At 44.9% G+C, this 72089-nt stretch overlaps 1 protein-coding gene across 1 annotated transcript; it reads left to right on the top strand.

Moving 5' to 3' along the window:
• The first annotated feature begins 14423 nt into the window (after nucleotides 1-14423).
• MATN1 (matrilin 1) lies at nucleotides 14424-28049 on the top strand. The gene is made up of 8 exons (XM_063954500.1): nucleotides 14424-14640; nucleotides 17243-17589; nucleotides 19810-20032; nucleotides 20145-20270; nucleotides 20437-20841; nucleotides 21510-21662; nucleotides 21780-21860; nucleotides 26906-28049. Exons 1-8 carry the CDS (start codon nucleotides 14550-14552, stop codon nucleotides 26956-26958), a joined length of 1479 nt encoding a protein of 492 aa, XP_063810570.1. The 5' UTR covers nucleotides 14424-14549; the 3' UTR covers nucleotides 26959-28049.
• Nucleotides 28050-72089: the final 44040 nt, after the last annotated feature.

The raw sequence follows: 72089 nt of genomic DNA on the forward strand, positions 1-72089 counted from the left end.
TTGGACTCTGCTTTATCCAATCTCTTATGTAATAAAGCCACAATAGCATTTAAAACATTCCACATGTCCAACCAATCAGGTGTCGGCTGTGCCGACGGAGACACCACCATCACCTGCTCTGCTTCCTCCCTAGACGAGCCTTCCGCTTCAGACATGGCGACACACACGTACTGACACCCCCACACACACTGGGATATATGAATATGGGGACAGACCCACAATAAGGCCCTTTGGAGAGACAGAGAGAGAGTATGCCAGCACACACCCAGCGCCACTAGATACTGAAACTAAGTCCCAGCCTGTACAGCGATTTATATATAGAATTAACACCAAATAAATGTGCCCCCACCTCGTTTTTGCCCCCTGTTACTTGTTCAGCAGGAGAGAGTCCGGGAGCAGCTTCTCTGCAGCATGCTGTGGAGAAAATGGCTCTGGTTAGTGCTGGAAGATCAAGCCCCGCCCCCTCGCCGGCGGGCTTTGGTCCCGCTATTTTTATTATACTGGCAGGGGATTTCTTATATACTGCCTCCGCAGTATCTATATACGTGTGCCAGTCTTATGTGAGGTAAAAATTTGCTGCCCAGGGCGTCCCCCCTGCGCCCTGCACCCTTGCTGTGCCTGTGTGTGTTGTGGGAGCAATGGCGCGCATCGCGACCGCTGCGCGGTACCTCATGAAGATCTGAAGTCTTCTGCCCGCCTTTGAAGTCTTCTTGCTTCCTATACTTACCCGGCTTCAATCTTCTGGCTCTGTGAGGAGGACGGCGGCGCGGCTCTGGGACGAACAGCAAAGACGACACTTGTGTTCCGACCCTCTGGAGCTAATGGTGTCCAGAAGCAAAGCCCATCAGTCCAGGAAAGTGGGTTTGCTGCTCTCCCCTCAGTCACAAGAAGCAGGGAGCCTGTTGCCAACAGTGCTCCCTGAAAAAAAAAAGCCTAACAAAAGTCTTTTCAGAGAAACTCAGTAGAGCTCCCCTGTAGTGCATCCAGTCTCCTCTGGGCACAGGATCTAACTGGGGTCTGGAGGAGGGGCATAGAGGGAGGAGCCAGTTCACACCCATCTAAAGTCTTAGAGTGCCCATGTCTCCTGCGGAGCACGTCTATACCCCATGGTCCTTACGGAGTCCCCAGCATCCTCTAGGACGTAAGAGAAAGACAATATGTATTTCTTTTTTACAACTCCTATCAAGTCGACACCCACCACCCAGGGGACGGGGACAGCCCCAGGTTTCTCCTAGCCTTGGGGGATCCTTGGGAGAGGGGATGCCATTATTGGGGGGAAACCCCCACTTTCTGAGGGATCCCAGGGCTGGGGTGAATAGTTGGGTGGGATGAATACTTTGGCCGGGACCTCGTCAAGTGTGTCCCCTGGCTATGGCATTACCCCCTCCCCCTGCTAGTAAGAGCCTGGTGCTAGTCCTGGAAATGTGGGGGAACCGTGCAGGCTTCACAGAAATTACGCTTGTTAAAAGCAAGTTCATTGATTTGGTGCTTAGAGGTGTAATTTTGATGCAATTTTGAGTCATCTCACAAAGCAATTCTTAATAAATTTGCGATGTACATCAGTACTAATGTTATTTTGACAATGGCCCTCATTCCGAGTTGTTCGCTCGCTAGCTGCTTTTAGCAGCATTGCACACGCTAGGCCGCCAACCTCTGGGAGTGTATCTTAGTTTAGCAGAATTGCGAACAAAAGATTAGCAGAACTGCTACTAAATAATTCTTTGCAGTTTCTGAGTAGCTCCGGACCTACTCACAGATTATGATTAGCTCAGTCCGTTTAGTTCCTGGTTTGACGTCACAAACACGCCCTGCGTTCGGCCAGCCACTCCTCCGTTTCTCTAGCCACTCCCGCGTTTTTCCCTGACACGCCTGCGTTTTTTAGCTAACGCCGGGAAAACGCTCAGTTACCCCCCAGAAACGCCCCTTTCCTGTCAATCATTTACCGAACAGCAGTGCGACTGAAAAGCGCCGCAGAATCCTCAGCAAATCTGCAAAGTATTTTGTTAAATAACTAAGCGGTTTGCAACAAATCGCAGCATATCGAAAATTGGCAACGAGCGAACAACTCGGAATGACCCCCAATGTTTGTTCCAGTGGTAATTTACCGTGATTTGGTCTGTGAAATTGAGTTTGATGTGCGACTTCTATGTGAATTGGTCTTTAGTACATTTACGGCTTTATCGCAGAAAAATGCAAGTCGTCCAAACACGATTCTTAGTAAATTTACCCCAACTGTTAGTGGGCGAAAGTGGAGTCATGAGAAGAGACAGAGAAGGAACGGTCAGAGAGGTGGGAGGACAGCCAGGAGAGGGCAGTATCATGTAGAGCGAGTGAGTGAAGAATTTGCAGGAGGAGAGGGTGGTCTACAGTGTCAAAAGCAGCAGAAAGCTCAAGAATTAGCAGAGAGCAGTGGCCCTTAGATTTTGCAGCAAAGAGGTCATTGCTTACTTTCGTGAGGGCAGTTTCAATGGAGTGGAGAGGATGGAAGCCAGACTGAAATGGGTCAAGTACGGAGTGTGAGAAAGAACGTCAGTAAGGCAGTTGTAAACAGTGTGCTCAAGGAGTTTGAAGGCAAACTGGAAGAGAGAAATGGGGCAGTAGTAAGAGAGAGTGTTAGGATCAATTGTACGTTTTTTGAGAATGAGGAAGGAAGACGAGGGTATGTTTGAATGCAAAGGAGACAATGAGGTTCGTTCAGGTGTGGTTGTTCTTGCTGCTGCCATTGCTATCTTTTCCCGTATGCAATGGCAATTATATTCTAATATGGGCAGAAGCTAACCTGAGCATAGGGATGCCCACTGATATCGCATCATTTCCATCCAACAGCGTAAAATTGCTGATACATTGGTACCATCGTTGCAAATTGGGACATGTTGGAGAGTCTTGATTGCTTCTGGGAACACGCAGGTTGAGCTACTCTCCGGAGACGCGGAGGACTCTCAAGTGCTAAGTACGATCGCAACTCCTATATTATGCACGCCCACAAAACGTTGTCTGAACGCCCATGACACACCTGCGTTTACCTGACCACTCTCCATACCACCCCATAAATGCGGTCTTCCTGTCACTCACCTTGCGACTTATTCCTTGCTGTGACCGCAATCACAATTCACTCATTGCGCGTGCGCACTGCGGCTCAGTTGCATGTGCAGTAAAAAAACATTGACCAATGGCGTAAAATAACCGCTTTGCGACCGTACCTGAAAGAGCCTCAATGCCTGAATTTAATTGAGTCAATCTAAGGAAAGCAAATGGGAGTTTTGAAGTGGTACAATGACTTAGCTGATGTTTTAGATCAGTGCAACAACTTTACACTGCATTGTGCTGCAACAACTCTGTCTTCCATGACAATACACAATCCATTTTTGTTCTTTGTTTTGAGACTATAAATGTTTGCAACTGTATGTTGCTGAGATCTCTGCATTTTAATTATCATGTAGGATATATGTCTTTGTTGGCATATCCATTTTGCTGGGGGAATTTGATTATCTTTTCTTGTCTAGATTAACCCCTTCCTCACATACTTGTGATGAGCCTTGCTATATATTGATTTCAACAACTACCATTCTGTGTATCACTATTCTGAAAGGCATATATGGGATCTGTAGCTGGAGGGTATACTGATCCTTGTAGTGCCAAATTGGAGGCTCTTGGTGTGGCTCCAGGTAAGTTAGCTCTCATTTTCAAAATCCATAAACATCTGACCCAAAGTAAGGTGCTATTATCAAATAGTTTAAGACCACCACAGCCGTAATTGCTGGCCTACCATATGTTTGCAAATGTATGTGAGATCTCTGCATTTCTGTTATCATGTAAGATGTCATTCTTTTTTGCTGCCCTATTTAAGTGTGTGGGGGGGAATGTGATTAGCCCCTTCCTTAAATGCACCTGTGATGGGCTTATAAATAGATTTGAACAACTAGCATTATGTGTATCACTATCAACCCACTTATCAAACTACCCTACACTATTTATTTCACTAGATCCTCCTCCCTTCTTCCTACATTAGTGAACAGTTAGACCACTTGCTCTCTTTCCTGGTATTACACCCATTCTGTTAAATCACTTCCTTTTTGCAAGAAAGCTTTCCCCTAAACTCCAAACCTTTACCATTTCCCTGAAGAAACGTCTCATTAGCCAAGCTTATGATATAACATTATTATCCTCAAAAGGTTATTTTACCCGATTACCAACCTGATACACAGTCCGCTCATAGCTTACATTAATTCTCCTCCTATACGCACAGAACACTCTATTATTCCCTAAACCAACATTGCTGTACTGTGAATGGATCATAATATTCCCACTAAAAACTTTTATCTTCCCCTTTTTAATCATTCTATAATAATATGCCATTATCATTTAATAAAGCCATATTCTATGGATTGCAGGCAGGTGGTGCGACAACTATGTGGTGAGTTTAACCCGGCAATGCACTGGGCATTGGCACCAGACCATTCATGCTCTACTGAGGGCACTATGGAGGGACAAAGAAGCGAGAACAGCAACACATGGCCCTATCTAAATTTTAATATATGGCTTATCTATGCACTGTTCTGCCCCCGAATGCAGCGATCAGAGGCCCTCATTCCGAGTCGTTCGCTCGGTATTTTTCATCGCATCGCAGTGAAATTCCGCTTAGTACGCATGCGCAATATTCGCACTGCGACTGCGCCAAGTAATTTTACAATGGAGATAGTATTTTTACTCACTGCTTTTTCATCGCTCCGGCGATCGTAGTGTGATTGACAGGAAATGGGTGTTACTGGGCGGAAACAGGCCGTTTTATGGGCGTGCGGGAAAAAACGCTACCGTTTCCGGAAAAAACGCAGGAGTGGCCGGGGAAACGGAGGAGTGTCTGGGCGAACGCTGGGTGTGTTTGTGACGTCAAACCAGGAACGACAAGCACTGAACTGATCGCAGATGCCGAGTAAGTGTGGAGCTACTCTGAAACTGCTAAGTAGTTTGTAATCGCAATATTGCGAATACATCGTTCGCAATTTTAAGATGCTAAGATACACTCCCAGTAGGCGGCGGCTTAGCGTGAGCAACTCTGCTAAAATCGCCTTGCGAACGATCAACTCGGAATGAGGGCCCGAATTCACTATGAAGGGAAGTAATCTCAGCAGTGCAAAGGGAAGAAAGGAGAAAGGAAGGGAACAGTGTGCAGTCTCTGGGGGGAATTCAAATGTTTGAAAAGTCGGTAGGGTGTCTGTTTTTTCCTGTCTATTAGATAGGAAAAAACAGACACCCAACTGACTTCTCAAACATTTGAATTCCCCCCTCTGTGTGAGGCCCCACTCACTGACATACAGTATGCACTGAGTAGACTCTTTTTGTTGGGGCACCCTTTGATTGAAATATGTATTTTTCTTTTCTTTTTTTTGAGAAAAAGTTTTTATTGATTTTTAACATTCAACAAGATATTCGTAAAGTAGGGATTACAGGCATCAAACAATGGCACATATCGCACTCAGTAGCTAAATAACAGTAACAGTATATCTGCATGGAGATGAAAGCGGGAGTGCGGTAGGCCAAACAAATAGGTATGCCTATGCATGAAGAAACACGAAGAGGTGGCAATGCGCATAAAATAAGAACCGTAGCTAAGGGCAGAGGAATATCTCTCAGTGAAACAATACAAACTACAAGAGAGGAACAATAAGTAAACTTAGCAATAGGAAAAAGAGCGAAAGAGGGGGAGAGAAAAAGAGGGGGGTGGGAGGGGGGGGGGATAGCCGGTCGGTCCCAACCGCTGGAACAGTGCGTCAGGGTAATACAAATTGAATAGGATATTATATTATATTATATAGTAGCTAACGGAGGTTCAGCACCAAAATATGTCGTCCAGGGAGACCACGTGGCAATAAAGTTGTCTGGGGTGTCACGAAGTACCGCAGTAATACGTTCTAGTCTATAGGTTTGCCATATAGCGTTTATGGTAGTAGGAACTGTAGGGGGTGATATAGATTTACAGTTAGCCGCAATTTGACATTTGGCCGTATTTAGAATATGCTTAGTTAGCTTCTGTTGTTGGCGGGGAGTGTGAGTAATTGGACGAGAGAGCAGGGAGTAGAGAGGTGATATCGGAACCGCTAGGCCAAGGATGTTAAAAATAAGTTTATGGACCCTAGTCCAATATCCCTTAATCCGCGGGCAATTCCACCAAATGTGCAGCAGGGTTCCGCGTTGACCACATTGACGCCAACATCCATCCGAGCAGGAGGGATAGATTGAATGGAGATGTGAAGGCACCAGGTACCAGCGGTAGTATAACTTGTAGGCATTTTCTTTAATTCAAACTGATATGGAGCTCGTGGAAATTTCCTGCCTGATAACAGACCAGTCTTCAGGCGTCAGAGTTTCACCCACCTCCCGCTCCCAAGCCGTCTCATGTGGTTCCTTCAGGGGCAAATTGTGAGCTAACAAAATTTGATATATGGATGAGAGCAAGCCCTTGGTTGATCGACAGGTGTAACACAAAGATTCAAAGCTCGATTTACCTCCCATGGATGGTGGTCTAGGGGTAGAGGTAAAAAAGTGACGTATCTGTAAGAATTGGTAAAATGCTGAGTGCGGGAGGGAGAAACGGGATTGCAGATCAGCAAATGTGGGGAACGTATGAAGTGGAGCAATGTCCAAAAGGAAGAGTATATTATTGCTGGTCCATGAATCAAATGCTAAATGGTTCTCACCCGGCGGGAAGCCAGGGTTGTTCCACAGAGGGGTGAGAAGAGGATGGAAGGATCGTAGCTGGTAAAGCCGAGAACAAAGGTCCCAGATGGAAAGGGTAAATCACACTGTAGGCAACAGAGAGGAAGCGGGGGGACGACGATTCGGCTGACACCATAGCAAGCTATAGGGGGAATATTTTTGGAGTGTGGCAGCCTCCAAATGTGTCCATACTCTATGTCCAGGATTATCGTGCCAAAGGACACACGTGGTTAGGTGAGCAGCTCTATAATATTTAAGGAGGTCAGGAACTCCCAAACCTCCCGCCAGGCGGTGCTTCTGAAGGATTCGCATCTTCACCCTGGGTTTCCTCCCAGCCCAGATAAATTTGGTAAGATCAGCCTGAAGATTTTTAAGAACTGAAGTGGGGACGTGGATGGGGAGAGTTTGCCACAGGTATAGCAGACGGGGTAGTAAAGTCATCTTAACAGCCGTCATTCGTCCAAACCAGGACAGGATATATTTGTTCCAATTGGTCATGTCATGTTTAATAGAGGATAGTAACCTGGGAAAATTAGCAGCATAGAGACCAGAATAGGACTTAGTTAAATAGATGCCCAGGTATTTGAGTTTATCAGCTTGCCAAGTACACGGGAAGGAGGCCTGTAGGAGCCGAAGATCCGAGTCCGCGACATGCAAGGCCAAGATTTCCGTTTTGTCCGAGTTAATACTATAATTTGAGAACCGGCTGTATGTAGCTATCTCCTCCATCAAATGTGGGAGGGAGGCATGAGGGTCGGTCAGGGTAAGGATAACGTCGTCGGCATACAGTGCAATTTTATGATTCTGGGTTCCCGACACGATACCAGATATATTACGGTTCAGTCTAATTCTAGCTGCTAACGGCTCCATAATGAGGGCGAAAAGCAGGGGGGAAAGGGGACAACCTTGTCGGGTGCCGTTTCGTATGGGAAGGGGGTCGGAGGACAGGCCATTGATTAAGATGGAGGCTGAGGGATTCTGATATAGCGATGTGACACCTTTATAAAAGGCCCCATGTAAGCCCATATTGAGAAGCAACTGTTGTAAGAATGGCCAGGCCACCCTGTCGAAGGCCTTCTCTGCGTCAAGGGCCACCACCAGTGTCGAGAGAAACGTATCTTGTGCCAGATGGATAAGGTCGATGAGACGCCTGGTGTTATCTGCAGCCTGTCTACAGGGGATAAAGCCGATCTGGTCGGGGTGGATGAGGGAAGGCAAAAATGGGGCAAGTCTGTTAGCCAAGATTTTAGCAAAAAGCTTCAGGTCGACATTTAGAAGCGAGATAGGTCGATATTTCTTCATCTCCAAAGGATCCCTATCAGGCTTAGGAATGAGGATAAGATTGGTCCTAGTGGTGGCCGCATCGAATGAACCCCCGTCCAGGACTGAGTTAAACAGAGATTGAAGCATGGGGAGCAAAGGGGTTGTACATTTTTTATAATACAGAGCAGTAAAGCCATCAGGGCCAGGGGCTGCGGTGCGGCGTAGCTGTTGAATGGCTGTCGAAATTTCTTCTGTAGAGATGGGGGCATTAAGCTTCGACACGTCCGATTCGGAGAGCTTAGGAAGTTTACAAGAGGATAGATAGTCTTGAAGTTCAGTGACATGATGAGGGTCAGCGTCCATGGTGGATGGAAGGTTGTACAAATATGTGTAATAGTCCCGAAAATTGAGAAGCCATACGTGTCGGATCGAACGTGGTGGAACCGTCAGCACAACGTAGAGAGACAATGCGGTTTTGAGTGCGTTTCGCTCGAAGTTTCTGGGCTAGCAAGGTATCAGCCTTATCAGACTTCTCGTAGAACCTCTGGCGTGCCCACAAGAGTGCCTTGACTGCCTTTTTGGTCAGAATTTGAGACAACAGGCCCTTAATAGCTAGGAGTTTGGAATACGTTTTCTTTCTGGGGAGGCGTTGATGCAAAAGGGTCAGGGCAGCAAGTTCCGATTCTAGGTCTCGGATCCGTTGTGCTTCAATTTTCCTTTGAGCAGCCGAGAGGCTTATAAGGTGACCTCGAATGGTGGCCTTATGTGCCTCCCATAACAAGGAGGGAGGGATGTCTGGGGTCGCATTGTCTGCATAATAATTATTCAGTGCGGTGGTAATATCAGCAACAGTGCATTTCTTGAGTAGGAGAGATTCATTTAAACGCCAGAATCGGATGGGGGGGGGTGAGGGAGATGAAATCTCAAGCAGAACAGCTGAGTGGTCTGACCAGGAGATGGGGAGCGTCTGAGCACTGAGGAGTTTACGGGTCGTGTCTCGGTCGACAAACACATAGTCAATACGGGTATAGAGATCATGAGGTGGGGAGTAATGAGTAAAACCCTTTGCTGAGGAATACAAAGTTCTCCAACCGTCATACAGATTATAAAGTGATAAATGTGCCTGTAGACGCTTAGCCAGATTGGTGGGAGAAGCAGCAGTAGCACCGGGACGAGACCTATCCTGGACGGGGTCCATAGTAACATTACAGTCTCCACCGATTATAGTCATGCCTGTCGGAAGTCGGGAGGGGCTGTCAAAGAAGGCTGTAAAAAGAGAACCCTGCTGCGCATTAGGGGCATATATGGAAGCCAAAACCAGAGGAACCTGGTTATAGGAACATGAAAGGATAATGTAGCGGCCCTGGGGATCCGAGATAGTATCATGAACAGTTATGGGGAGGCCTCGACGAATCATAATGGCGGCGCCCCTACGTTTGGCAGGCATATTTGAATAATAGACGTGTGGAAATTGTTTGCAAGACATGGAGGGGTGCGGGATTTAAAATGGGTCTCCTGGATCAAAACAATATCAGACTTTCGTCTATTAAATAATTGGATGGCCATGGCTCGTTTGGTGGGAGAGTTAAGGCCGTTAGCATTAACCGAAATAACGTTCAAAGTCATGGTGGGAAAAGGTGCGGGCGACGCAGAGTGGAGGGCGGGAAAGGACCGAACCGACTATGGGGATGGAGACAAGGAGAGGAGGAGAAGGGAAAGAGAGAAAAGGGAAAAGAGTCCGTATAAGAATACAGAAGGGAGAAACCCTTTCCTGTAGAAGGGCCGGGTTTAACAAAGAAAGGATAAGCGCCGTCCGGGCGCATCCTTCGGTGGGGGGTGTGGGCTTGTAACAAAAGAGCAAATAAAGTGAGGAGAAACATAGAGGAAAAAAGAGTATAGTGAAAGCGACCAAGTGACAGGGGGATAGAGGAGGATAACAGAGTTGCATTATCGAGACAAATAGGGACATTGCGAGCACCAGGAACATAATGAGGGGGCGGGAGAGAACATTCAATTATATTAGATATTAAACAGACATAAACCTTACCGGGATAATATGAATAAAAATAGACAAACACCGAACTAATCAGAGACAAACATGAAAACGAGCTTTAGAAATAAAAAGCTAGGTGACTATCGCGTGTTGCCGAGTGGAGGGTTCCGCCCGTGGCGTCACAACCATCAGGCCACATGGAGAGTATGAAAAACAAATGTGAATACAAGACAAACTGAAATGAGAGAAAGATCAGAAACAATAGAAATCACATTTAACAAAAGCTGTGTCATGAGGTATCTGAGAATGTTCAAGTAGAAGTCCGTTCCGGGGCTGGGGCCCTCGGGCCCGAGATAGAGGACGACAACTGATCCCGGATCGACTCAGGGAGATCCTCAAAAATGCCAAGAGTCTTAAGCAAATCAGCTCCTTGCGTCGGGGTCTTGACTGCAAACGCATTCCCATTCTGTGTAACCTGCAGTTGAAAAGGGAAGCCCCACTTGTATTTAATGGAATGGGCTCGAAGCACCTTGGTTATATGGACGAGATCTCTGCGCTTTTTGAGGGTGGAGGGGGCAAGATCCTGGAAAAGCTGCAACTGGGAGCCGGCATAAGAGACCAACGGTGACCCCCTAGCCGCCAGCATGATTCGTTCTTTGGTAGCATAGTAATGGAAACGTATAATTACATCACGTGGCGGCTGGGTCGGGGGCAGTCTATGTAGAAGGGCCCTATGGGCACGGTCTAGCTGGAAAAGGGCCTCGGGGACATCCGGAACTAGTTGTAGAAAAAGGTTCTCTAGGTACTCGGGGAGAGAGTCAGAGGACACACTTTCAGGGATGTTGCGAACTCGTATATTGTTCCGGCGATTGTGATTGTCAACATCCTCTAGGTGGTCTCTGTACGCTTCCATATCAGCCCGAATGTCCAAAAGTTCCTGTTCAACCACCGTCTGAAAGTGGCAAACATCATCCACCTTGCGTTCCAGTGTGTCCGTGCGGGAGCCCAGGTCGGCCAGCTCGGACCTGAACTCGGTTAAGACCGCCCTCATCTCAGACTGGATCGTTTTCGTAACAATAGCCACAATATCCTGAATGGTAAGTGGGGCACTGGAGGTGGCGACGTCAGCAGAATCAGAGGATTGTTCAATTGACGGCGAGCTCCGGGCAGAAGAGCCAGCTTTCTCCCAGGCACGAAGGATACTAGGTTTAGGTGTCTGGGAGTTCTTGCGATTTTTTTGAGACATTATAAACACAGAGCTCCGTATCAATATAGTAGAATAATGCAATATATACGGCAGGGCCCCCTGTCACTACGTGGTCGCTATGATTAGGGAGACATGAGCCCCATGTGGCTCACCGGGTGGTTAGAGAGGTTCAGTAACAGCGTGTGGGTCACCCCAGCAGGGAGCACATGAAGCAGGAACAGCCCATACGCCAGTAACACGGTCCGCAACTATCCCTGCAACCAGCCACCGAGCCCGGGACAGCCAAGCGGGTGCAAACTCCCGAGGAGCGGGTGCTACAGTAGGTGGAGAGGGCAGCCAGGGACGTGCAAGGTGGATCAGGCGCCCATCCCGTCTCGGAGGCCCGCGGAGACCCAAGCAGGAGATCCCAGGTAATGGAGACTATTTGCGGTTGACAGGGAGGGACCTCCACTCCAGGCCAGGCTAGATCAAAGTGGGGATAGGCTGTTAATGTGGCCCAACAGAGATGGCCCCCCCTTCGCTGGTCCCGTTTATGGTGGTGCCAGGACAGTCTGCAGCTGCGCGTAGCGGGGCCCCAGTGGGAGCAGGAGCCCAATAGTTTAAGTCAAGGGGAGGGAGGGAGGTTCTCGGTCCCGTATCCCAGGAGCGCAGGCTCCCCCAGGCACAGAGCACAGAGTGCTGGGTCGCGTCAGGCCCGAGGATCCCGGACCGCCGGTTCCACCAGGCCGCAGCTCGCGGGAGCAGGGTGCACAGGCCGTGGATCCCGCGGCAGACAGCGGGCCGCTCGAGGACTCACCAGTGAGGCGGGAGGGCGTCCAGTGCTCGGTTCGGCAGACGGGAGGCGGAGAGGTTGAAGGGAGACCGCAGGAGGATCCGGCAAGATGGCCGCCGCGCGTCTCTCCCGACGGACACGCTGGCCGCAGCTCGTCACCCCTCGGGACGGTAAGCAGGGCCGGGATATCGGAGAAGCCCCCAGGCAGTGCACAGCGGCAGTGATAGGTCTGATAGGGGGATCGAACAGCCGTCGGGCGGGTCCACGCCCCCGGGGGTCAGCGGCGGCACCGGACACAAATCGAGGCCCCGGGCTGGGAGGCTCGAGCAGGCCGCAATCCGCAGGAGCTCTGATTTCGCTCCCCGACTCCGCAGCACACACCCGGCCAGCTCAGGGGGGGGTAGAGAGTCACGAAACAGCCCCTGAGATCAACGAAGTGCAGGAGGAATTTATTTTAAAATCATTAGCTGCAGGAGCTCTCCTCAGGCACGTCTATACTCCTCAGCAGCTAGGCCACACCCAAAATATGTATTTTTCTAATTGTGCTGATGGACAGTTAAGTATCATTTATATGGGGGAAGGGTGTGCAATATGCCCCCCCCCCACCCCCCCCCCCACCCCCTTAGACCCAGAAGCCTGTGTGCACTGCACACCCTGCATCCACTGTAAATACGTCCATGCAGCAGTGGGTAATTTGAAATAAGAAATCATCCATTGTAGAAGAAGCATCATTAGTCAGGCTGAGTATACAGGTTGTGAGGTTAGGTAAGGGACTATTGGAGGCAATATGGGACAAATAAGGGCCTACATACATAGGAGCCACTTATTTAAATGATCGGGGTTATGGATATGTGAGATACTGTATTACTAGTATATATATATATATATATATAATATACAGTATATAGCAATGCACAGCGGGCGGCACTCACGGCTTTGGAAAGAAACACAGGAATCCACCTGAGCGTGTCAACGTTTCAAAGTTTATAATCAAACTTTTTCGTCAGGTCCTGACGAAAAAGTTTGATTATAAACTTTGAAACGTTGACACGCTCAGGTGGATTCCTGTGTTTCTTTCCAAAGCCGTGAGTGCCGCTCGCTGTGCATTGCTATATTATTGAGGATTTCTCCTTCAAATGGAGGGCACCGGCTATTTCTAAGTATATACTTTGTTACAAATAAGGAGTGCTGCTGACTGGTTCTTTTATATATATATATATATATATATATATATATATATAAAAAATATATGTATATATATATATATATATATCAACATCTTGAAAGTATAGGGTGAATTTATATGACACACAGTATTGGTTATGAGTTTATATGATAGCATGTAAGGCTATACTGTGAATGAATCATTATTGTGACATTAGTAAGTTATGTGGGACAATTTCTGCCATATACAGCCAATCTGGCTGTATATGGCAGACGGCTGGAATTGATGTGCCGAGTATTTGCAGTTCATATTTTTCACTGACCACTGCGATTTCACCATACCCTAAACTGAAAAGAGTAATGCTAATATATCATTCACCACACTAAGTATATCCTTTGCTGTATTGCGGCACGCCACAGTACATTAAACCTTTATTTTAAAAGTACAGCTTACTTACAAGGATTACACTGTGAGAAAAATAGCTGTTATGAAGAGGGCAGCAGTTATATATAGGCAGTAGTTATATGAAGTAAAAAGGTAAATGTGTACAGATTGATTTAAGGTACTGATTGACTTAACTGCTAGTGGAGTTGAAAGGAAGTCTTGTAAGCAAAGTATATACATATGAACAGTTGGTGTTTTGTTTGGATTGTCAAGTAAAAGTAAAGTACTACACTGCATCTATTCAGTAAAATAATGTGTTTCCGAACTAATTCTTAACTCGTTATGTTCCGCCTTATAGCAGATGCTTTTTCCTAATTTGCTGTAGGACTTGCTGGCAGTGCTTTATTGTACAGTAACACAGCAGAAATGAATTGTGGCGCAGATTGCTAGGGAGATACTTTGTGTGCAGAACCTGGAATTTGCTCTGCTGCTGAACAGAGAACTTTATGTCCTCCCTGCAGTTACAGGACTTCTTTTATAAGTCACACTGAAAGGATCTCATTTAGGTAGCTTTCACCTGATTAACCTGTTACTAGGAGAACCACAGTACAACTTTCAGACATTCCATGTCTACTTTTACATTTCTTAGACTAGTAGCGGTCAGCATCCACAGCTGGTCCCCAGGGAGCCCTAACCAGTCCAACTCTTCAACATAAGGTTCAGCACTGGACAGATGAACAGCCACCACAGCCAAGTCTGTGTATAGTGTAAAGTTACTTGGAGGTTATCTCTAATTGTAAAGTAGCTACAACTCCAACAGCAAAAGAGTTAAGTTTAGTATTTTTTAAAACAATATTATAAAAAGGACAAATATCCTTCCACTAATCATCCTCCCCCTAATATACCTCCCTCAAGCCAATCTCCACCAGTTCCACCCCCCTCTCTGTCACTGAACTGGGAGGTACGCCTGGAGGGTGTAGGTAAGATACCTTGAGCACAAATTACCCACTCCATCATTCTCACTCTACTTTCTGACTCCTGTCCGGACATCATGAAGACCTCTCTGTGTCTACTCTCCACTCTCCTGTTCTTCAGTTGCTATAGTTATGTTGCAGTGGGGGCACCTCCGCAGCAGCTAAGGGGTGAGTGCTTACTTCTTTTGAACATGCTTCATAAACTCCCCTAATTTACATACACTGCATCCACACTTACTTTAGCCATCTGAAATTCATTACACTTTCTAGAGTAATCACAGACATGTACAACTCTATGACAATTTGCAGATTTCAGTGAATAGTTGACATTTTACAGTAATGAACTGTTAGTGTTGCTTAAAATGACACAAATTAAATCTAGAAATTCAGAATGTGTAAGATGACAAAAAGTGAATCTGATATTTGAAGTACTGTATGAATTTATGTGTAGCCTAGATAAATATGCTTTGCTACATTTTCTGGGGAAAACACATTTTCTGTCACAGACCCAACAAAAAACACAAGGAGCCAGATGTAATGACGTCTCAGTTTGGTGTATTTTTAAAGGGGCAATCATGTACAAGGCATGGTTTAGCCTTGTACATGATTGCCCCTGTAAAAAAAAAAGGTCATAGTTTGGCCGCATCCTGCATGGCCGCCAAAACTCAGGTGCTATTTCATCCGGATCCAGGTCCCAGTTTTATTGACCTCACCTGAATAAAAAATATTGGTTAGATGGAGATACAACACAGAGACATATTTATAATATAAACTGTATAACATTGATTTTAGATGCAAGTTCTTTTGATAATGACAATTAATTTTTATGAGGGGATTTAGGTTGACTGGAAGGCTGGTTTTGGGGTCTTGATACTTAACTCTGTTTGGTGTGTCCTGTATATTTCCTGAAACAAACTATTAAAGCTGTGCTATTATAAATCCACAAAGCCCCTGACCCAAGCATTGTTAATCTAAGAGTATACTTCTGATATATGTTTGTGATATTGGGATCTATTCATGAAGCAGTAAGCTGGTGGAGAAGTTGTCCATGTCAACCAATCAGCTTTGAAGTAACATTTATCAAGTGTATTCTATAAACTTATACAGAGCAGCTGATTGGTTGCCATTGGCAACTTCTCCACTGGCTCACTTCTCCACTCTTTTCACTGCTTCATGAATAGACCACATTATCTTCAACGTATCCCACAGAAATCTTTGCACACTGTTGTTTCAAGTATAAAACATTCAGGAACATGAAAAGTCTATAAATATAATTTTCTGGACAGTTATTAAAGTCTAAAAAATGTATTTAACAAGATTTTAGAGCATTTCTAATAACTATAATGCAAAATGGTTGTAGAAAAAAACTGTAGTAAAATTTCCTGATGAATTTGATTGTCTATTTTCCATACATCAGTTCCTAGACCTACAGTATGTGCATCATCTAGGTGTATGAGAGCTACTGTATGAAGGTTGGACAGCGAAGAGTCTTGAATTCTCAAATGTTTCTCCCACACATCCTGCCTGAAATCTATATAACTCTTTTAAGTTATAATTTAATTGACAATGGCTCAATAATGTACAGTCAAATAGTGCAGATTTTATTATAACAATGTCAATGTATTTTATTGCCAGCACAGCTGATATTATTTAACTATTACTTTTATCACACAATTAAAAAATATAAAACTACAGAATTCCTGTAAAACAGCTATAGCAGTATCTGGTATGTGAAACCCACATTTCCAACCAAGGGAAAGTTTTCCGCTACCAACTTGAAAAATTGCCCATTTCAAAATTGCACTTTTGGTTAGAAATCACAGGCATGCAGCTGATGAGAATGTCTATCATATAACTTTTGTCCCACTAGGTACTGAGATTACATCGTCAAGGCTGTAGCATGAAAACGAAATTCAAGCTTTCCACAGTGTGCCTACAATGTTTAGTATACAATAGAAGTCAATGATGCAAAACACTAAAGCAATAGTCACTATTAAATATCATAAGGACTGACACAGCTCCATTTTTCTATGATCAAGTTTAAAACCCTAAAATATATATTAGTGACACTGTTATAATAAACAGGAGGCTTTATTCCTCTAGGAAACCCCACATAAAGTTGGCTTTCAAAATATTGCAGCATAAAAACAGATTACGGTATTTTATTGACAGTAGTTTACTCCTCGGAACTATCAATCTGTACATATTTATCATTCTTAGCACTGCAAAAATTGTTATGTTACTATAACATAATACATACAGTAGTAACTCCTTAGTGTAATGGCTTGGTTTGCTGATTGCAAACGATTGACTAGTAATATAAGGGCCCTACATACTTGGCGATTTCAGCGATTATGACGACCAACGATATTATCGTTGGCCGATTTTTCAACGATTTTTGCATACACACTGGTTGATATCTATAGCCAATTTGGACGATATGACAGTATATTACATCTATATTGTCCAAATTGGCTTGCATGTATAAACGATGATCGACCAACGATGAGTGACTGCGTTCATCATTGATGCATACACACTGAACGATATGAACGATTTATCGTTCATATCTATCATCAATGTCGCCAAGTGTGTAGGGCCCTTTAGTACTGATAATGACATGTACTATATGTTTAGTAATACTGTTTATTAGTAACATACATGCCCTTACTGCAGCCTGTTGTGAAATGTAATCACTTTACTGACCTCAAAATACAATGGAGAGTCTTACAGAGTCTTGTAATTCATCTCACTTTCTCTCCCAACAAAGGCCCAAATTGCAAGACTCATCCCTCTGACCTGGTATTCATCATAGACAGCTCACGTAGTGTACGACCTTCTGAATTTGAACAGGTCAAGCACTTTTTGTCACAAGTCATCGAGTCTCTGGATGTTGGTGTTAATGCCACAAGAGTCGGTCTCATCAATTATGCCAGCTCTGTCAAAAATGAGTTCTCCCTCAAAACACACAAGACGAAGGCTGCTCTCCTCCAGGCAGTCAAAAAAGTCCAACCTCTTTCTACTGGAACAATGACAGGCCTTGCCATCCAATATGCCATCAACCATGCCTTCAGTGAGGCTGAAGGTGCGCGGCTAAGATCTCCGGGAGTCAAGAAGGTGAGCAGTGTTAAATGACCATGCTACTACAACTTTTCACCAGTCATATCAAATCTCTCAACTGTATCAGGGACTACAAATAAATAAATATTAATGCAGTACTCAAATGGGCCAACCATAAAATTAAAAGTTAGCGCTACTTTGGGATATATCACTTGAATTAGCGGGTGTGTTCCGTATTAAAGTGGCTCATTCCATATTAAAGTGTCTACAGACATAAGTCCCACACAGTAAAATACTATACCTAGTAGAATACTGTGCTACATGAAAAAGCAGGTATTATTTTCCCTGCATAAAACAGTTATTTATTTACAGTTTCATATATAGTGCAGCATATTCCATTGCGCTTTACAATTGGAAACAACAGATAAGACAAACTGGGTAATAATACAGACATAGAGGTAGGAACTCCCTGTAGATTGCAGCTGTTGTCCTGACATCACTGCATGGCTTGATCAGGTTCAATTTTGCACCTTTTCCTAGGTTTGCCTGTAACTTTAAATCACACCAAATGAGTTTAACATTAATCATGTAACTGGCACTAGTTTAACATGACCATTAAAAAATATATATATAGAGTTATTTTCACGTACGGTATCTTTATGATTTTTTTACATTTCAGAAATAAGTAGCGATATATTTTGTGAGCATCTCTGTATTTTATTGAGTGTGATGTCTGCTTACCTCTAGTTCAGTTGAGGAATATAGCTTAGACAAAGCACAACAAGAACCTGCCAGAGATGTTACCAGTTAGGCCAGTAAAACGATAGGAAGTGGGCTCGGCGGTAGTGTAACTGGATTTGGGAACACACAAAGCCTTTTTCAAGCACCACCTGTCATTAAAACAGAATGTCGCAAATAAGTGAAGTTACAAGGTCAGTTATTAGTAATATAAGTATGGGGTAATATGGCAAATGCCAGGAAAAAGTTTTAAGTAGCAAAGATATTTTTTAAATATGAATCGTCAGGAAATATTAATTTAACCATCCATTGGGATTATTTATAACAGATATGTGTGTTCTTTGTAGTTATTAAAAAAGAAAAGAAAACTGTCATGAACACAACATTCTTAGGTCCAGTCTATAAATAATACAGCACAGTGCTATGCAGGCTCATACATAGCATTTAATAGCAGCACATTTGCAAAGCATCTACATGTTGGCAACAAGTTATGCAAGCTGTTTTATGAATATGGGGTGTATGTGACCGCACGCAGGAACAGATAGGACAGTGTGCAATTCAGCCTCCTAGTAACATTTTGTAGTCTTGCATTGGTAGTGTGGCCAGGATAGCACAATGCACAAACCAACATTAGGCTGTGTGAGCCTGGTATGTAAATCAGATAAAAAGTGATGGACTGGCAAATTACCTTCCTTGGTAAGAAGCTGCAAACATACAGTATTGCAAATAGAAATGTGTTTGATTATTGTCCTATAGCAGTGTTGGGGAACCTTTGGCACTTCATCTGTTGTTGAACTACACATCCCAGCATCCCCTGCTACAGTTTTAGCATGGCCAAATAGCAAAACTGTAGCAGGGCATGCTGGGATGTGTAGTTCAACAGCAGCTGGAGTGCCAAAGTTTCCCCATCACTGTCCTATAGTCTATGCAGGTATTTGGGGTAAGCTGTTAGTGTACCATTGGCACACATTGCTAATTACTTACAAAAAAAACCTAAAATAATAGTTATTTACACACATATCTGATATTTGGACTAAACCTATTCTGTGGACCATTACCCCTCTATCATCAGCATTTTCATTGATGTTTCTACATGTATCTGTCTTCTGACTACCACTCTCAATGAGAACGGTGGTACTACTAATATGGGGTCAATATAACCATCCACAAGTTGGGAGAGTTGCCATTGCAATGGAGTGGAAATGCCAGAAACGTCATCTCAACTCGTCCCCATCGTGGCGCAATCTCGCCCCAGTCTGACAGCGTTTTTTACGTAGCCCTATGGGGCTGCTCTAGTGACTCTGGAGCTGCCATAAGTGTGGCATATAGCCACTCTTACTTGCATGGACTCACAGGGCGTGTCTAATTAAATCGACCCCTTAGCTGCACTTTTCTTCTATACAATGATATTTCTTGTCATTGTTTATTCACAATATTTGCATTGTAAACTGTCAGTACAAATAAATTAAATTAAAGAAGTCTGGAAATATTCAATGTCATTTAACATATAGAAATTATCATTTCTCAATCATTTTTCAGGTGGCTATTGTGGTAACTGATGGCCGTCCTCAGGATGGTGTAAAGGATATTTCGGCTAAGGCACGACAAAGTGATTTGGAGTTGTTTGCCATTGGGGTCGGACGTGTTGATATGGCCACGCTGCGCCAGATTGCCAGTGAGCCCCTAGATGAACATGTAGACTATGTGGAGAGCTACAGTGTAATTGAGAAGCTAAGCAATAAATTTCAAGAAGCACTCTGTGGTAGGTTATGTGTTGTTTTTTTAACTGTTATGTCATACATTTACATTATGTATACAGTTTTTAAATTGTATTTGCGCATATATTTGTTTTAAACTTAATTGTTTTTGCCCAGAACTGACTGACCTCTGCTCTACTGGAGATCATGACTGTCAACAGATCTGTGTCAGTGCGCCTGGGTCCTACACCTGTGCCTGCAAGGATGGATATACATTAAATGAAGATGGAAAGACCTGCAATGGTGAGGAAAAAAGAAAAAACTTGACTAATAGATACAGAAAGGAATGTGAAAACTCACACCTTTGTCAGTCACCTAACCTATGTCAAGCCTATGCAAAATACATAGCTGTGTGGCTAGGTAGGTCTGGCTTATGGTCATGAAATATATATTTCTCTTTCCTACTTAGCCTGTGGTGCCTCAGCTATTGATTTGGTGTTTCTGATTGATGGTTCCAAGAGCGTACGTCCGGAGAATTTTGACCTTGTCAAACAATTCATCAATCAGATAGTGGAGTCTGTGGATGTTGGCGACAACAAGGCACATGTCGGTCTTGTCCAGTACTCAAGCTCAGTAAGGCAAGAATTCCCCTTGGGAAGGTATAGCAGCAAGAAGGATATTAAGTCGGCTGTAAAGAAGATGTCCTACATGGAGAAAGGCACTATGACTGGTCAAGCCATCAAGTATCTAATTGACAATACCTTTGCCATCTCCAATGGGGGAAGACCAGGTGTATCTAAAGTTGGCATTGTCTTTACTGATGGTCGTTCCCAGGACTACATAAATGATGCAGCATTGAAAGCCAAGGAACTGGGTAAGACAATGCCATCATCTGTTATAATGCAAAGTTATATCAACCTGTATTTTGCGCGATAATAAATAAATTTGTAAAAATGCACATAAAATTAATGTATGACTTCATTGCCAATATTAAAAAAAAACCTAAGGGGCTGGATGTAATGAAGTCCGAGTTGGCTGCGGCTTCCGGCTGAATGCCAACTTTTTTTAAAGCGGCAATCATGTATAAGGCAAAACCATGCCTTATACATAATTGCCGCTTTAAAAATAAAAGTCCACATTCGGCCGGGAACCCGCACCTCCGACCAACTCTGACTTAATTACATCCTGCCAAGGTATCATAAGTGCACTTTTATATTGTTTTCCCACAAAAAAGATTGACTGTACAATGAGAATAATGGTGGAAATTTGGGTTTGTTTTTATCATTTTGTCTGTCCTTTGACTGTTTATTTTTAAATTAGCTAATATACATGCCCAGCAATGAAAATCGTAATGGCGAGCGGTGAGCAGGAGGTCCAAATAGAATCTGCATGCACGGACATTGTGGGCTCTGAATGGTTGTCCCTCTTCTGCAGTCATTTTAAAAAAGGCGAATGAAAATATGCACCACTTTAGGTGGCAATGAAGCTGTAAAGAATATTTTTTTTTTAAATCTTAAAGTAAATATTCTTTATGCTATGCAGGTTACAAGATGTATGCTGTTGGTGTGGGCAACGCTGTGGAGGATGAACTCAGGATGATTGCCTCTGAACCTGTAGCTGAGCACTCTTTCTACACAGCTGATTTCAAGGCCATGAAGGAAATTGGCAAAAAACTTCAGATGAAAATCTGTGTCGGTAAGTGCCAGAAAATGAAAACCATGTTGAAAGCAGGATATATACAGACATTTGTAAGTTGTAATCATAGACAGTGACTAAAATAACCAATTGATTTTCTCTTTTTTACATCACCAGAAGAGAACCCCTGTGAATGTGAAGCTATTGTCAAGTTCCAGACCAAGGTGGAAGAACTCATCCAAGCATTAACAAGGAAAAATATCCTTTTTATAACTTAACTACATCTTTCAGGGCGCTTATAAACCAACATAGCAAAGGTACAGGTTTCAAGTTTTCAAAAGTTGCAGGGCCTACTGAAAAAAGGGTGTGGTTCTGTAGAAAATGGGAGTGGTTTGAATGGATAAAGAGGGCATCTGGGTGGATCTGGAGATGTGTCTCAATGGAATGGAGCTTGGCCTTAGTTGTCCAAATTTTCTATGTAAACTTCTTATAAATGGAAGCAGCCCATCACTTAAAATTCCATAGGCTGAAAACAAGGGGCAACAAGAAACTTAAAAGTATTCATTTGTTCTGAGTATACAAAGCATTTTTAAGGCAGGTGGGTGGTGTTCACACGTGGTGTGGTAGTATACTGTAAATAGCTGTGCAACTTCTATGTTAGACAGATTGTCTAAAAGTTCTAGTAGAAGTGAGTAGTTAACAGTATACAGTAGTTAAAATCAATAAATCCTCCTTAAAGTAGAAGGGAATACCCAATCTGAACAGGATTATATGCAAACACTAGCAAGTTTGGCTGTCATGTTACATCATCCCACCTGTGTTTTACCATCACTCAATTTTCATGCACAACGCCCCCCCCCCCAATCATAGTGGGTAGCAAACCTGTGTAGCAAACCTCAAACAACCCCTATGTTGTTCCAGCCTCATGCCCCCCACCTGTGTCTCTCCTGCCTCATGCCTTCCTTGTGTCTCTCCTGACTCATTCCACCTATGGCTCTCCAGCATCATGCCCTGTGTCTCTGTTCTCTTCCATATGAGTGCCCACTCTGTTTCTCTGAGGGAACACAGATGAAAGAGAACAGAGATAAAGGGAGGCATTTAAGGTTTGTGAAAAGTGTGGTGGGAAGTCAGCTCCAAACACTGACAGGTGAATTCCCCATCGTTCCAATGAATGGGAGCGCAAAATAGTTCATACACACTTGACGATGTGGATAATTTGCCGTTCCAATTCATCTAAAAATGACACATCTTCCAGTTTATCATCTAGTGCCTTGATGGCTAACCTGGACACTCCAACTGTTGTTGAACTACACATCCCAGCATGCCCTGCATCAGTTTTAGCATGGCCAAATAGCAAAACTGTAGCAGGACATGCTGGGATATGTAGTTCAACAACAGCTGGAGTGTCAAGGTTAGCCACCACTGATCTAGTGTGTACCCAGCTTAACTCATCTATCTCCCTCCTTTCCCCAAGGCCCGGATTTCCCACAAGGCAAGGGCTTTGTGGGTCCCAAGGGCCCTTGGACAGGCCTCATGAAGAAATCCGGCCTCTCCAAAATGTTCCCCAGAGTTACGTTGTCTAAACTGTGCATGTTAATTACTTGTTATATACGTGTAATGTAAGGCAGACCTGTCCACTCCCATCTAAAAATAAATCCTATAGTGTACTTGAAAAAAATAAATAAAGTGTGTATGAACTGTGATCGGTGGATAGGGCTTCCAACGGGAAGTCTGTCAGCTCTAATGTGCTTCTAGGGATGCAGCCAATGCAGTCCCTAGAAGCCGTTGGGGTTGAGGGGGGTGTGGGTGTGCTTGCGCAGGTTTCCATGCCAGATGTAATGCGCTTCTCTGGGCATTAGAAGCCAGTGTGCATGCGTGACATTGTGGGGGGGGGGGGGGGTTTCTACTCCCCCAACATTGACTGCGCTTGTGCGTAAGCACAAGCAGTTTTTTTTAAATTCCCCATTCCCTCACAGTGCTGCAGTGTGACAGGTGCGGGCAGAGCCTCAGGAAGTGCAGGCTGCAGACATAGCAGCGGGAGGTGCGGGCTTCCCCGCTGCAGACGTCACGTATGAGGAGCCACTACTGGTATCTCTTTTCTCACTTTTAGGGGTTTATTTGCTAACCATCAGGCTCTGAAACCCAACACTCCCGATGATGTTTATGCACAAAATTTAAAAGTGCAGTTCTTTGACTAGCCGTCTTTTGCTAGTAAAATCATTGCAATTTAAAATTTCAGGCATTAACACGATCAGAAGCACCAGATATTAGAATCCAATATTTAGTAGATAACCCCCATCCAACTTTTTTTTATATGTATGTTGATATAGCTACAAGCTATATACACTAACAGACATAAATACATTCCAATTTGCATTCTCCCAATGTTGGGAGGTATGCTTTACCCAATCAAGCTCAGGCTAGCATACTCAAATCTTTCTTAATTTATATCGCAAGAAGACCTTTATTGTTAGGAGAAAATCTGGCTGATGGGTGTAAATGTGCCAACATAAGATTTCCTCATTATGTAACAACATTTATGAGTCTTTTATAACATTAGTTCATGACATGTGCAATTTGATTGATTGCTTAACATGCCTGGTGTGACTTTCTGCCATATATAAACCTATTGGTTTTATATTTAAAGTAGCAAAGATCCATTTATTTATTATTTGCTTGTTTAAGGTGACACATACAAATTAAATACACTTTTATATACAGAGCCGGCCCTAACCAATATGATGCCCTAGGCAAGATTTTGGCTGGTGCCCCCTAGCACCACCGTTGGTTCCGCCTCTGACCCTGCACCCCTTTCCCAGCACCATCACCCCCCACCCACAGCAGTCCTTTTTTTTGTTATCCTACCCCCTGTAATTTAAATAAGAACAGTGCGCACATTCGGCGCACAGCCCAAAAAGGTATGTGTTGTTGCTGGCAAAGGGCATGGCCACACAATAGTAACCCCAATTCAACTTATGCCTCACCGTAGTGCAACTTTATTCACAATTTATAATGCGATAGTGTCCCTTATTCACATTACATCACACAGTAGTACCACTTTACCTTATATACGTTACTCCTCACAGTAGTGCCCCTTTTTCACATTACATCACACTGAATTGCTCCTTATTCACATTACACCACACCATATTGCTCTTTATTCACATTAGACCACATAGTAGTGACCTTTCTTTACATTACACCACACAGTAGAGCACGTTATACACATAATGCCACACATTGGTAATGCATTTATACACATAATACCACACAGTAATGCCCCTTACACATATGACACACATTACTAATGTCCTTATAAACATAATGCGCCTTACACACTATACCAACCCTTATTAATGCCTTTATACACATAATTTCCCTTACACATATGCCGCACATTGATAATGTCCCTTACACATATGCCGCACATTATTAGTGCCCTTATACACATAATGACACACATAGTGCCCCTTACCCATATGTAACACATTATTAATGCCCTTATACACATAATGACACATATAGTTCCTGGCGTGAGTCAACTGGCAGCTCTGCTAACGTCGGGTGCCTATTTTTTTATGAGAATGCATCTTATTTGCATTGCTAAGTGGTTAGGATGCACAAGCAGCTTTTGCTGATTAAAATGATATGCAGCATGCCTATATACTGTGTGCGACTGTGGCTGTGTCTGCATACGAAATGCTACACACAGAATATAGGCATGCTGCATATCATTTTAATCAGCAGAAGCTGCTTGTGCCCCTAGGCATACCAGATGCCATAGGCAATTGCCTAGTTTGCATATGCCTAGGGCCGGCTCTGTTTATATAACAATTTATTTAGTAACATATTTTATTTGCGATTTATATTAGTACACAATTTTTGAAAGAGTAAGAATTCCTGTGAGAATTATGCATTTTTAGTTGGCTATGGGCACGGTTAGGGCAGATTGGAGTGGGGTTTGGGCAGATTGGAGTTCAGTATTATTGTGGCATGTTTTGGCATCTGTAAATATTGGGAGGTATGGATTTAGAGTTATGTTAGGATGCTACTCCATCCTAATGTAAATCCGTCAACGTTATTTAAAATTGACCCTGCAGCACAACATGGCTTTGCCAAGGTGCAAATTTTCACCATCTTGGTGAACATACTCCTAACTCTTGATGATGCAACTCGTGTCCAAAAACAAAAATTATTAATCATTTGTGTTCAAAGAAAAGCTTTGAAAAGGATTGCACCCAAGACCTCACCTCCCAACATTTATACATGCAAAATTGGACAAAATAAGTCCCTCCCCAATGTATTCAAACCTGCCTGACTCGCCCATATATACCCTCCTCCTGTTTTGTAGTAAGCTCTGAATCACTTGAGATGGGAGGTATGCAAGCGAGTGAACATAATCTCCTGTCATAGGTGGGCTACAGAAATAATAAGACTGGAAAAAGAAAAATACGATATGAGTGTACTGTACAGTATATGAGGGACATTTTCATCCTTTCAATGAAATAACACCACTGTAACATATAAATGGGCATATGTAATAGTGTCCGAGTTTGTGGGATGCCAGCCGTTAACAGTGTTTTTTAAAGCAGCAATCATTTACAAGGCAAAGCTATGCCTTGTAAATGATTGCCGCTTTTTAAAAAAAAATCATCCGAGATCGGCCGGCCCCCCACACCTCTGGCAAATTCGTACACTATTACATATGCCCAAATATACCACCAAATAAGAATAAACCAAATTTCTTAATAGGGCAATACAAAACAAGTAATACAATTGTAGTTGTTTCCAGTAATACCAAAGGCCATTATTACCTAACAGGGCCAAGAATGATAAAAATGGCCAGACAACAATCCCCATTAAGTAAGCTAGTTATATAATCATGTGGAAAAAATTGCAATTTTTGCAAGAAATTTGGGTAAAATTAGGTAAATAAACAGACCCCAATATCTTTTAAGACTAATATGAAGTTTTCTGTTTTCATCTAATAGATTTATGGTTAGGTTTAGAAGAGGATGACAAGATGATAACATAACATTTCATTTTTTAGCAAGAAGATCTTATGATCAATTAAATCAAAGAACTCATATGACATATTGCTGGACATGTGACATGGTCAACATGAGTTAATATAGGCATTAGATTTAGTCTAAAAGAAATCTAGTTGTAGACCCTATGTCTGGTAGAACCTGTCTTGGATGAATGCAACATTTGACATTTAAGCTATCCCACATTGTATGAACGATTGAGTCTGCAGTGCTGTAAATTATTTTGAGTCTATATTTCTTTAACTCCACCTTTACTTGAAACTGTGTCCAAGAGAATCACCGCTCTAGAGAATAAAATCACTGTGTGAAGACCTCCTGCACTTTCCTCCTCTAATCCATTCAAGGGCTCCCAACTCTTCATCTTCTCAAGGTCAAAGATCATTCCCCATCTCTTGCCTGCACAGAGTGCTTCTATCCCAGGAATGTCACATGGATGATAAAACACTGTGGTTGCTGGAGACAAGTTTACCATCTTCATTGCTAAAAGGATGCTCCTAGTGGTGAGGGGCATATTGCATCCTGTGAAAGATAGTGTGCAGATGCCACCTGTACTGGTTTAATTGTAAAAAGTGCCTAGACACGCATGTATATACACTTCTATATATAAAGATGAATATGTTTACATATATAGATATATATATCTAGATATATCTAGATATATATATATAATATATACATGTATGTCATATAATTTTACATGCATAAGTTTATATAAAAAATAATCAATATATTAGTGTGTATATATAATTACAGAAAAGGAACTATTCTAGTGTCACAATTAGCACAAGGACTACTCCCAACAAAAAACTTCAGGACTAACTTATGCTATATATATATATATATTGGTTGGAAAATAAATAGCATCCAATAGCCTTCTTGTCATAATTTCAGGGGCACAGTAAAATATGCGCAATTTGAAGGATAAAGAATAAAACATACTTACTGAAGTAGCCTCATTGCCTACAAAGTATGCATTATATTATAACATTCAGCAGTACACATCTCGTTTACTTCAGTTTATGACTCAGTAGGTTGCTAAGCAAGGGCAAGAAATATTATATAGTATTTGTGACATCTCATTAATACCTTTATTGCAATTGAATTGTTCTTTCAACATTATATTTATAAATAAATAAATATATATATATATATATATATATATACATACATAAATGTATGTATATATATATATATATATTTATATATTGTATCTGAATGGAATATTTGCTTTTCCACCTAAAAAATTTAATATATAAAATGTATATATAAATAATATAAATATTTGATCGTATTTTTTTTTTAAACACCCAGTTTCCTATACGTAGACATTGTACCTTCTGCTTGTCGAAAAAAGTTAATTTAAGATGTTCACTGCCAAAATAAAATGAACATAAAAACAGATGTTGTGTTTCTTGACGTTTAGTGGTCTCATTCTTTAAAAATAGATATTTTAAAGTAGAGATGAGCGGGTTCGGATACCTGAGATCCGAATCCTACCGAACCTCTCTACCTGAGTCCAGATCTGAGCAGGGCCAGATCTAGGGGGGGGGGGGGGGTGTGGGCGCGAAGGGGGCGACCGCCCCCCTAACACAGTCATAGCCACGCCCACTTTTGAGCAGAAGAGAGCTCATGTGCTGCAGCTTATACCACAGCAGCACAGAGGAGCCAGGAGAGCAAGGGTTACAGAGCATTTGCCCCTCACTTGCTGGTGTGTGGGTACTAGGGCTAATAAATACAATTACCCCATAGCACAGTCACATGTACATAGAACAATCACAAAGCTCTATCTCAGTCTCACTCAAAAAGTTCAGTCACAATTGAGATAGGAGGCGTTAGGATTGCAGATGGGAGGAGTTGGGACTGTAGAGGGAGGAGTCAAGATTAAACAGTAAACCGTTCCCCCCTAAAGAAAAGTCTAGATCCGTCCCTGGATCTGAGTCAGGCTCGGGTTTTCCGAGGCAAAACGTCATCATCCCGCTGTCGGATTCTCGTTTGGATTCCATATAAGGACCCACGCGTCGCCACCATTTTCACTCCAGTCTCGGAGAGTGTAGTGAGAGGACGTGTCTCCGTCCTCAGTGTCTGTGTGGACAGGAAAGTGGGGTGGCGATTCCAGTGCTGTCTTGTGCTGCTCAGTCCAGTGTAGTGTCTTATGCTGCATCAGTCCAGCCAGTCACAGTGGTGGTGTCCTCTGCTGCTATATGTCCCCAGTGCTGCTGTATAAGTCCCTTGCAGTATTGCTGTATTGTCTTGCATCAGACCAGGGGTAGTGTCTTGTGCAGCATCAGTCCAGTGACCAGTCACAATGGTGGTGTCCTCTGCTGCCACATATCCGATATAGCTGTATAAGTTCCTTTCAGTGGTGCTGTGTTGTCCTGTATCAGACCACGGGTAGTGTCTTGTGCAGCATCAGTCCAGTGACCAGTCACAGTGGTGGTGTCCTCTGCTGCCATATACTGTATCCAGTGTTACTGCCGTATAATTTCCGTGATACTCGCGTATAATTCCTGTGATATTGCCGTATAATTCCTGTGATACTGCCGTATAATTCCCGTGATATTGCCGTATAATTCCTGTGATACTGCCGTATAATTCCCGTGATACTGCTGTATAATTCCAGTGATATTGCCGTATAATTCCTGTGATACTGCCGTATAATTCCAGTGATATTGCTGTATAATTCCTGTGATACTGGCGTATAATTCCAGTGATATTGCCGTATAATTCCTGTGATACTGGCGTATAATTCCCGTGATACTGCCGTATAATTCCAGTGATATTGCCGTATAATTCCTGTGATACTGCTGTATAATTCCCGTGATACTGCCGTATAATTCCAGTGATGTTGCTGTATAATTCCTGTGATACTGGCATATAATTCTAGTGATATTGCCATATAATTCCTGTGATACTGGTGTATAATTCCTGTGATACTATCGTATAATTCCAGTGATCCTGCCATATAATTCCAGTGATCCTGCCGTATAATTCCAGTGATCCTGCCATATAATTCCCGTGATACTATCAGATAATTCCAGTGATATTGCCGTATAATTCCTGTGATACTGGCGTATAATTCCGGTGATATTGCTGTATAATTCCTGTGATACTGTCGTATAATTCCTGTGATACTGACGTATAATTCCAGTGATCCTGCCATATAATTCCAGTGATCCTGCCGTATAATTCCAGTGATCCTGCCATATAATTCCCGTGATACTATCAGATAATTCCAGTGATATTGCCGTATAATTCCTGTGATACTGGCGTATAATTCCGGTGATATTGCTGTATAATTCCTGTGATACTGGCGTATACAGGGCCGGCCCTAACCAATATGATGCCCTAGGCAAGATTTTGGCTGGTGCCCCCTAGCACCACCACTGGTTGCACCTCTTTCCCAGCACCATCACCCCTCACCCATAGCAGTCTTTATTTTGGTGTTTGTACCCCCTATATTTTAAATAGGAACAGTTCGCACATTTGGCGCACAGCTCAAAAAGGGTGTGTTTTTGCTGGCAAGGGGCATGGCCACACAATAGTACCCCCAATTCCAATTACGCCTCACAGTAGTGCAACTTTATTCACATTTGATCATGCAATAGTGTCCATAATTCATATTACATCCCACAGTAGTATTACTTTACCTTATAAACATTACTCCTCACAGTAGAGCCCCTTATTCACATAACATCACATTGAATTGCTCCTTATTCACATTACACCACACCCTATTGCTCTTTATTCATATTAGATGACACAGTAGTGCCCTTTCTATACGCAACGCCACATAGTAGAGCACCCTATACACATAATGCCACACATTAGTAATGCATTTATACACATAATTCCACACAGTAATGCCCCTTACACATTATTAATGTCCTTATAAACATAATGTGCCTTACACATTATGACAACCTTTATTAATGCCCTTTTACACATAATGTCCCTTACATATATGCCGCACATTATTAATGCCCTTATACACATAATGACACATAGTGCCCCCTACACATTTGCTGCACATTATTAGTGCCCCTATACACATAATGACACACATACAGTAGTACCCTGTTACACATATGCCACACATTATTAATGCCCTTATACACATAATGACACACATTGTGCCCCTTACACATGTGTTGCACATTATTAATGCATTTTTACATGACACACATAATGCTCCTTACACATATTCTGAGCACTACTGCACAACCAACCCACTCACATGCACACAGCACTCACACTTCCACTAACACTGTGACCTCTGCCTCTGCTTGGATACAAATGTGTCCTCATAAATCTTGCCTCAATGCTAACGTTGGGCACCTTTTTTTATGAAAATGCATCTTATTGGCATTGCTATGTGGCTAGGGTGCACAAGCAGATTCTGCTGATTAAAATGATATGCAGCATGTCTATATACTGTGTGAGAGTGTGGCTGTATCTGCATATGAAATGCTATACAGAATATAGGCATGCCACATATCATTTTAATCAGCAGAAGCTGCAGATGCCCCTAGGCATATCAAATGCCCTAGGCAATTGCCTAGTTTGCCTATAGCTATGGCCGGCTCTGGGCGTATAATTCCGGTGATATTGCTGTATAATTCCTGTGATACTGGCGTATAATTCCTGTGATACTGACGTATAATTCCAGTGATCCTGCCGTATAAATCCAGTGATCATGCCGTATAATTACTGTGATCCTGCCATATAATTCCAGTGATCCTGCTGTATAATTCCAGTGATCATGCCGTATAATTACAGTGATCCTGCTGTATAATTCCAGTGATCCTGCCGTATAATTACAGTGGTTCTGGCGTATAAGTACAGTCCAGTGATACTGCCGTATATGTCCAGTGAAACTGCCGTATATGTCAGTTGATACTGCCGTATATGTCCAGCGGTACTGCCATATAAATCCAGTGATCCTGCCATATAAATCCAGTGATCCTAACGTATAATTTCAGTGATCCTGCTGTATAATTTCAGTGATCCTGCCGTATAATTCCAGTGATCCTGCCTAATATGTCCAGTGGTACTGCCATATAATTCCAGTGATACTGCCGTATATGTATATATACCTTGTTGCAAAGCGGATTACTGAGGCCATAACAACTATGCTGATGTTAGAAGTGCGTCAGGTATCCGCCATTAGTGCAGTGGGACTGCAGTGCCAACCCTAGATGGGCCAGGTGTTTGTGCCGCACACTTGTGTCGCTTAGCTTAGTCATAAAGCTACCTCATTGCCCTCTTTTACTTTTTGGCATGATGTGCTGTTTGGGTACTATTTTTTTTTTAAGTGCCATCCTGTCCGACACTGCAATGCCACTCCTAGATGGGCCAATTGTTTGTGTCGCTAAGCTTAGTCATACAGCTACCTCATTGCACCTCTTTTACATCTTTGCATGATGTGCTGTTTGGGGCCTTTTTTTACATCTGCCCTCCTGTCTGACACTGCAGTGCCACTCCTAGATGGGCCAGGTGTTTGTGCCGCACACTTGTGTTGCTTAGCTTTGTCAAACAACAACCTTGGTGCACCTCTTTTTCATCTTTGCATCATGTGCTGTTTGGGGCATGGTTTTTTAAAGTGCCATCCTGTCTGATACTGCCGTGTAAGTCCTGGGGTACTGCTGTACTAGTCCAGGGGTACTGCCATATCTGTCCACCAATTGCAGAATTTTTTAAATATGACAGGGGCGTGCAGGAGATGCTGTCAGTGGACTGAAAAATTGCAGTCCACTTTCAACATTCAGCTACTGCATGACACTACTAGATGGGCCAGGTAGTTGTGTCTCTTAACTTAGTCATACAGCAACCTCAGTGCACTTCTTTTTCTTCTTTGCATCATGTGCTGTTTGGGGCCTATTTTTTAAATCTGCCATCCTGTCTGACACTGCAGTGCTACTCCTAGATGGGCCAAGTGTTTGTGCCGCTAAGCTTAGTCATACAGCTACCTCATTGCACCTCTTTTACATCTTTGCATGATGTGCTGTTTGGGGCCTTTTTTTACATCTGCCCTCCTGTCTGACACTGCAGTGCCACTCCTAGATGGGCCAGGTGTTTGTGCCGCACACTTGTGTTGCTTAGCTTTGTCAAACAACAACCTTGGTGCACCTCTTTTTCATCTTTGCATCATGTGCTGTTTGGGGCATGGTTTTTTAAAGTGCCATCCTGTCTGACACTGCCGTGTAAGTCCTGGGGTACTGCTGTACTAGTCCAGGGGTACTGCCATATCTGTCCACCAATTGCAGAATTTTTTAAATATGACAGGGGCGTGCAGGAGATGCTGTCAGTGGACTGAAAAATTGCAGTCCACTTTCAACATTCAGCTACTGCATGACACTACTAGATGGGCCAGGTAGTTGTGTCTCTTAACTTAGTCATACAGCAACCTCAGTGCACTTCTTTTTCTTCTTTGCATCATGTGCTGTTTGGGGCCTATTTTTTAAATCTGCCATCCTGTCTGACACTGCAGTGCTACTCCTAGATGGGCCAGGTGTTTGTGCTGCACACTTGTGTCGCTTAGCTTAGTCATACAGCAACCTCGGTGCACCTCTTATTCTTCTTTGCATCATGTGCTGTTTAGGGCCTATTTTTTAAATCTGCCATCCTGTCTGACACTGCAGTGCTACTCCTAGATGGGCCAAGTGTTTGTGCCGCTAAGCTTAGTCATACAGCCACCTCGGTGCAACCTTTCGGCCTAAAAACAATATTGTGAGGTGTGAGGCAGTGGCGTGCGGTGAGGTCAGTGGCTGGTGAGGCACTACAGCCATAATGTCCGCCGAATCCTGCCGATGACCCCTACTGCCGCCGAGCCAATGCCCGCTACTGCCTCTTAGCCAATGCCCGCTGCCACCGCCAATGGCTTACAGACTCGCCCACCATAAACTGACCCAGCCCTCCGCCACTAATTTGCATCTCAGTCCAATGCCCGCTGCCTGCCTGCTCATCATACTTGTTGTATATTGTACATTTTTATAGAAAAAAAAATAGTGTTTGGGACTGGGAAGGGAGTGGGAGGAAGACATGAATGCAATTTTGTTGTCCAGGGCTTCCATTAACTTAATAGAGAAGGGTCTGAATGGGTTAAAAAAAATGCGTGAGGTCCCCCCTCCTTAGTATAACCAGCCTCGGGCTCTTTGAGCCGGTCCTGGTTGTTTAAATACTGGGAAAAAATTGGACAGGGGTTCCCCGTATTTAGACAACCAGTACCGGGCTCTTAGTCCGGTCTTGGTTTCAAAAATACGGGGGACAAAAGATGTTGGGGTCCCCCGTATTTTTAAAACCAGCACCGGGCTCCACTAGCCAGGGACATAATGCCACAGCCGGGGGACACATTTTTTTGTAGGTCCCTGCGGCCGTGGCATTACCCCCCAACTAGTCACCCCTGGCCGGGGTTCTCTGGAGGAGTGGGGACCCCTTAAATCAAGGATTCCCTCCCCTCCAGGCACCCAAGGGTCAGGTGTGAAGCCCGAGGCTGTCCCCAGCACCCGTGGGCGGTGGGTGCCAGGCTGATAGCCATAAGTGTGTAAAAAAAATGTTGTTTGTTGTTGTGGAACTACAAAGCCCAGCAAGCCTCCCCAGCTTGCTGGTACTTGGAGAACCTCAAGTACCAGCATGTGGGGAAATAACGGGCCCGCTGGTACCAGTAGTTCTACAACAACAAAATACCCAAATAAAAACACAATACACCCGCCGTGAAAGTAAAAATTTATTAAAACACACTTACACACTCACACATACTTACCTACATCCCACGCCGGTCACGTCCACTTGTCCATGTAGAATCCAAAAGGGGTACCTGTAAAAATGAGAGAGAGATTACTTACCTACATCCCACGCCGATCACGTCCACTTGTCCATGTAGGTTCCAAAAGGGTAGGGGTACCTGTAAAAATGAAAATGATACTTACAAACTTTGTTAATCCACAGGAGGGTGAAAAGCATGAAATAATCCCAAGGAAGGGGGGGTGGGGAGAGAGAGAGAGATTACCACATAGGTGATCGTTCCCAGTCCTCCGATTTCGATGTTGTACACGCAGTGCCAGATTAAGGGTCACATGGGCCTGGAGCTGACATTTTTGAAAGGCCTATTATGTGCTGCGCAGTGGGCGTGATTAGTGCCACAAAGAATTTCTCCCTGTCTGGACACGGGGTGATGTGGTATGCTACATCACTGCACTTCCTTCCCCCACTACTCTTCACTATATAACAAGTACACTGTATCTACGCACTAACATGGATCATATTTATCACAATTCATATCCGAGATGTGGATGGGATGTGATAAATTCAACCAAAATTGCACTGCAATAATTGAATACATCACAATGATGTAGCAATTATCACATACAGGGATAGAGCTTGTGAGAAAGCTCTGTCCCTGAGAATCAAGTTACCACAATTCTCAGGGTATTTTTGAGAAAATTAAAGCACATGATCCGCGACCAGGCACCCATCCTCGTGACCCCCACCCACCTCAGCCTACTCTTATCTGCCTGGTGATTGGTGAGCTCTCTTCCGGTCAGCTGATCACAGGGTCCTGCTCTGTGACCCAAATCAGCTGTGAACCGGCATCTCATATGCTCTAAAGCAGGGATGGGGAACCTTCGGCCCTCCAGCTGTTGTTGAACTACATATCCCAGCATGCCCTGCAACAGTTTTAGCATGGCCAAATAGCAAAACTATAGCAAGGCATGCTGGTATGTGTAGTTCAACAACTGCTGGAGGACAAAAAGGTTCCCCATCCCTGCTCTAAAGTGAGGTACCAGTCTACAACACAGCTGACCAGGGTCACAGAGCAGGAGCCCAGTGACCAGCTCACCGATCTACTGTACACTACACTTCATTACTATGCTACATACTTACACAACATTCCTGCACTATATCACTACGCTACCTCCCCACACTACATCCCCGCATTATCCCTCTACAAACTACCTCTCAACACTACATTACTGTTATCAGTGGCGTAAGTTCGTCCCAGTCGTCCGGAGGCAAGATAAAAGCTGGTGCCCCCCCTAGAAGTATATATAGAGAGAGAGAGAAAGAGAGAGCTATACATATAGACACACACACACACACACACACACACACACACACACACACACACACACAGCCTGTGCCCCAAAAACACACACACAGTGACACCAACATTGTGCCCCAACCAAACACACATATAGCAACATTCAGCCTATGCCTTAACCCAACAACACCCAGCCTGTGCCACATACACACACACATGCACACAGTAACATCCAGCCTGTACCTCGGGTTCTGGGTGTCTGTGATGGGCGCTGACAGAGAGAGGGGTCTGAGGAGGGACAGGCGGCAGCAGGACACACTGAGGAGATTTAGGACCCAGAAGCCAACCTCAGAGACCCCCATCCTCCAGCACAGCAGCGGCCACTGGCCAGGACCAGGAGACTGCAATACTTGCTGGAGGAGGGGACGGAGTTACACAGAAGAGTGAGACAGCCTACACCACTCAGGTATGCCGGCAGATCTATCTCTCCATGGCTGCGGCTGCCTGCTTGGACTTCAGTCCCCACTGATGGTAATGGAATTCTTGAGAAGTAGTACCCCCTTCAGGGCAGGAGCCCGGTGGCAGCCAACTCCATTGCCTCCCAGAGTTCCGCCTCTGACTGTTACCTACTCACACCTCATCCCTGCACTAAACAGTATAACTGAACTACTTCTCATGCTACCTCCCCGCACTATATCAATGCACTACATCCCGCACAGTGGTTTATTTTCCACTAGGCACATGAGGCATACACACTGGCAGATAACACTGCACGATATGAACGTTCTCGTTCATTAATGAACGAGAACCCGTTCATATCGTGCAGTGTGTAGGCACCAACGATTAACGATGCGCGGCCCCGCGTTCGTTAATCATTGGTGCCCCGTTGCTTATGCATGCAGGACAATATGGACGAGATTGTCCATATTAGCATGCAGTGTTATGGAGCCGGGTGACAGGGGGAGTGAAGAAACTTCACTCCCCCTGTCGCCTGTTGGCCGTATCCGCCGTCGGGCAGCTCGGCGGCGGATCTGCCAGTGTGTAGGGCTAATTACAGTGTAGCCGAATCCGACACTCCTCCTAGCAGAGGCCTGCCCCCCAATTACTAAACAGTTTTCCAACAGACAATAAAGAAGCCCTTTTATCACTCTTCTCCTACCAGGCATCTTCAGGCGCTAACACACCCATTTTAAGCTACAGGGTTCTTTATTCCTCTAGGGGAAATACAGGCAGAACACAGAGCCCGATGTAACAGCAGGTGGTCTTCAGTTTGCCGGCTGTCGGGATCCCGGCGCACAGTATACCGGTGTCGGAATCCCGACACCTGCAATCCTGACACTTTTTCTCCCTCTTGGGGGTCCACGACCCCCCTGGAGGGAGAATAAATAGCGTGGAGAGCGCAGCGAGCCTGCAAGGGGCTCATTTGCGCTCACCATGCTGTCGGTATGCCGGTGGTCAGGATTCCGGCGTCGGTATGCTGGTCGTTCGGAGCCCGGCCGCCGGCATACCATACTTCACCCGTAACAGCACCTACAGCAGCTACTACCGGGGGACACATCCTCCACTCTCTCCTCTACAACAGCCGCTACCTGGCCTCAGAACCCAGCACTTGCCTGTGATAATGTCGATTTTATCTTAAACCGTAAAGCTATACCTCTACATACACTTTTACCGTGGAGCCGCTATGGCCGCTAGACTGAAGACGTGCTATGCAATCTGCACGCTATTTGCGTACAGAGTCCCGTACGTGGTACGTACTTGGCGTACACACGCCACGCTGAGTGTACAGAGTACACACAGCGCACGCACACACAATTGATTTAAACCTTGATAGTGATACAATGTAATGGTATGATTACACTTTAAACCCTTAGTAGCAAAGTACTGCAACAATGTTATCTCTTAAACCTTAAGTAGCACTGACGGTATAAAGTACCCGCAGTGCGTACACCTTATCAATGCTTATAAACCTTATACAGTAAAATATGCTTTTAAACCCTTGCAGGAAAGTGAGGACACAACACCGATTTGTAGTTGAAACCACAGGGTTCTAAGGCCACAGTGGATTATTTCAAAAGGTAAAACAGTACAAATCATACACTACAGGCTAACAAGTAAATCTAACACAGAGTAATGGCTACAGAGAATGTACATACGTGAGAATGTTTGCAAGCGCAACCCGGACGGTCCTCCGCTAGTCAGATAGAAAGCGTTCAGAGTCTTCTGACCGGCCAGGCAACAACGGTCTTTTTATACACAACTTACATACGCAATACAATGGTCACTGTAATCTCATTGTCCATTGGACACAGAGATGTGTCTTTTCATTACAGGTAAGGTCATAGGTTGATTTGAAAAGGTGGGCGATGTCTTTCCCCAACTGCTCTTGTGGGTGGTATCCTCTGGATTCCCGCCGCATACATAATATACAGTAAATACAGTTAATATCTATATTCTACTTCTGCACATAACTATACGCTGGAACATGCGATTTTTCTCTAACCAACACCGGAATGTTACCCTTAAAATACCCTACAGCTGGATACTAGACATCACCTTCCAACCTTTATCTGACCCTTCCTATCATGCAAAGGCGAATCCCTTAGTCTTGGAACTGTTTAAACTATTGATACTCGCTGATGTGGTGTAGGGGAACTATGTGTACAAAATGCACTACTTTGGTTAAATATGTAATGTTCTAATAACCCTCTATGCGTTCACAAACTCTACCGTAAATGCGCATACCACGCGCTAAAGCGCATGGCCGTGGGGAGCTACTTTACGCAAATTGCGGATATGTGCACGCACGGCGGACTGAGTGCACGCGCAGCGGGCATGTGCATGGGGTTAGTACATGGTGTATGCATTACAATATTTTTCGACTTTGACAGTCCACCCTTTGGCAGTCAACAATAACTGCCACTATCTAAACATAAAACAGAAAAATATACAATACAATATCTACAGATGATTGGATAAAAATATACAATACATTATCCATAGATGAGTGGATGGTAGGAGAAGAGGTGTAGGCAGGAAATGTATGACCTAGTGGGATAGTAAAAGCATGTATGTATGAAATCCATGTCTGAGGGGCATGTATCATCATGCCGTATATGTTCTAGATAAGCTTCGAGGTATTGCGAAGTATACATTAAATCCTTCTTATCCCGTATTAAGGGTCTGTAAGTGGGCCAACAAACACTACCGAGCTCTTTTCGGCTTCTTGTTCCAACAAATGGGGTGCACATTTAGTTGATGATACATGGAGGGGGAACACATGTGAATGCTAATATGTGGATATCACCTGTCGACTATGTGTGTCACTACCTGAAGGTGGTAGAGATGAAGATAAGACACGTATCAAACATACATTCACATAACATTCGCGTAATCATTCTTGGGTGTTGATTGAAGTCTTCTTAGGATGGGTGTATTTTTGCTTAGGGAAAACAAAAGAGAAACGGGTTAAAGAAACGGACCGTGGAATCACGTCTTATCACAACATTGTCTCTATTGATGGGTCATAAATTAAATCAGTTTGTGTAACAATGCCCCCGCTCCTCAAACTCATCACTTTGGTACCGCGCTTGCACCGCATTAAAATTCGAACACACCTAAATATCAAACCAATCATTATGACAACTCCCAGGATACAAATGAGAAACTTTCCTACACTCACGATAACATTTTGAGCCCATTCTCCGAAACCTGAGAACCAATTTCGTGGGTTCAACCATGAGACCCAGCCGGTCAGTTCATTACTCACAGCAGTAAGGGTAAGGTTGTGTCTCCTCCGGAACTCCCACTTCAACTGCAAGATATCGTCCATCTTTTGATCTATGACTTCGGTTGGGTCATCAGTGCTGTTTGTAATGTACGTGCAGCACTTCACACCATACTGAGTTGCCAAAGTGACACAGTACCCGCCTGTCACCGCTGTGATATAATTGAGGACCATCCTGTGCTGGATCAGTTCCGTTTTGTAAGCTTGCAACTCCCTCCCTGTATACCTGAAGGTGTCATCATACATCTCGGTGATATTATCTATTAGGTTCGCTAGCGCATGGATATACCTATAATTTATAATTCCTCTGGCGGTACGGGTGATGTCTAATGCAAGCAGGAATTGAATCCCGGTGGATTCGTGGATCAAATCAGAGGCTGCGTGCTCTGTCCTATCTATGAGGTGTCTCTTAACGATGTGTTCATAGTGAGTATGAGTGTAAGGAGCTTGAGCATTGCGGGTAACATCTTTCATCTTATTATGGGTTATGGTCATAACTTCTGGCAACACTCTTCCAATGTAACACAATCCCTCTGAGTTTGGGGCAAGCCATTTATACGCCTTCCTCCCGCATATGAAATATGCATCATCGGGGAGAACATATGGGACAGAATATGACATTACCATATTGCAAACCTTCCAAGTGAAAAATCCTATCCCTAACTCTCTCATCTGTTCAGTACACGTATCAGGCTGTATGATATGCGCACAGTACCCTGGTGATACTTCTCCAACCCGCATGGTCCTACTTCCTAGAGTATACCTGTACCGAAAATACCTTCCACCGTCGGCTATTTGGCGTATAAGTTCAGAATCTACGGGCATTCTATCAGCTCTGTGTGAAAATGTCATGGTTTGGTTATTCCATGTCACTTCCCAATTTCCCGGCTTTCGGGAATTGGAAATGTTGAAACATACTAAGGATCTATCCACATGGTATTGGTGGAGCTTCAAACTAGGGGGTCTAGAAATATTAAATTTCTTGTCCACCGGTCTCCCACCCCGTAATTCAAGTACCTCATCTATTGTTAAGGGATACGGCACTAGTCCTGACTTGCTTTGACCTTGAGGTACTTGTGAGCACACCCAGCATTCTGTCTGGTTTAAGACCTTACCCACTAGTGAGTGGTAAATACTCAATGGATGACGGTCCATGTTGATATTAAGGCTGGACTGACATCTCTGGATGCACCCGTCCTCAACTATGTTTTCACAGTTTCTACAAATACAATTTTCCTCAGCCAATAACCCTTGACAGTGCCTCCTAGTTTCTTGACTACCAGATCGTTTTCTGATACTCGCCTTTGCTCGGTGGATGTGTTGCTCTTGGAATTCTACAAATCCGTCCTTGCCATCAGAACCCATTCCAGATCCTTTCTCAACCTCTCTGGTACTCTCACCGAAACAGACTGCTCTGGTCAACAACAGGGTCAACAGGAAAACCCGGAATGCAGTCTCTTGGGGTAAGTCCATCTTGTTAAGGGGAGAGAAAAGGGAGCAAGAAGGGGGGGGGGGGAGGAGGGTAATGGGAGATGGAGAAAATAATAAAAAGGAAAAAGAAATTTGGTGCAACAGCCGCCTCTGGTCTTGTAGTTCTCCGTGCTCAGGTGCCGTGACAACAGTCCTGCCTCTCAACCTTCCCGGAACAGACACTCCAGTGATACGATTTCCTTTACACTATGCTCTTTGTCACGGGTTCTCTCTGGGTTAGCGACCTTCTTACAGTGGGACGAGTGGACCCAAGTCTCTCTTTCGGCAACCTTTAATGCTGTCGTGCTGGTTAGTAAGATTTGGTACGGTCCTTCCCACCTGTCAATGAGGCAACCTGAGCGTAGAAAATTTTGAATCATTACATAATCCCCAGGTTCAATGCCATGACAATTACTGTTTGGTAGGTCAGGAATCACCAGCTTTAGATTTCTGTTTTGATTCCTCAACTGCTGGCTCATCTTAACCATATATTTTACAGTCACCTCATTATTGCATTTCAAATCATCCTGGGGGTCAATCATTACATGGGATTGTCGACCAAAAAGAATCTCAAAGGGTGATAGGTTAAGGGGGGACCTGGGAGTGGTTCTGATGCTGTACAATACAAGTGGCAAAGCTTCTGGCCATAACAATCCAGTTTCAGCCATCACTTTGCTCAGCTAGTTCTTAATAGTTCTGTTTACTCTTTCCACTTTCGCACTCGCCTGTGGGTGGTACGGAATATGCAGCTTACTATTAATTCCCATCAGTTTGCACATAACCTGAAAGACTTCACCTGTAAAATGGGTACCCCTATCGCTTTCAATTATCCTAGGGATACCATATCTGCACACAAATTCCTGCACAATTTTCTTTGCAGTAAACGTAGCAGTATTTGTGGCAGCGGGGAACGCTTCTACCCAATTTGAAAACACATCAATAAAAACTAACACATATTTAAAATTTCTGCAGGGTGGTAACTGTATGAAATCAATTTGTATTACCTGAAAAGGGCCATCTGTCGGCGGGATATGGGATGGTTCTCTTGGTATTGACTTTCCAATATTCTTCCTCAAGCAGATAAGACATGTCATTGCTCTCTTACCCGCATGAGAAGATAATCCCAGCGCACACCAGTTGTTAGGCGCCGGGGTCCGCTCGTCGGTGCGGCCCGGCGCCTAGCAACCAGGGACGCCGTGCGCGTACAGCCGCCGGCTCCCTGGCAACGCTAGACGCCGGGCGCACGGAGCCGCACGGACCCTAGCAACGGGGACGCCACTGGCGGACCGCGTTCCCCGTTGCTGGGTCCATTTAAATTAATAGGAGACCTGTTTCCTGGCCGTGCAGCAAGGCAGCTGCACGGCATTTAATCCAATCAGCCTCTGAACAGCTGATTGGAGGACTCCCTGTTAAGTACACTTCCAGGGCTTCTCACAGACGCCGGTAATAGCTTCCTGCATGCTGTATCTGTTTGCTGAGAGTGTTTCCAGTCCTGCTGTACCCGGTCGTTCCTGTCCTCAGTTGTCCTGTACTCGGAAGTCGTCATCTGTTCCTGGAGTCCTGACTGAGCACCTTTAAACATCCAGTGGTGTTCGTGAGTCACGGCATAGCCGTGTGTTGCGGCTTGGCCGCTTTATTACTTATTATTTATTATTTGTGTTTCGGAGCTTTTGCGGAGGATTCCGCTCCCACAGATCCACTCTGGTATCCAGCGGTGCTGGGTAGGAGTAACGGACTAGTGGATTTTGGTTGTCCTTTTATCTGGCGGTTTTTCCGCGCATACTTCTGGTTTGGTTAGTTAGCTTGTTGCCCCTGGCCTGTTGTCAGTCAGAGGTCCTCTTGTCATCATCCTGCCTCGGATTTCCCTTTGTCTCTCACTAAGACCGGGGGGCACCGGAGTTGGGCAGACATAATCCGCCTTTCAAACGTGGCTGCCAGGGGCTCAAGAAACCATAGTCTCGCAAGGGATTTTCGATAGCACGGGTGAGACAATAGAGTTAGGGCGCCAGGGGCAACTAGTCTTTCTAGCTCCCGTAACCAGCATTCCCCTTCCAGTACTCTGGCCATTGTCATTAGATCTCCTCCGGTCAGGAGTACTGGAATCATAACATTATTACCGGCCATACCAAAACTTAAAATTAAACAGGGTTTGATTTTTTCCTTATTCAGTTTTGTAAGAGTTATCGGCCTCATGAATCCCACAGGTTTAGGGCCAAATCCTGGCCAGCTCCTAGTCAGCCAGATTCAAGAACTTACTCAGATGGTTCAGGATCTTTCCCTTCGGGTGAAGTCGCAGGAAGATCTTTTACGAACTTCCCCGAGGGTAGTCCCTGAACCAAAAATGCACTTGCCTGACCGTTTTTCTGGTGATAGGAAGGAGTTTTTTAATTTTAAAGAATCCTGTAAACTTTATTTTTGTTTAAGACCGATCTCCTCAGGTACTGAATCTCAGCGGGTCGGAATTATTATTTCTTTGCTCCAGGGGGATCCTCAGACCTGGGCTTTTGGTTTAAAAGCAGAGGATCCGGCATTGTTGTCAGTAGACGCCTTTTTGGGGTCTTTAGGGCTTTTGTATGATGACCCTGATAGAGAGGCATCCGCTGAGAGTCAGTTACGCGCTCTCAGACAGGGTAGAAATCCTGCAGAGGTTTATTGTACTGAGTTTCGCCGTTGGTCGAACGACTGTGGCTGGAATGACCCAGCCCTGCGCAGTCAGTTTCGCCTCGGCTTATCTGAGTCTATAAAAGACAGTCTCCTTCAGTATCCCGCTCCTGAGACTCTCGATAAACTCATGGAGCTTTCTATTAAGATTGATCGTCGTCTCAGAGAGCGGAGGGCTGAAAAAGGAGCACCTGTCAGGTCTACTCCATGTGTATTTTCCATTCCTGAGGACATAGAGGAGCCCATGCAGATGGGTCTCTCCCGGCTGTCTCCAGAAGAAAGAGCCAGAAGGCAAAACTCTGGTCTTTGTTTGTACTGTGGGGGTAAGGGACATTTTGCCCGTAATTGTCCGAACAAGTCGGGAAACGCCTCGACCAAGTGAATTGTGAGGGGGTTCACTTTGGTCTGCAGCTTATCTCCTCGAATAACTCCCTTTTAGTCCCAGCTAAAGTTTCCTTTGGCAGCCTCAGTTCTTCGGTGTCGGCTTTTGTTGACAGTGGAGCTGCAGGGAACTTTATGGACTTAACGTGGGCCAAAGCCTTAGGTATTCCTCAGTTAGCCTTGGGTAGGTGTATCACCATGCATGGTTTAGATGGGAGTCCCTTGTCCAATGGGGTTATTTCCCTCCGTACACCCCCTATACTACTTACGGTAGGAGCTCTTCATTCCGAAAAGATCGAGTTTTTCCTTACCCATTGTCCAGCAGTTCCAGTGGTTCTGGGTCACCCTTGGCTGGCCTTTCATAATCCCATCATTGATTGGCAGTCGGGGGAGATTTCACAATGGGGTACCATCTGTAATAAGGAATGTATTACGTTTCCCGTCAGAATAGCTGCTGCCATTCCCGAACTCATTCCCGTGGAATACCAGGACTTTGTTGATGTGTTTTCCAAGAGCAATGCGGACATTCTGCCTCCCCATCGGCCTTATGATTGTGCTATTGAGCTAATTCCTGGTGCCACATTGCCAAAGGGAAGGTTATATGCATTATCCGGGCCAGAAACTGCGGCCATGAATGAGTATGTTAAGGAGTGCCTAGGGAAAGGATTTATCAGGCCATCTAAATCCCCTTTAAGAGTGCAGGCTTCTTCTTTGTGGAGAAAAAAGATGGATCACTCAGACCTTGCATTGACTTTAGAGCCCTGAATAAGATCTCAGTTAAAAATACTTACCGTCTGCCGCTGATTTCTGTCCTCTTTGATCAGCTGCGTTCGGCTGTGATTTTTTCTAAAATTGACCTGAGGGGAGCGTATAACCTCATCCGAATCAAGTCGGGAGATGAGTGGAAGACGGCTTTCAGTACTCAGTCGGGTCACTACGAGTATCTGGTGATGCCGTTTGGCTTGTCTAACGCTCCGGCAGTTTTCCAGGATCTCATTAACGATGTGCTCCGTGATTTTCTAGGAAGATTCGTGGTCGTTTACTTAGACGACATCCTGATCTATTCTGACTCAATTGAACAACATGTTACCCAGGTGCGTCAGGTTCTTCAAAAATTACGTGAAAATCACCTATATGCCAAGCTGGAGAAGTGTGAGTTTCATGTCACAGAGGTATCCTTTTTAGGGTACATTATTTCCCCTCGGGGATTCTGTATGGAACCTAAGAAGCTCCAAGCCATCCTTAGTTGGGCGCAACCCACCAACTTAAAAGCAATTCAGCGCTTTTTAGGGTTTGCGAATTATTATAGAAGATTTATTCATTCTTTTTCCGACCTGGTTGCTCCCATTGTGGCACTGACTAAGAAGGGAGCGGATCCTACCAACTGGTCACGTGAAGCTGAGTTATCCTTTCAGGCCTTGAAACAAGCTTTTGTCTCAGCTCCAGTCCTCAGACATCCCAACCCAGAATTGCCCTTCATTGTTGAGGTTGATGCCTCGGAGGTTGGAGTGGGGGCTATCCTATCTCAGAAGGATCCGGACTCTCTGGAACTACATCCTTGTGCCTTTATGTCCAGGAAATTCTCATCTGCTGAATCCAACTACGATGTTGGTAACCGGGAGTTACTGGCTATTAAATGGGCTTTCGAGGAGTGGAGGCATTGGCTTGAGGGAGCAACACATACCATTTCAGTATTGACTGACCACAAAAATCTTCAGTACATCGAATCAGCTAAGCGGCTGAATGCCCGGCAGGCTCGTTGGGCTTTATTTTTTACTCGTTTCAAGTTTATTATCACTTTTAGGCCAGGTTCCAAGAATACCAAGGCGGATGCCCTGTCACGCAGTTTTCTTCCAGTTCATAATAACAGTCCTGTTACTCCCATACTTCCGTCTTCAGTCATTTGGGCAGGCCTCACACAAGATTTGTTTACCCAGTTAAAGCAGCTTCAACATCAAGCTCCTGGAAATACTCCTGCTGGTCGTCTTTACGTCCCTGAGTTTTTGAGAGCTACTGTTTTGACTGAGTTTCATGATAGCAAAGTTGCCGGGCATCCGGGGATCTCTAAGACTTTGGAATTAGTCTCCCGCTCAGTATGGTGGCCTGGTCTTTCCAAAGACATTAAGGAGTTTGTTTTTTCTTGTCAGGTCTGTGCACAGCATAAGGTTCCCCGTTCCTTGCCTATCAGGCAACTTATGCCCTTAAATGTTCCTCTCAGGCCATGGTCTCATATTTCCATGGATTTTGTGGTAGACCTCCCTCTGTCAGCCGGATTCCGAGTCATATGGGTGGTAGTGGACCGTTTTAGCAAGATGGCCCATTTCATTGCTCTTCCCCGACTGCCATCTGCCCAGGGATTGGTTGTTTTGTTTCTCCGCCATGTTTTCAGACTTCATGGGTTGCCCACTGATATTGTTTCTGATCGGGGTCCACAATTCATTGCACAATTCTGGAAGTCTTTTTGTGCCTCATTAAAGATGAAATTGTCTTTAACATCCGGCTATCATCCCCAATCCAACGGGCAGACCGAGCGAGTTAATCAATCATTAAAACAGTATTTGCGTTTGTACTCAGCCAAACTCCAGAATGATTGGTCCGAGTTTCTTCCTTTGACGGAGTTTGCTTACAACAATTCTTGTCATTCCTCCACTAATGTGTCTCCATTCTTTTCAGTTTTTGGTTTTCACCCCAGAGCTAATTCTTTTTTTCAACATTCCTCTGTTTCCTCGCTAACCTTAACCTCTCATCTTAGAGTCATTTGGAAAAAAGTGCACCTTGCTCTCAGAAAAGCGGCATTTCGAGAGAAAAAGTTTTCTGACAGGCTCCGGCGTCCTTGCACTTTTAAGGTGGGAGACAGGGTATGGTTGTCGACTCGTAACATTAGACTTCGACAAACCTCAGCTAGATTGGGCCCCAAATTTATTGGACCATTTCATATTATTAAAAAAATCAATCCAGTTGCTTTCCGGTTACGTTTACCAAGAGCTCTCCGAATCGGAAATACGTTCCATTGCTCCCTGTTGAAACCATACGTTTCTTCCAGTAGATTTCCTCGGAAGATCTCTCAGGGGAAATCACCAGTAGATGTACAGGGACATCAGGAGTTCTTGGTGGAGAAGGTTCTCGATTCCAAATTGTCCCGGGGTCGGCTTTATTTTCTGGTGCACTGGAAGGGCTATGGTCCAGAGGAAAGGTCTTGGGTCCTGGATAAGGATCTCCATGCCCCGAGGCTCAAGAGGGCATTTTTTCGGGAATTTCCTCGGAAACCTGGCTTTAGGGGTTCCTTGACCCCTCCTCAAGGGGGGGTACTGTTATGCGCCGGGGTCCGCTCGTCGGTGCGGCCCGGCGTCTAGCAACCAGGGACGCCGTGCGCGTACAGCCGCCGGCTCCCTGGCAACGCTAGACGCCGGGCGCACGGAGCCGCACGGACCCTAGCAACAGGGACGCCACTGGCGGACCGCGTTCCCCGTTGCTGGGTCCATTTAAATTAATAGGAGACCTGTTTCCTGGCCGTGCAGCTGCATTTAATCCAATCAGCCTCTGAACAGCTGATTGGAGGACTCCCTGTTAAGTACACTTCCAGGGCTTCTCACAGACGCCGGTAATAGCTTCCTGCATGCTGTATCTGTTTGCTGAGAGTGTTTCCAGTCCTGCTGTACCCGGTCGTTCCTGTCCTCAGTTGTCCTGTACTCGGAAGTCGTCATCTGTTCCTGGAGTCCTGACTGAGCACCTTTAAACATCCAGTGGTGTTCGTGAGTCACGGCGTAGCCGTGTGTTGCGGCTTGGCCGCTTTATTACTTATTATTTATTATTTGTGTTTCGGAGCTTTTGCGGAGGATTCCGCTCCCACAGATCCACTCTAGTATCCAGCGGTGCTGGGTAGGAGTAACGGACTAGTGGATTTTGGTTGTCCTTTTATCTGGCGGTTTTTCCGCGCATACTTCTGGTTTGGTTAGTTAGCTTGTTGCCCCTGGCCTGTTGTCAGTCAGAGGTCCTCTTGTCATCATCCTGCCTCGGATTTCCCTTTGTCTCTCACTAAGACCGGGGGGCACCGGAGTTGGGCAGACATAATCCGCCTTTCAAATGTGGCTGCCAGGGGCTCAAGAAACCATAGTCTCGCAAGGGATTTTCGATAGCACGGGTGAGACAATAGAGTTAGGGCGCCAGGGGCAACTAGTCTTTCTAGCTCCCGTAACCAGCATTCCCCTTCCAGTACTCTGGCCATTGTCATTAGATCTCCTCCGGTCAGGAGTACTGGAATCATAACACCAGTAGGCTCTCACCAGCTTACACATGCCCTCTTTGCCCAGATGAGTCAGACCGTGTGCCGCCTCAGCTAAGCTTGGAAGATATGCTACTGGCTTACCTTGTCCATCTGTCCAGAGTCCTGAGGACTCCTGGCCATATCCTTTTGACCTCCAGACTGCCTTTTCCTGTGGAGAACACAAATTTTGCATTTCACTTAATTTTTGTGTGTTGACGGTATTGAATACCATCAGTTGTGTGATATCTGTCTGTATGGGGGTGCTAGCTACTGATTTAGCAGCTTCATCTGCCCGGCTGTTACCAAGTGACACTGGGTCTTGACTGTAAGTGTGGGCTTTGCACTTGATAACAGCCACTCTGTCAGGTTCCTGTATCGCTGTTAGAAGCCTTTTTATATGGGATGCATGCGCTACAGGTGTGCCAGCTGCCGTCATGAAATTTCTGAGGCGCCATAGGGCCCCGAAATCATGCACTACTCCAAAGGCATACCTAGAATCTGTATATATATTGGCTGACTGACCCTTAGCCAATTCACACGCTCTGGTTAGGGCGGCCAGCTCAGCAACTTGTGCTGAGTGCGGTGGGCCCAGGGGTTCAGTTTCTATGATACCTTTGTCATCTACGACTGCGTATCCCGTACACAAGTCTCCCGAGTCCGTCTGTCTGTGGCAACTACCATCAGTGTAAAAAGTAAAATCTACGCCTTCCAGTGGGTTGTCACTAATGTCGGGTCTTGCAGTGAAAGTTTGGTTCAGATATTCCATACAATCATGTGTGTCAGTGTCTATACTAAATCCTCCTTCACCATCATTCTCATCCTCCACCCTTTGTGCCTGTCCAGGCACACCTGGTAAATAAGTTGCAGGATTTAGTGCGCTGCATCTCTTTATGGTGATGTTTACAGGGGCCATTAGTGCTAATTCCCACCTTGTAAACCGTGCTGATGAGACATGTCTGGTTTGGGCAGAGTTCAGTAAGGCTGACACTGCATGAGGTGTATGGATTGTCAGGTTATGTCCCAACACTACGTCTTCACTTTTACTCACTAGCAAAGCTATCGCTGCAACACTTCGCAAGCATGTGGGGAGGGACCATGCTACCGTGTCCAATTGTGCACTGTAGTAAGCTACCGGCCTGCTGGCATCACCATGTCTCTGGGTTAGGACACCTGCCACACACCCACCACTTTCCGTACCGTACAACTCAAAAGGTTTCCCATAATCTGGCATGCCTAATGCAGGTGCCTGTGATAGGCATTGTTTAAATCTCTCAAATGCCAGTTCGGACTCATCTGTGTGAGAGATCCGATCTGGTTTGTTCGAGGAGACCATTTCCTGCAAAGGTAAAGCCAGTATGGAGAATCCTGGGATCCAGTTTCGGCAGTACCCACACATTCCACGGAAAGTGCAGATCTGCTGCTGGGTTTGTGGCAGAGTCATGTCGCAAATCGCCTGTATTCTATCAGCGGTGAGGTGTCCAAGTCCTTGTGTCAAGCAATGTCCCAAATATTTTACCTTGGTCTGGCACAACTGTAACTTATCCTTTGAAACCTTGTGTCCCGTATTAGAAAGGTGAAACAGAAGCTGTTTCGTGTCTTTCAAGGACGACTCAAGTGAATCTGAACACAGCAGTAAGTCATCTACATACTGTATTAATACTGATCCGCTCTCAGGTTGAAAGGATTGTAAACAGTCATGCAAAGCCTGGGAGAAAATACTTGGGCTGTCAATAAAACCTTGGGGTAGACGAGTCCAGGTGTACTGTACTCCCCTGTATGTAAATGCAAACAAATATTGGCTGTCAGGGTGCAAAGGGACAGAAAAGAAAGCAGAACAGAGGTCAATGACAGTGAAAAATTTCGCAGTAGGGGGAATTTGCATGAGGATGACAGCTGGATTTGGCACTACGGGGAATTGGCTCTCAACTATCTTGTTTATCCCCCTCAGATCCTGCACTAGCCTGTAACCCCTCCCCCCACTCTTTTTCACAGGGAAGATGGGACTTTTGGCAGTGCTGGACGTCCTAACTAGGATGCCCTGTTGTAGGAAGCGCTCTATGACTGGGTACACTCCTAATTCCACCTCTGGCTTCAGAGGATACTGTGGGATTTTTGGAGCTATCCTACCATCTTTTACTTGCACTACTACAGGAGCTACATTTGCCATCAATCCAGTGTCTTGTCCATCTTTGGTCCAGAGGGATTTCGGTATCTGGGAGATCATTTCCTCTACCTTGGATGGACACCTGTCTACAACAGCAGAGTGTGACATTAACCTTTGTGTGGTGTCTAACATATCCTGCACTTCCTGAACGTGATTCTCGGGTATATCTAAGAAGACACCCTCAGGAGTACAATATATGACACACCTCATCTTACACAATAAATCTCTCCCAAGTAGATTAGTCGGAGCCGATGCAGCTAGCAAAAAGGAGTGCTTGGTCTGCAAAGGCCCTATCGTAATCTCCGCTGGTCTACTTAAAGGGTAGTGTTGCACTACTCCTGTCACCCCCATTGCTGAAATTGTTTTACCCGTGGTTTTCATACCTACCGTTGAATTTAACACTGACCTGGCCGCCCCTGTATCTACAAGGAAAGGTAGTGATCTACCAGCTACATCAACTGTGACCTTGGGTTCATTTCCAAGGCTAGCAATTAACTTCACTAGCTGCAGACTACAGGTGTGGCCTAACACCTATTGTATGTTGTGACCCTCCCGCAGCGCGCTGGCAGCTACAATATGTGAGGGGGGTAGCTGAGAATTTCCAGAGGTCTGCCAGTCCTTCCTAGGTGGGTACCTCCTTGTTTCCCCTGCATGTGGCTCATAATTCCTCCTATGCGATCCCTGATCCCAATTACGTGTGTTATGCTGTGAGTCATGTTCTGGTCTAGGGGGTCGATATACGTTGCTTTTATAATTACAGTTCCGTGCGTAATGTCCTTCCCTCTGACAATTATAACATTTTACTACATACGACTTACCATCAGGGGTCTGGGGTTTTGGCTGCTGTGGCTTCGTTGTCAGGGCTTTGATACTTACGGTCATCAGCTTATCCCCCCTGTGACTCCCTGTGCTTAATGATGTTCCGATCGTGCTCGATAGCGGACTCTCTTAATGCAGCCACCGAAATACCTCTCCAGTTAGGTTGAGTGGTTTGTACCCTTGTTCTCAACGTTTCTTTTAGACCGTCCATTAATACGGACACAGCTACCTCTCTATGATGTATATTTTCCTTAATGTCCTCGACCCCAGTGTATCTAGCCATTTCCTGCAGTGCTCGATGGAATTATTCAGAAGCAGTTTCACCTTCTTTTTGTCTTATGGAAAAGATTTTATTCCACTTGACAACAGTAGGGAAATATACTCCTAACTGCAGATTGATCTGTCGTACATTCTCCTGAGTGTACTCATCAGTGAGAGGTACTTCTGCGTCTAATTTACAATCAGCAATGAATTTCACAGGGTCAATATTGGAGGGCAAACATGCCCGTAGCACTGTCCGCCAATCTTTGTTTGTGGGTTCGGTGGCGTTGCCTAATTCTCTAATAAACCTCTGACATGCGGCTAGATCCTTTCTGGGATCGGGAAATTCAGACATAATTGTCCTCAATTCTGTCCAGTACCAAGGACAATGCATAGCAATGTTCCTGACGGGAGTGATTCCCTGAGCGTCAGTCTTCCCATTGGGGACTGCGATCACCCTGACAGGATTTAGTTCAATGACATCATTCTGAGTTGCTTCTACAATGTGAGGTGCAATTGTCTCTGCATAATGTACTGTACCGTACTTACCTGTGGACACGACCTCACCTGTCCTTCCACTAGGGGCCTTTGCTACTGTTCTTACTGGTTGGGCCGTGCCCACTTGTGTGTCTTGTATGGTGGCTGCTAGAGAGAGTGCCGATATCGTGCTGGGCTTATCTTCCTGGTCGCAGTCCTGAGGGAAGTTTAAGATGGGATACAACTTGCACGGGTTAGCATTAATACATTTATCAAGTTCACTCTTATCATATATTAGTATGCCATTATCTGTAGCCACTTTCTCCCCTGTAATATACGGTGGTGGTGGTGGTGCAGTTGCTATCAGTTTCCTGCTAGGGTTGGAACCGGCTGCGTGAGCTAGTTCCCTCTGCATATCACTCTCTCGTTGCCATAAATGTAAACAGTTTGCGTGTCTGACCCTTTGTCTTCGGGATTTTAACAGACATATCCTAATCCTTAAATTCTGCAACACCTCTGGATTAAAACTGCCTACCTTAGGGAATGGTTCCCTATCTTCCGCAGTCATACGTTCCCATTCACTGCATAAAACCTCTGCGTGTGATCCATATTTTCACACATTATGTACCTCGCCGACCCCTTGGGCCGCTGAATATCAACCTGAACCCTGGTTGATCGTCCCTTACTTGAGCAACTGCCCCCCATCTTTTGCAGGTATTGCCTTCTCAGCTAATTCCTACAAAAAACCAAAATACTCAATAATAAGGCAACGGTGAAAGTCCTCCGAGTGCTCTCACCCACTCACGCCCACGTTGGCCAATACACCTAAACACTGTCGTCAGCGCCGGTACGTACCCAACCTAGGGCCCCTGTGTAACCTCTATTTACTGGAAATATATGGGAGTGACTTACCCTAACCAGTAAATATTGGTCGTTGGAGATTTCCTGAGTGACCAGAGAAACTCCCTTAAAATAAAAAATAATGTTGCACAAATCACGTTGCGTGTGCTAAACCTAGCGCTTATGATCCCGCGATTTTACGCAAAGGTCGTAAAAGGGTATCACGTTGAGCTAAGTATTGCACCCACGAACGCGCGGTCCAATCGCACAGCGTATAGTTACTTATCCGCCGTACCACCAATGGAATCGTTTTTCAGGCTAAAAAAACCTCAGCCGGAGCGTATCTGAACGGGCCTATATGGGTTCTACGCCAACCACCTGGGCTGCGCTCTCTACACAAAAACCTTGCTGACCTTTGGTCTGCGGTACTCTATACCTTCGCTGACCTTTGGTCTGCGATATCTACTACTTGTACCTTAATCAATGTTAACGTGAGCAAGCCACTCTCACGCCACCAAGTGTCCACTCACCTGGTGTGGTCTCCTACGGGATCCTGAATTCCCTGGGTCCACAAAACCTTTATTGTTTGCACACTCACGCTCGTTCACTCATATACACTTTGGTTTTTCTGTACAGAAAATTAACTTTCATTCAGATAAAACAGCCTTAGTTCCAGAGGTAATACAGTAAAAAAGTTTTTTAAACTAAATATTGGAAACTGATCAATTTGTGCTATTATCGCATGGCTACCGTCTCGCGCCTAAACTAAAACAATGCTATTGTGTGATTTATACTTAGCGGTCGTTCTGTTACGCACGTTGCGTAAACACGCAACGTGTGTAGGCCTTTACGTTGCGTACGCAGTCCCGTACTGTGTCCGAGACACGTGTACAAAGGCCGTACGTCCGCAGTACTACATATCCCACACTTCTAAAAATGTAAGCGATATTTAACTATAATCGCTCACTTAACACAACACACAGTTTCTTCTGTATACACCTTTACAACTAGGCCAGGCTGCGTGTGCGTCTTACACTTACTTCCTTAAATATTAACTCTATATTTTAACTAAATAGCAACAAATTTTCTCAATACAGGTCGAAATAAATCTAGTAATCAATACTTATGCCAATAATGCGAGCAGATATGCAAAGTACAAAATACGAGTGTATGCGTGTGATGTGTGCGCATTTGGCGCCAGGCAGAAATTTCACAGATTTTAAAAATAGCTTTTGCGTTCTTACCTTACGGATCCCTCCAGCATCCCTTCAAACCATGCAGGGCAGACGCTTATCTAATCAGCACTAGTGTATCCACCGACCAAGAGAAGGCTTACCGGGGATACCTTTCCGCCCTTTGCTGATAGATAAAGTCTGCGTAAACCTGCTAGGCTGCGGGTATAAGGAAGAACCGGACGAGCTCCCAATTGATAATGTCGATTTTATCTTAAACCGTAAAGCTATACCTCTACATACACTTTTACCGTGGAGCCGCTATGGCCGCTAGACTGAACACGTGCTACGCAATCTGTACACTATTTGCGTACAGAGTCCCGTACGTGGTACGTACTTGGCGTACACACGCCGCGCTGAGTGTACAGAGTACGCACAGTGCACGCACACACAATTGATTTAAACCTTGATACCTTTAAACCTTGATAGTGATACAATGTAATGGTATGATTACACTTTAAACCCTTAGTAGCAAAGTACTGCAACGATGTTATCTCTTAAACCTTAAGTAGCGCTGACGGTATAAAGTACCCGCAGTGCGTACACCATATCAATGCTTATAAACCTTATACAGTAAAATATGCTTTTAAACCCTTGCAGGAAGTGAGGACACAACACCGATTTGTAGTTGAAACCACAGGGTTCTAAGACCACCGTGGATTATTTCAAAAGGTAAAACAGTACAAATCATACACTACAGGCTAACAAGTAAATCTAAAACAGAGTAATGGCTACAGAGAATGTACATACGTGAGAATGTTCGCAAGCGCAACCCGGCCGGTCCTCCGCTAGTCAGATAGAAAGCGTTCAGAGTCTTCTGACCGGCCAGGCAACAACGGTCTTTTTATACACAACTTACATACGCAATACAATGGTCACTGTAATCTCATTGTCCATTGGACACAGAGATGTGTCTTTTCATTACAGGTAAGGTCATAGGTTGATTTGAAAAGGTGGGCGATGTCTTTCCCCAACTGCTCTTGTGGGTGGTATCCTCTGGATTCCCGCCGCATACATAATATACAGTAAATACAGTTAATATCTATATTCTACTTCTGCACATAACTATACGCTGGAACATGCGATCTTTCTCTAACCAACACCGGAATGTTACCCTTAAAATACCCTACAGCTGGATACTAGACATCACCTTCCAACCTTTATCTGACCCTTCCTATCATGCAAAGGCGAATCCCTTAGTCTTGGAACTGTTTAAACTATTGATACTCGCTGATGTGGTGTAGGGGAACTATGTAATGTTCTAATAACCCTCTATGTGTTCACAAACTCTACCGTGAATGCGCATACCACGCGCTAAAGCACATTGCCGTGGGGAGCTACTTTAGGCAAATTGCGGATATGTGCACGCACGGCGGACTGAGTGCACGCGCAGTGGGCATGTGCATGGGGTTAAAACATGGTGTATGCATTACAATATTTTTCGACTTTGACACCTGCTACCAGCCCAGCTGAAGCAACTTAACCAGAGGTCTCTCAGCTGGTCCTGGGTGGCTCCTCTCCTTGTTCCCATCACCAGACTCTCCTCCATTGGGATGTCTCTGTCTTCAGCAGGGCTCTCTCTCCGGGTCTGACACCTGGGGTCCTCCAGGCAGGGTACTCACTGCGGGTGTCCTTCCGCAGAGCTCTGCTCTCACTGCCTGCACCGCACCCGGGTTATACAGCAGGGTGTCCTCTTCAGCAGCCGGGATCGCCTCTGGTCTCGCTGCAGCTAGCGTCTGTGATCTCCTCCAGCCTTGCGGGTCCTTTTCTCTGGTGGCAGGACTCTTCAGGGTCCATGATTGGCGCGTTGCTTCCTTGCCCCCCACCGTTCTTGCAGCCGCAGGGACAGCTGCTGTCAATTCACAGACAGGGGCGTGCTTTCATATACGCTGAAAGCACACCCCTGCTGCTCTGCGGCACTTGTACTGGTGCCACTTCCACTGTTCTTTTTCATGGCCTTTTCCAGTCCTCTGATTGGCTCCGCCCCCTAGCCGCCCCCTGCTTCCGGACTTTTACAATGGTCAGCGTGCGGCACCGCTCTCAGCGGGCCTCCTCTGCCTCCCCTGACTGCACGTCCCTGGTGTGAGGTGTTCAGAATAGACTGGAAATGAGTGGAAATAAATGGTATTGAGGTTAATAATACCGTAGGATCAAAATTACCCCCAAATGCTTTTGCTGTTTTTATGTTTTCTTCAAAAATAATCCAGATCCAAAACCAAAACCAAAACACGAAAGGGTGGTTTTGGCAAAACCAACCCAAAACCAAAATACGAGCGGGGAATTAGAACCAAAACCAAAACACAAAACATGAAAAGTGCCCGTCGCACATCTCTATTTTAAAGCAATTCTCTAAATTTGAAGAACATACATTAATTTCTAGGTGTTTTTGGTAATGTCATATCATGTGTATGAATGTAACTGAGCTTTTTTGACAGATAAATCAATATGCCAGCCGTATTCATGTGAATTTAAGTAAATTAAACTTCTATTTTCTGACACAATAAGTTAAACCCATATATTAAGTATAGAGTCAGAGCACTAGTGCTACCAAAATAATTTAATGCAAAAGCTGCTGTATATTCTTTAAATGATTAATTTATTGTAGTCTTTGCTGTGGATAAGTTTGGTGCCTCTGTTCTGTACAAATTCAAAAACTGCACTATGGATGTCACTCATGGGTATTCGGGGTATTCGGTAAGAGCCCAGCTATACATTTTTTAACACAAACCATACTACAGTACACCCTGCTTTTGGATAGAGTATACTTACCATGGCATGTTTTGTTTTTTTTACTTCACTATGGGGCTCTTGAAGAGTTGGACGCATTTGAGTACTGAGCTTAAACAGGAAAAGATGTGCATATGTTCAGTCAGATGCATCTCACATTACATCCAGCTATTCAATACTAGTATATGTGTCAAGGGTACAGTTCATTAAGAGTAAAGTGTATATACTTACATACTATCATGGCCATAATTAGGGCGGAGCGTAGAGCTACTTTAAATTTAGCGGCTTGTGGACAAGTGGCCGATAGACAGCAGTAGCTACTTGAACTCAGCAGCCAATCAGATGCAGCTGTGAGGTGATAATCACGGTTCAGTCAGATGCATCTCACATAGCTCCGCCCAATTGCAGCGAATTACATCAGACACTACAGAGCAGAGTGTTGAGTTTGAAGGTGGCAGTCAACAGAAGATGTTGGGTGAAGAGCTCCAGTGGCCATGGAAGAAGCCAGAAGATGACATGGTAAAGAAAGAAAATAGGCAGCGCCGGCTGGATGAAGAAAAGAAGAAAAGGACAGTGTCAGAAGAAACAAAATGAGGACCGACAAGGAGGTGGTGGGAAGCAAAGAGTTAAATAAAACTCCTCACTGCAGGCTATCCAAGTAATTTACCCCCTCCCCTTCTAGACCACCAGGTGTCAAGCATTAGGCCCGTGGGAGCAATCAGGTCTAAGTCCTGTGGGGTATGTTAGGCAGGTAGAGGGCTAGTGCCATAAATATAATATGGGTATTAGGCCCAGGTAACGTTATGTGCCTTAAGGTAGGCAAGCAATAGCCTGAGCCCCTGTTGAGTGTCTGGGCATTAGGCCACTGTATGGCATAATGTGATATAAGGGGCACTGCTGTGTGGCATAAAAAGAATAAATGGCACTATTGTGTGTATATGTGTATAAGGTGCACTACTGTGGAATAATGTGAATAAGGCGCTCTACCATGTGGAGTAATGTGAATAAGGGAAACTACTGTGTGGCTTAATGCAGTGCCTGAAGTTGTCATACCGGCATTTCACTTCAACGTCTGTTTAAATTTGGCACAGACCGCGATCCAATCATGGGAGGAAGTGTCGGAACTACAGAGCCTGAAGGGAATGCAATTGCTATGGGGCCTGGCCACTTGGGGTGCTGGAGGGCCCAGCAAGCAACCCCACTGCACCTTTTTTTTTGTGTGTGTGTGTGTGTGTGTGTGTGTGTGTGTGTGTGTGTGTGGTTTTTTTCTGAAGTGTGCTGGGTTCCAGGCCCAGTAGATTACTGTACTTCCTGGTGGGAGGGGGTAGGTAAGGGGTTTCAGTGTCATCGGGACTGTACAGAGCCCCCCTCAATGTGTACCTGGAGCAACCTATTGTACAGAAAGGCTCGCCAGACCCCCCCCCCCCCCTCCATTTCCCTGCTGAGTCATAGACTTCAGTCCCAGTTATCCCCTTCCTAGCTCTCTGCTTATTAGTGGGTGGCTGTACTGCATGCAGAGGAAGGACACCAGCTAACTACAGGTGATTGGGGTAATAGGAACACAATGGACGGCTGTCTTTATATTGCTGGTGGGGAGGGGAGGCTTGCGACTGCTATTCTGTACTGTGGAGGGAGGGTTGCCTGACCGCCAGGGCCGTCTTTTCATATGGGCCCAATTGGCACTTTCCCAAGGGTCCCACGAGTCTAAGGGTCCTAGACTGATAGCTGAGGGTCCCCTCTTTCCAGGGGTACCAGATTTTTGAAAATCGCCCCAGGGGAACCTGAGATATCCAACTTCTAAGCAGTGGTCCCCATCTGAGCCTGTTAATTGCTCTTCCCAGCCAGATATCTCGGGTTCTGTGTGACTTAGATTTTTTTTGATGGTATACTATAAAAGCTGGGACTCTCCTCTTTTTGTGGACACTGGCAGCATGTCTCTACTGTGCCCAGAACCAGACATATCAGCCTTCCAGCAGCTGGTCCTTGCTCCATCTACACACGCTTGGTATGCAGTTTTATATTTTGTTGGTGGATTGCTCTGGCTCCTGAATTCTGATCCCCAAGTCCCCAGTACCTACAGAAAGGCAGGACTCTCTAGTGTGTTACCCCTCTGAAAGATAAGAAATCTACTTCCAGAAACTGGCAATATCTGCAGTCAAGCAAGATGCCCTCCCACCAGAAAATGATGAATATTAAGGCCACTCCACTATCCACCCCTCACCTGTTTATTGAACCCTGCCCTACCACCCTGGAAGTCATGTACCCTGGAAGTCATTCAACCCAATGCTCCTTCTACAATTTAGTGTTCTCCCTCCCACCCCATCTCCCACCATCTGGGCAGTAAAGGAGTAATGAGCAGAAATTACTGCTCCAGGTCCTACATGCTGAGCGGAAGATAGAACACCCCCTAAAGCCTGCGGGACATCAAAGCTGCAGCTGATAGCACCTCCCACCCCTACTGATGCAGGATGGGTAGGGGCCCCAGTGCGTTGCTTTGCCAAGGGGCCCACACTGCTGTTAAGATGGCTCTGCTGAACGCCTCTATGTACTGGTTAGGGCAGAGCTTACAGCGCCCCAGCACCACTCTATACAGGCCACTGACAGCCTCTGCCTGCTAGATGTGTTGCAGGGATGAGGAGGTGTATGGGATGCTGCTGGTGTGTGTGTCGGGTAAGGTGGTCAGAAAAGGAAGTATAATGTCACAATATAATCTAATGTCTAAGGGAGGTGGTGGGGCCAACATATCATTTTGGCCCTGCCCCCTCTACATAGACCCATGAATTATGATGATATTCTGTAAGGTGACATGGCCTAATGAGGGTGCATCCCCTAGTGTTAGACCTCTAGTGCCAGGAGTCACTCGGAGGTGACGTTATATGATGTAGGTTCTTGTTCCTCCATCTCAGAGAGAGTGAGGAGAGTGTGACACACAGAGAGACTGAGAGACAGAGTCCTGGTGTACAAGTGTGCAGAGCTGAGACTGGGAGCAGATCTCAGCTACAGAGACTCACAGTGTTCCAGTGCATGCATCATCTTCTCTACAGTGGGAGTCAGACTGCACGGCTGTACAGTCCTCCATGCTTCACCACCACAGACATCTCCTGATAAGTACCGCTACCTAATGCTGTTACCTTGTGTGATATATGGGCTCCTGATTACCACTATCAGTGTTACATCTGAGTCACCTGTGTTCACTAAATAAACCTGCATTACTGTTTAAGTCACTAAGTGTTTGAACTGACGTCACTGCACCAGATAGCCCAGAACACTCTGCCAACAACACCCCCTTTAGCATACACAGTGCGCACTGGGTGACACCAACACTATTGACACTTCTGCAGATAAAGACACACACATATAGCAATAAAATTACTATCAGCGAGAGTTATATTGAACGGTTGAAAGGGGAATTAAATTATGACTAAAAAATCTATATTGTTATACACCATGGTAAGCTCATTGTCAGTCTACCCAGTATAATACAAAGCTAGACACGTAATTAATTGTTCTATTAGGCTGTGTAATGTAATAAACTGGAAGATTTATCACAGTGTGTATTAACATGCTTTAGGCCCAGGTAGCACTGATTGACATTTATATAAAAGCTTTGCAAACCCAACAGTGGACAATGAGGGCATGGAATAGTCAGTATATGGTTTTGACGGTTAGTTCATATAAGTACATTTCCAAATGGTTTTAATGCATTTAGAGAAAAACAAAACACCCATGGTTATAATTAGTGATGAGCGGGTTCGGATCCTCGGGATCCGACCCGCCCGAACTTCACCTTTTTTTTACACGGGTCCGAGCGACTCGGATCCTCCCGCCTTGCTCGGTTAACACGAGCGCGCCCGAACGTCATCATCCCGCTGTCGGATTCTCGCGAGATTCGGATTCTATATAAGGAGCCGCGCGTCGCCGCCATTTTCACACGTGCATTGAGATTGATAGGGAGAGGACGTGGCTGGCGTCCTCTCCGTTATATTAGAAAAGAACAGAGTAAACTGAGTGACTTAGTTATGTGGGGAGGATTGGGGACGGGGAGCAGCTGTTAGGGAGTACAGTGCAGGGTTTACCACCAGTGAGTTAGTTTAATCCTTTTTTTCTCTGCCTTAAAAAAAACGCTCTACCATATCTGTGCTCAGTGTGCTGCACTGCTGCATGATATATCTGTGCTGAGTGCACTGCTCACACTGCCTAATTGTGGGGACTGGGGAGCAGTTATAGCAGGAGTACAGTGCACAGTTTTGCTGACAGTGACCACCAGTCCAGTATACGTTTGTCTGCCTGAAAAACACTCCTGTGGTGGCTTTTTTTTTTCCTTCATACTAGTTTAGCAGTCTGCTGACAGTGTCCACCAGGTCCGTTATATACAGTATATTATATATATATAAGCAGTACGGTAGGCCACGGCTGTACCTACCTCTGTGTCGTCAGTGCACTCGTCCTCCATAAGTAATATAATACTATACTATCCATCCATCCATCTACATTATTGTATACCTACCTGTGGTGGTTTTTTTTTTTCTTCATACTAGTTTAGCAGTCTGCTGACAGTGTCCACCAGGTCCGTTATATACAGTATATTATATATATAAGCAGTATGGTAGGCCACGGCTGTACCTACCTCTGTGTCGTCAGTGCACTCGTCGTCCATAAGTAATATAATACTATACTTACTATCCATCCATCTACATTGTATTGTATACCTACCTGTGGTGTTTTTTTTTTTCTTCATACTAGTTTAGCAGTCTGCTGACAGTGTCCACCAGGTCCGTTATATACAGTATATTATATATATATAAGCAGTACGGTAGGCAACGGCTGTACCTACCTCTGTGTCGTCAGTGCACTCGTCGTCCATAAGTAATATAATACTATACTTACTATCCATCCATCTACATTGTATTGTATACCTACCTGTGGTGGGTTTTTTTTTCTTCATACTAGTTTAGCAGTCTGCTGACAGTGTCCACCAGGTCCGTTATATACAGTATATTATATATATAAGCAGTACGGTAGGCCACGGCTGTACCTACCTCTGTGTTGTCAGTGCACTCGTCCTCCATAAGTAATATAATACTATACTTACTATCCATCCATCTACATTGTATTGTATACCTACCTGTGGTGGTTTTTTTTTTTCTTCATACTAGTTTAGCAGTCTGCTGACAGTGTCCACCAGGTCCGTTATATACAGTATATTATATATATATATAAGCAGTATGGTAGGCCACGGCTGTACCTACCTCTGTGTCGTCAGTGCACTCGTCCTCCATAAGTAATATAATACTATACTTACTATCCATCCATCTACATTGTATTGTATACCTACCTGTGGTGTTTTTTTTTTCTTCATACTAGTTTAGCAGTCTGCTGACAGTGTCCACCAGGTCCGTTATATACAGTATATTATATATATAAGCAGTACGGTAGGCCACGGCTGTACCTACCTCTGTGTCGTCAGTGCACTCGTCGTCCATAAGTAATATAATACTATACTTACTATCCATCCATCTACATTGTATTGTATACCTACCTGTGGTGGGGGTTTTTTTCTTCATACTAGTTTAGCAGTCTGCTGACAGTGTCCACCAGGTCCGTTATATACAGTATATTATATATATAAGCAGTACGGTAGGCCACGGCTGTACCTACCTCTGTGTCGTCAGTGCACTCGTCCTCCATAAGTAATATAATACTATACTATCCATCCATCTACATTGTATACCTGTGGTGGCTTTTAGTTGTGCGCATTAAAATATGGAGAACAAAAATGTGGAGGTTAAAAAAATAGGGAAAGATCAAGATCCACTTCCACCTCGTGCTGAAGCTGCTGCCACTAGTCATGGCCGAGACGATGAAATGCCATCAACGTCGTCTGCCAAGGCCGATGCCCAATGTCATAGTACAGAGCATGTAAAATCCAAAACACAAAAGATCAGTAAAAAAATGACCCAAAAATCAAAATTAAAAGCGTCTGAGGAGAAGCGTAAACTTGCCAATATGCCATTTACGACACGGAGTGGCAAGGAACGGCTGAGGCCCTGGCCTATGTTCATGGCTAGTGGTTCAGCTTCACATGAGGATGGAAGCACTCATCCTCTCGCTAGAAAAAAGAAAAGACTTGCGGCAAAAGCACAGCAAAGAACTGTGCGTTCTTCGAAATCACAAATCCCAAAGGAGAGTCCAATTGTGTCGGTTGCGATGCCTGACCTTCCCAACACTGGACGGGAAGAGCTTGCGCCTCTTTTTTTCTTTGCGTCATGTGCTGTTTGGGGAGTATTTTTTGGAAGGGCCATTCTGCGTGACACTGCAGTGCCACTCCTAGATGGGCCAGGTGTTTGTGTCGGCCACTAGGGTCGCTTAGCTTAGTCGTCACACAGCTACCTCATTGCGCCTCTTTTTTTCTTTGCGTCATGTGCTGTTTGGGGAGTATTTTTTGGAAGGGCCATCCTGCGTGACACTGCAGTGCCACTCCTAGATGGGCCAGGTGTTTGTGTCGGCCACTAGGGTCGCTTAGCTTAGTCGTCACACAGCTACCTCATTGCGCCTCTTTTTTTCTTTGCGTCATGTGCTGTTTGGGAAGTATTTTTTGGAAGGGCCATCCTGCGTGACACTGCAGTGACACTCCTAGATGGGCCAGGTGTTTGTGTCGGCCACTTGGGTCGCTTAGCTTAGTCACACAACGACTTTGGTGCAGCTCTTTTTTTCTTTGCATCATGTGCTGTTTGGGGACTATTTTTTTAAGTGCCATCCTGCCTGACACTGCAGTGCCACTCCTAGATGGGCCAGGTGTTTGTGTCGGCCACTTGTGTCGCTTAGCTTAGCCATCCAGCGACCTCTGTGCAAATTTTAGGACTAAAAATAATATTGTGAGGTGTGAGGTGTTCAGAATAGACTGAAAATGAGTGGAAATTATGGTTATTGAGGTTAATAATACTATGGGATCAAAATGACCCCCAAATTCTATGATTTAAGCTGTTTTTTAGGGTTTTTTAAAAAAAAACACCCGAATCCAAAACACACCCGAATCCGACAAAAAAAATTCGGTGAGGTTTTGCCAAAACGCGTACGAACCCAAAACACGGCCACGGAACCGAACCCAAAACCAAAACACAAAACCCGAAAAATTTCAGGTGCACATCACTAGTTATAATATCCTCTTTTAAGTTCTCATGTTAATTCAGTAGATGTATTCAGTTTATATTTATCAATCCTCAAATTACACACAGATTTTCACAAGATATTACAACTTATTTTATTGTTTCTCTCACTTATATTAGCAAACAGCTATAACTGGGGGAGTGCACTGTCTGAGCAGAAGCTCCATTCGTTGAGTGACAAAGGGTCTGATTCAGAGATGGGAAATGGGGAAAAAATCTGCTGCTAATCACACACAGGACACGCAGTCCTAGGGATAGGTGTTTTCTCCCTCTGGGACTGCCAGTCCAGAATGCAATTAACTAGGCTGACCATATTATGCATTTAACCTGGGACACTCATGAATTAAACATGTTCTGTGGCTGCTTAAAATCAGATGAAATGCAGGCTTTTAGTCAGCCAGCCACAGAACCTGTGTAATTCATGAGTGTCCCAGGTTAAAGGGATAATATGGTCAGCCTAAATTAATAGAGAGCATGCTTCCAGTGGAAATCCACTTCCTTGTCTTGCCATCAGTTTTACCAAGATTTTAAGGGCTGCAGGTTATGCAGTCTCTGTTGGCAGAGGTGTTTGATAGTGATGTTAATCCACACATTTGATAGTTAACCAGAACGCTTGTTTATTAACATACAAGACAACACTTGTTAATGCGGAAGTTGTTCTGCAGCAGCAGTAACTCACTCATATATATATATATATATATATATATATATATATAACAGGCTGTTAAAGTGAAAGTGCGGTACTTATCGCTATACATCATGCGGCTTTGGTAAGGTAGTGACTCTGCCAGTGTAGGATGGAAGGCTGCACATCCATGCAGACTGACTCCCGTTGGAAGGAACACGCACTGCCCACTGCTCTCCGTCCTGCTCAGGCAGTGCGACACAGGCTACAGAGAAATTGTCTCTCTCTCTCTCCACTGCATGAGGAACTGTCTCTCTCTCTCCACTGCAGGAGGAACTGTGTCATCAGTCTCCACCTCCCTGATGCTCCAAAACTAGAGGGTAAACACTATGGTTCTCAAACTCGGTCCTCAGGACCCCACGTGGTTCATGTTTTGCAGGTTGACAGGCAGGTTTTGATTGACAGGCAGAGGCGTTCGCTGGGCGGGAGGGGGCGGGCCAGCGGTTTTGGTCCTCCATTTTGGGGGCACGGTTCGGGCAACGCAGGCGTGCCTGGACCGCGCAGGGGGTGGGCCGCAGTGGCTGCATGATGTCACACGCAGCCGCTGCGACCCGGAGAACAACAGGTAGCTCCCTGCCAGCACTCAGGAGCTGTGCTGGTAGGGAGCTACTCTTCAGGTACAAAAGCATCACCGCCGTGCAATGCATTTGCACCTGTGCAGTGGGGGGAAGGCCAGACATGCGGGGAGGACTAGCCCTGTGCAGGGCGTCCCCCCGCATGTCAGGGTGGCTGATCGTAGCTGTGCAAAATTTTGCATGGCTACGATCAGGTCTAAATTAGCCCCTGAGTGCACTATACTCCAACAGTCTCTAGAAACTGATGCTTGTGAGCACACATTGTTAGTGTGCACAAGCACCATCCCAATGCCTGCCAGATCCACTGCGCATGCACAATAGTGCTGAAATGCAACGAGACAAGGGCAATACAGTCTGGGACTGGAATGCAGCATAACAGGCATGGACAAGGGAAAGAGCCATCACTGGTCATAACTCCTAGTCAGTAGTGTCTCAACAAGACACTTGTGCCCTGAACCCCAAACTAGTAGTTGTATATAATATGTTTTTAATAGAGCTCTGATCACAACATAAAGTATAATAGATGGAATGGAGCTGCTGTGCACTCCCAGTGTTAGCAGATTCTTATCCAAGTTTGCTGTTTCTATGGACCTGAGTCCTCAATCAGCACACTGGACATGAAAGACCAGAGAGCAGCTGCCAGCAAGAAGAGACAAGCGTGTTACCATGAGGTAGGGGAATGTGTGCTAAGAAAGCTCAGATGTCTCCTACTGGGTATATTATATATGTATATAGAATGCTTGTTTTTTAACTGAGATTTTCACAATAGAATACAGTAGGGGAACATACAAAAATGATCAATATAAATCTTAAGGATCACAGAAATTTGAATAGGAGAACCTACAGTAAAATGAAAAGAGTACATGACAGCACTGTGGTTTGGAAATGTCAAAGTGACATACATCAGTAAAAGATACGTCAACATATAAACAGACAACTACCTAAGTTTATGATAGATTGCATCAAAGGCATTAGTGATGCAATATGTAATCAAAAGGAAAGATATTAACACACAAAAACAAATGCCATTAGGCAATGCCGAAGGGAGGGGAGGGCAGAGAGATAGTAAGATAATATAAAATACTGTATTAGTTGTGAAGAGGGGGTTAAAAATTCTATGACAAGACCAGATATATCAAAATAGCTAAGCCTAACATGTTTGAACACATAAGAGGAGAACCTCAAAAAGTAAAGGAAAATAACACTTGTTACCATTAGTGATGAGCAGGTTCGGTTTCTCGGAAACCGAACCCCCCCGAACTTCACTCTTTTTTACACGGGTCCGAGCAGACTCGGATCCTCCCGCCTTGCTCGGCTAACCCGAGCGCGCCCGAACGTCATCATCCCGCTGTCGGATTCTCGCGGGATTCGGATTCTATATAAGCAGCCGCGCGTCGCCGCCATTTTCACACGTGCATTGAGATTGATAGGGAGAGGACGTGGCTGGCGTCCTCTCCGTTTAGTTATAGAGCCTTAGAGTTAGTTGATCTGATTGATTGCTACTGCTTAGCTTATTGTGGGGAGGATTGGGGAGCAGCTGTTAGGACAGGAGGAGTACAGTGCAGAGTTTTGCTAGTTTTTTTTTATCCGTTCTCTGCCTTAAAAAAACGCTCCACACCATATCTGTGCTCAGCCTTAGTGTGCTGCATGATATATCTGACTGTGCTGAGTGCTCACACTGCTTAATTGTGGGGGAGACTGGGAGCAGCTATAGCAGGAGTACAGTGCAGAGTTTTGCTGACAGTGACCACCAGTATACGTTTGTCTGCCTGAAAAACACTCCTGTGGTGTCTTTTTTTCTTTATACTATAAACGCAGTCTGCTGACAGTGTCCACCAGGTCCATTATACTGTATATAGCAGTACGGTAGGCCACTGCTGTACCTACCTCTGTGTCGTCACTCGTCGTCATACATAAAGTATACTAGTAGTATATCCATCCATCTACATTGTATACCTGTGGTGTCTATTTTTTTTTTATACTATAAACGCAGTCTGCTGACAGTGTCCACCAGGTCCATTATACTGTATATAGCAGTACGGTAGGCCACTGCTGTACCTACCTCTGTGTCGTCACTCGTCGTCATACATAAAGTATACTAGTAGTATATCCATCCATCTACATTGTATACCTGTGGTGTCTTTTTTTCTTTATACTATAAACGCAGTCTGCTGACAGTGTCCACCAGGTCCATAATACTGTATATAGCAGTACGGTAGGCCACTGCTGTACCTACCTCTGTGTCGTCACTCGTCGTCATACATAAAGTATACTAGTAGTATATCCATTAGAGATGAGCGGGTTCGGTTTCTTTGAATCCGAACCCGCACGAACTTCACTTTTTTTTTCACGGGTCCGAGCGACTCGGATCTTCCCGCCTTGCTCGGTTAACCCGAGCGCGCCCGAACGTCATCATGACGCTGTCGGATTCTCGCGAGACTCGGATTCTATATAAGGAGCCGCGCGTCGCCGCCATTTTCACACGTGCATTGAGATTGATAGGGAGAGGACGTGGCTGGCGTCCTCTCCATTAGAATAGATTAGAAGAGAGAGAGAGAGAGAGAGATTGTGCAGACAGAGTTTACCACAGTGACCAGTGCAGTTGTTGTTAAGTTAACTTTTATTTAATATATCCGTTCTCTGCTATATCCATACTCTGCCTGAAAAAAACGATACACAGCAGTCACACAGTGTGACTCAGTCTGTGTGCACTCAGCTCAGCCCAGTGTGCTGCACATCAATGTATAAAAGCTTATAATAATTGTGGGGGAGACTGGGGAGCACTGCAGGTTGTTATAGCAGGAGCCAGGAGTACATAATATTATATTAATTTAAAATTAAACAGTGCACACTTTTGCTGCAGGAGTGCCACTGCCAGTGTGACTAGTGGTGACCAGTGCCTGACCACCAGTATAGTAGTATATTGTTGTATACTATCTCTTTATCAACCAGTCTATATTAGCAGCAGACACAGTACAGTGCGGTAGTTCACGGCTGTGGCTACCTCTGTGTCGGCAGTCGGCACTCGGCAGGCAGTCCGTCCATCCATAATTGTATAATTATATACCACCTAACCGTGGTATTTTTTTTTCTTTCTTTATACCGTCGTCATAGTCATACTAGTTGTTACGAGTATACTACTATCTCTTTATCAACCAGTGTACAGTGCGGTAGTTCACGGCTGTGGCTACCTCTGTGTCGGCAGTCGGCAGGCAGTCCGTCCATCCATAATTGTATTATTATAATATATACCACCTAACCGTGGTTTTTTTTTCATTCTTTATACCGTCATAGTGTCATACTAGTTGTTACGAGTATACTACTATCTCTTTATCAACCAGTGTACAGTGCGGTAGTTCACGGCTGTGGCTACCTCTGTGTCGGCAGTCGGCAGGCAGTCCGTCCATCCATAATTGTATTATAATATATACCACCTAACCGTGGTTTTTTTTTCATTCTTTATACCGTCATAGTCAGTCATACTAGTTGTTACGAGTATACTACTATCTCTTTATCAACCAGTGTACAGTGCGGTAGTTCACGGCTGTGGCTACCTCTGTGTCGGAACTCGGCAGGCAGTCCGTCCATCCATAATTGTATTACAATATATACCACCTAACCGTGGTTTTTTTTTCATTCTTTATACCGTCATAGTCAGTCATACTAGTTGTTACGAGTATACTACTATCTCTTTATCAACCAGTGTACAGTGCGGTAGTTCACGGCTGTGGCTACCTCTGTGTCGGAACTCGGCAGGCAGTCCGTCCATCCATAATTGTATTATTATAATATATACCACCTAACCGTGGTTTTTTTTTCATTCTTTATACCGTCATAGTGTCATACTAGTTGTTACGAGTATACTACTATCTCTTTATCAACCAGTGTACAGTGCGGTAGTTCACGGCTGTGGCTACCTCTGTGTCGGCAGTCGGCAGGCAGTCCGTCCATCCATAATTGTATTATAATATATACCACCTAACCGTGTTTTTTTTTTCATTCTTTATACCGTCATAGTCAGTCATACTAGTTGTTACGAGTATACTACTATCTCTTTATCAACCAGTGTACAGTGCGGTAGTTCACGGCTGTGGCTACCTCTGTGTCGGAACTCGGCAGGCAGTCCGTCCATCCATAATTGTATTACAATATATACCACCTAACCGTGGTTTTTTTTTCATTCTTTATACCGTCATAGTCAGTCATACTAGTTGTTACGAGTATACTACTATCTCTTTATCAACCAGTGTACAGTGCGGTAGTTCACGGCTGTGGCTACCTCTGTGTCGGCACTCGGCAGGCAGTCCGTCCATCCATAATTGTATTACAATATATACCACCTAACCGTGGTTTTTTTATACCACCTAACCGTGGCAGTCCGTCCATAATTGTATACTAGTATCCAATCCATCCATCTCCATTGTTTACCTGAGGTGCCTTTTAGTTCTGCCTATAAAATATGGAGAACAAAAAAGTTGAGGTTCCAAAATTAGGGAAAGATCAAGATCCACTTCCACCTCGTGCTGAAGCTGCTGCCACTAGTCATGGCCGAGACGATGAAATGCCAGCAACGTCGTCTGCCAAGGCCGATGCCCAATGTCATAGTACAGAGCATGTCAAATCCAAAACACCAAATATCAGAAAAAAAAGGACTCCAAAACCTAAAATAAAATTGTCGGAGGAGAAGCGTAAACTTGCCAATATGCCATTTACCACACGGAGTGGCAAGGAACGGCTGAGGCCCTGGCCTATGTTCATGGCTAGTGGTTCAGCTTCACATGAGGATGGAAGCACTCAGCCTCTCGCTAGAAAACTGAAAAGACTCAAGCTGGCAAAAGCACCGCAAAGAACTGTGCGTTCTTTGAAATCCCAAATCCACAAGGAGAGTCCAATTGTGTCGGTTGCGATGCCTGACCTTCCCAACACTGGACGTGAAGAGCATGCGCCTTCCACTATTTGCATGCCCCCTGCAAGTGCTGGAAGGAGCACCCGCAGTCCAGTTCCTGATAGTCAGATTGAAGATGTCAGTGTTGAAGTACACCAGGATGAGGAGGATATGGGTGTTGCTGGCGCTGGGGAGGAAATTGACCAGAAGGATTCTGATGGTGAGGTGGTTTGTTTAAGTCAGGCACCCGGGGAGACACCTGTTGTCCGTGGGAGGAATATGGCCGTTGACATGCCAGGTGAAAATACCAAAAAAATCAGCTCTTCGGTGTGGAGGTATTTCACCAGAAATGCGGACAACAGGTGTCAAGCCGTGTGTTCCCTTTGTCAAGCTGTAATAAGTAGGGGTAAGGACGTTAACCACCTCGGAACATCCTCCCTTATACGTCACCTGCAGCGCATTCATAATAAGTCAGTGACAAGTTCAAAAACTTTGGGTGACAGCGGAAGCAGTCCACTGACCAGTAAATCCCTTCCTCTTGTAACCAAGCTCACGCAAACCACCCCACCAACTCCCTCAGTGTCAATTTCCTCCTTCCCCAGGAATGCCAATAGTCCTGCAGGCCATGTCACTGGCAAGTCTGACGAGTCCTCTCCTGCCTGGGATTCCTCCGATGCATCCTTGCGTGTAACGCCTACTGCTGCTGGCGCTGCTGTTGTTGCCGCTGGGAGTCGATGGTCATCCCAGAGGGGAAGTCGTAAGCCCACTTGTACTACTTCCAGTAAGCAATTGACTGTTCAACAGTCCTTTGCGAGGAAGATGAAATATCACAGCAGTCATCCTACTGCAAAGCGGATAACTGAGGCCTTGGCATCCTGGGTGGTGAGAAACGTGGTTCCGGTATCCATCATTACTGCAGAGCCAACTAGAGACTTGTTGGAGGTACTGTGTCCCCGGTACCAAATACCATCTAGGTTCCATTTCTCTAGGCAGGCGATACCGAAAATGTACACAGACCTCAGAAAAAGAGTCACCAGTGTCCTAAAAAATGCAGCTGTACCCAATGTCCACTTAACCACGGACATGTGGACAAGTGGAGCAGGGCAGGGTCAGGACTATATGACTGTGACAGCCCACTGGGTAGATGTATGGACTCCCGCCGCAAGAACAGCAGCGGCGGCACCAGTAGCAGCATCTCGCAAACGCCAACTCTTTCCTAGGCAGGCTACGCTTTGTATCACCGCTTTCCAGAATACGCACACAGCTGAAAACCTCTTACGGCAACTGAGGAAGATCATCGCGGAATGGCTTACCCCAATTGGACTCTCCTGTGGATTTGTGGCATCGGACAACGCCAGCAATATTGTGTGTGCATTAAATATGGGCAAATTCCAGCACGTCCCATGTTTTGCACATACCTTGAATTTGGTGGTGCAGAATTTTTTAAAAAACGACAGGGGCGTGCAAGAGATGCTGTCGGTGGCCAGAAAAATTGCGGGACACTTTCGGCGTACAGGCACCACGTACAGAAGACTGGAGCACCACCAAAAACTACTGAACCTGCCCTGCCATCATCTGAAGCAAGAAGTGGTAACGAGGTGGAATTCAACCCTCTATATGCTTCAGAGGTTGGAGGAGCAGCAAAAGGCCATTCAAGCCTATACAATTGAGCACGATATAGGAGATGGAATGCACCTGTCTCAAGTGCAGTGGAGAATGATTTCAACGTTGTGCAAGGTTCTGATGCCCTTTGAACTTGCCACACGTGAAGTCAGTTCAGACACTGCCAGCCTGAGTCAGGTCATTCCCCTCATCAGGCTTTTGCAGAAGAAGCTGGAGGCATTGAAGAAGGAGCTAACACGGAGCGATTCCGCTAGGCATGTGGGACTTGTGGATGCAGCCCTTAATTCGCTTAACAAGGATTCACGGGTGGTCAATCTGTTGAAATCAGAGCACTACATTTTGGCCACCGTGCTCGATCCTAGATTTAAAGCCTACCTTGGATCTC

The sequence above is a fragment of the Pseudophryne corroboree genome, chromosome 2 (assembly GCF_028390025.1).
Source record: "Pseudophryne corroboree isolate aPseCor3 chromosome 2, aPseCor3.hap2, whole genome shotgun sequence".
In the NCBI taxonomy this organism is placed as follows: Eukaryota; Metazoa; Chordata; class Amphibia; order Anura; family Myobatrachidae; genus Pseudophryne; species Pseudophryne corroboree.

Excerpts from the sequence above, each read along its gene's own strand:
- MATN1 (XM_063954500.1), top strand. The coding sequence starts at position 14,550 with ATGAAGACCTCTCTGTGTCTACTCTCCACTCTCCTGTTCTTCAGTTGC. Across the intron at positions 20,033-20,144 it reads ATTTCAAGAAGCACTCTGTG|AACTGACTGACCTCTGCTCT; the intron begins GTAGGTTATGTG and ends GTTTTTGCCCAG. Across the intron at positions 21,663-21,779 it reads TCAGATGAAAATCTGTGTCG|AAGAGAACCCCTGTGAATGT; the intron begins GTAAGTGCCAGA and ends TTACATCACCAG.